This window comes from Dermacentor variabilis, chromosome 9 (genome assembly GCF_050947875.1).
Source record: "Dermacentor variabilis isolate Ectoservices chromosome 9, ASM5094787v1, whole genome shotgun sequence".
Classification (NCBI taxonomy): domain Eukaryota; kingdom Metazoa; phylum Arthropoda; class Arachnida; order Ixodida; family Ixodidae; genus Dermacentor; species Dermacentor variabilis.
Window position 1 is genome coordinate 88171181 of NC_134576.1, and position 71554 is coordinate 88242734.

General features: G+C 47.4%; 4 protein-coding genes across 7 annotated transcripts; 3 read left to right on the forward strand and 1 right to left on the reverse strand.

Moving 5' to 3' along the window:
• Positions 1-11275: 11275 nt before the first annotated feature.
• On the forward strand, positions 11276-18391 carry LOC142557084 (uncharacterized). 2 transcript variants are annotated; one of them, XM_075668675.1, is made up of 3 exons: positions 11276-11529; positions 11663-11702; positions 16138-18391. In XM_075668675.1, exon 3 carries the CDS (start codon positions 16447-16449, stop codon positions 17941-17943), a length of 1497 nt encoding a protein of 498 aa, XP_075524790.1. In that variant the 5' UTR covers positions 11276-11529; positions 11663-11702; positions 16138-16446; the 3' UTR covers positions 17944-18391. The 2 variants fall into 2 exon arrangements, with proteins under 2 accessions (XP_075524790.1, XP_075524791.1); XM_075668676.1 differs by lacking the exon at positions 11663-11702.
• A 1924-nt stretch (positions 18392-20315) lies between these two features.
• LOC142557085 (uncharacterized) lies at positions 20316-23845 on the forward strand. Its single transcript, XM_075668677.1, has 2 exons — positions 20316-20616; positions 21738-23845. The coding sequence occupies exon 2, from the start codon at positions 22062-22064 to the stop codon at positions 23550-23552; it is 1491 nt and encodes a 496-aa protein (XP_075524792.1). The 5' UTR covers positions 20316-20616; positions 21738-22061; the 3' UTR covers positions 23553-23845.
• Positions 23846-28776: 4931 nt separating this feature from the next.
• Positions 28777-44916, forward strand: LOC142557086 (uncharacterized). 3 transcript variants are annotated; one of them, XM_075668678.1, is made up of 7 exons: positions 28777-29074; positions 33432-33566; positions 35684-36055; positions 36116-36224; positions 37252-37334; positions 38912-39074; positions 44608-44916. In XM_075668678.1, exons 1-6 carry the CDS (start codon positions 28955-28957, stop codon positions 38990-38992), a joined length of 900 nt encoding a protein of 299 aa, XP_075524793.1. In that variant the 5' UTR covers positions 28777-28954; the 3' UTR covers positions 38993-39074; positions 44608-44916. The 3 variants fall into 3 exon arrangements, with proteins under 3 accessions (XP_075524793.1, XP_075524794.1, XP_075524795.1); XM_075668679.1 differs by lacking the exon at positions 33432-33566 and having other exon boundaries at positions 28780-29074; XM_075668680.1 differs by lacking the exons at positions 28777-29074; positions 33432-33566 and adding an exon at positions 35278-35347.
• Positions 44917-55004: 10088 nt separating this feature from the next.
• LOC142557088 (uncharacterized) lies at positions 55005-63508 on the reverse strand. The gene is made up of 2 exons (XM_075668682.1): positions 63280-63508; positions 55005-59842 (listed from the first exon to the last, which is right to left on the reverse strand). The coding sequence occupies exon 2, from the start codon at positions 59569-59571 to the stop codon at positions 57889-57891; it is 1683 nt and encodes a 560-aa protein (XP_075524797.1). The 5' UTR covers positions 59572-59842; positions 63280-63508; the 3' UTR covers positions 55005-57888.
• Between the last annotated feature and the right edge of the window lie 8046 nt (positions 63509-71554).

Here is a 71554-nt window from a genome sequence, read left to right on the forward strand (position 1 = left end):
GATTGTGACTATGGCCTTTGTGTTCGTCCTAGGCCATCTCGGCGCTCTCACGTCAAGCCTATGTATGTCTTCATTCTTTTATTTGAAGAGGGGGTAGTGCCACATGGGGTGTGGCACAGCAAGGGGACTGAAGAGGAAGAGAACGAGGTTTGTCTCAGCATCGCGCGTCAACGGTTAGGTTTCGTGAAGTACAAACGCCTGCATCCCCATTCAGCGTGTATACTTCGGCAGGGTATACGCGACAATATAGTGTGTTCGTACACCACTGTGCTTCCAGCACACGACCTGCTATGGTTCAGTAATTCAGCAATTACTTTCCAAGCTCATATGTAGGCAAGAGACGTTAAGATTTTCCACACCCGTTATGCTTAACGTTGCCCCTATTCGCACCAAAGGCGAGCTTGGTATGGTATGAATAACTTTATTTAGGTCCTGAGGGATCAGTCTGGGACTGATGCGGGCCGCTCCCGCGTCGGTACAGAGAGGCCGAGCCCCTCTGCCGTTCACACGGGCCCTCTGGACAGCCCTGAGTTGGTCCGCCAGCACTTCACTGTGCAGCATCCGCTGCCACCACTGTGCACCTCGAGAACCATCACCGGCCAACGCCAAGCAGCGCCAAAGCATGTGTTCTAAATCGAGCAAACCCCCACACTTACTACAATAGAGTGAAACCCCGTAGTCCGGATTAATTTTGTTCATGATGACCGGGTTAGGGTACGTACGTGTCTGCAGAAGCCTTAATGTAACCGCCTGTGGCCTATTTAATTTAGAATGTGGCAGAGGGAATGCCCTGCGCTCTAGGTAATAGTACTTGGTGATTTCGTTGTAGGTTAACAGCTGGTCCCTGTACTCAGGAGCGGGAGATCCAGCCCCTTCAGGGAGTACACGGCACACTAATCCTCGTGCCTCCCTGTGCGCCACCTCGTTGAGGTTACGCGGGGTTCCCTCCACTGTCCCCATGTGCGCCGGGAACGAAGTAACGGTATGCGAAGTGATATCCCTACCCTGCAGCGGTCTGTTAGCCGGTTCCGCAACAAGTCCTCTCGAGACGGCTTTAATCGCAGATCACGAGTCACTAAACACCAAAACTCTTCTTGAATCAATTAGTGCTAGAGCAATAGCCACCTGTTCGGCAACCCCCGGATCTTTGGTATAAATGGAAGCAGCATTTCTAACGCTCCCTTTGCCATCTACCACCACCACCGAATAAGCATTTTTACCATTAATCCATGCGGCGTCAACAAAAGCAGACTCCTCCTCCTCCGGAATGTGCACGGGGTGCACATTCCGCGGAAACGGACGAACCATGATATTTGCCCTAAGGTTCACGTTCAACTCGTGTAGCGGCGCCCTATCGTGCGACACAGTCACCGATTCTTCAATTGACTCTAAAATATACCTACCCGCTGCTGTACCTAGCAACCGCTCCCTCTGTGCAGTACGCTGAGCCTCGGCAATTTCATCTAAAGTATTATGCAAACCGAGTCGTAACAACATATCGTTTGACGTAGTCATAGGCAGACCAAGCGCAGCCTTGACGGCTTTTCTGATTAATGCTTCCAATTTATTTTTCTCCCCCCTATTCCAATTTAGCATAGCTGCCACATACGAGAAATGACACATAATAAATGCGTGAACTAAGCGCATCGCACCTTCTTCTCCTAAACCCCTATGCCTATTAGAAATCCTTCCTATAAGTCTTATCGCCTCCTCCGTCTTCTTGGTAATACGCTGAATGGTTCTAATGTTCGACCCGTTCGCTTCAAGTACAAAACCCAGGACCCTGATTGCTTCAACATTGGGTATCACCGACCCTCCCCTAGTATGAATTTTAATGCAAGGCTCAACTTCCGGTATCCAACCCTTCGGCTTACGACCTAGCTTCTTAGATTTTAAGATCAACAACTCCGACGTTTTAGTGGAGCACTTGAGCCCCATGAGACCCACATACTCCTCCGCAAGCGTTACCACCTTCTGCAGCCTAGCCTCAAGCTCTCCATCACTACCACCTACACTCCATATAGTAATGTCATCCGCGTAGCTAGAATAGCCAATATCCTGGACAGTGTCCAGTGTATTAGCCAACTTCGACATCGCCAGATTGAATAACATAGGCGAGAGTACGGATCCCTGCGGAGTACCACAGCAACCCAATTTAAAGACTTCCGACTTTATCTACCCAAACTTGAGACATGTCATTCTATCCATGAGGAAAGCCTTGACAAAATGGAAAAGCCGCTGCCCCATGTTCAAGTCCGATAACGCCTGTAGAATGAAAGAATGTTGGATTTTATCGAAAGCTTTTTCTACATCAAGTCCAATTAGTGCCTTAGTATCCCTAGTCCGCCGGTCAAGTAGCTGATGCTTAATCCTGATCATAGCACCCTGAGCCGAGAGGCCGGGCCGAAATCCTATCATCGAGTGCGGAAAGACCCCATTGCCCTCAACATAACGCGTTAGCCTATTTAAAATGACATGCTCAGCGACTTTCCCCAAACACGATGTCAGGGAAATGGGTCTGTGATTTTCAAGCCCTATGGCCTTCCCCGGTTTGGGTATCAGAACAGTAGTTGCAAGTTTCCACTCTTCCGGGAATGAGCCTTCCTTCCATCGGTAATTGATCTCCCGCGTAAGGAACTCAACTTACCCGTCGTCTAAATTCCGTAACATTTTATTCGTAATGTAATCCGGCCCTGATGCCGATCGACCATTAAGATTCTGCAGCGCCATCCTGATATCACTTTCAGTAAATTCCTCATCCATAGCTGTATTGTCGTCCCCACTTGGTGTCACGCATACATTTCTCTCTCAACACGAAAAAATATTGCGCATAATGGACAAATAACGCTTTCGAACGTTGGCCTCATAAATGTTTAGCAAACGTTCGAATTCAATCACATTTAACTTTGCAAGCATATCAGCCATGTTATTTTGAACGCAAGTTGAGGTCGGCGGGAATAAATAGCACTATGACAGCGGGATATACTCTACACGGTTCGTATAGAACACATTTCTACCGTTCTGGAGTCAGCATAATTTGCGAGAAAATTTGCAATCAATCAATCAATCAATCAATCAATCAATCAATCAATCAATCAATCAATCAATCAATCAATCAATTTTTTTTATTTTATGAACAGAAAAAAATTACATCAGCTAATTTGCAGAAGGTAGTATCAGACCACAACGTCGCGATCCACACACTTATGAATAAAGTGTCTTGTTGAGTTCGCCGAAGGCACCGGCGGAGCCTGCTTGAAGAGCTAGCTGGCGCTGGGCGACGAATATCCCCCCGTGACACTGTCGCGCAAGGGCACGTGATCCTTTTCATCTGGAAAAAAAATTAAGTTCAGCGGCTGACCGGCACGAAAAACGGACAAAAAAGAAACACACACACAAAGGAATCCACTTGCATTAAAACGACTCTAGTGCGAAACGCGAGGGCTGAGACTTCCTTGACTTCTTCTTAGCATTGCCTACTAAGTATACGAAACGGAGACACCCGTATATATGCATGTATAAGCCCTTAGAAAAGAGAACAACATCAACAAAAAAAAAAAACGGTGTGTTATGTTTACATTGGCAAGCGGTTGTTTGATCGTGCCATATTGTACAACGTAGTCGAAGCACTGCATTTAGACGCCTTTTCTTGCAGGAGAAACGTTCTCTCCGATCTCTCTTTATTATGCTATGTCTCACTTTGCTCCGAAATTAAGAAATAATCAGATGCTGCGGCTGTCCGCCGCCTTCGCAAGCCTTTCACTATGCACAGTCACATTTCCTCTCCAAAACACGCATGCTGTCACCAAGCACCGAGCAGTTAGCGTCAGCGATTTATTTCGCATGAAGTTTGCTGATTACCTGCATTTCACTGATTTCATCTTTCTTACTTCGTTCCAATCCCTTGCTGGGCTAGTTTGCGTGTACGCGAAACGCAGAGGGCCTCTATGAACGAATGGCAGATCACACCTCATTCATTGCTTCTACTTAGTCTACTGTTAAACCCTTATTGAGAATGCATGTGCTAGAACGTCCCTTGGACGACGCTTTACAATTCGTGCTGCGGACTCGAAATTTCTCACGGGGCCCTGGTGTGGAGCACACTAAAATTGTTGAGAGGTCCGTCAAGAAAGCACGTTTCATGGAGCGCCTTGGCAGTCGAAGGACCGGTGCTGCAACCCTCTTAGCCCACAGGTTTGTCCGATCCTGCTTGAAATGGGCATAATGTTTTTTTATCTATTTAGACCTTTACAACTTTATATTGTGACAAAAGCATGTCTTTATGCGCATTTAAGGCTCATTCTATAATTTAATAGGCCCCAAGAAGATAATCTGACTGTCTGAAAACAATGTGAATGGACGTAGTTGCTAGGTTAGGTTTAAAATACGATCAACTTTGGCTTTATATTCATTCAATTAACTATAAGTCTAGCGAATGATCCATATAAGCAGTTTCCTAATTTTATTATACGCGAGGGCACCCTTGGACCACACCTAGTAGCGTGTAAGCAACTTCAGCACACAAATTGATTTAAGGCGCTTAACAGAAGTACAGTTTGAAGCATCAAAACTGGGGCGCTATAACGTAAAACTATTCCAAACTTTTCCATCCCAATTCTGCACTCAGCCCGCCGCGATCGGTCAAAACCTTTTTTGGACCACGCCCACTTCACCTGTCTCTCACGCGACGTCACGAATACCGCGATAGCTCCCCATCTCATACGACGTGTACACACTGATTATGCATAATCTGACCGAACAAAACAAAAATAGGTATTTCTGATTCGACGCGTTTTTGCCATTAGCCTTCGGCTCTTGGTCAGAAGTTCGCGGTCCGCAACCACTTCACCTGCCTCTCACGCGACGTCACAAAACCGCCAGAACTTACCGCGTCAAAGTGGCGCGTACGTGTTAAAGATGCATTAATATGCCGAACAAAACTGAATTTTCTTCTGAATAGCCGCAGGCTGCCCTGTTCCGAAATGAATAAAAGATGGCTGCCGCCAATCGCACCGGCACTGGCTGCTCGCTTTTGTCAGAGAGCATGGGTTTATTTGCGTGTAATAAAACTTTTTGCGTGGCCGTGTAACGTTTTCGAGAAATTTCGGCACGTTTACAACCTCGTTCTGCCAACCCTTTTTTGCAGCTCGGCCTGCTCGTTATAACATTTGTAGAGGAATCAAACACATGAATAACTGCATTGCCATTGCCAAAGATGCTGCAAACGAATTCTTGAACGCTACGCACTGTCAAGTTGAGCAAAATATGTATTTTTTTCAAAAAAGAATACACTCGCATGACCCAACATATGTGTCCGAAATAAGTGTTATCAATGCTTCCATGCTTTTTGTCTATTTAATAATTAAAGAGAATATCACACGAACTTTAAAACTATATCAGTTCGAAACCAACAAGGCAGTGCATACCGCTGATATGAAAAATGTAAAAGCCATGAGGGGAACAAGTTGAGGACATATGTTTTAATGAAACTTTGTCAGTCAAGAACCTTGTTTACATTTTTGTACATATACTACTGCCAGGGAAAAATCTCAATGACGCTGTCATTTGTTCCATTGTATTGCTCAGGAGCAGCTGTTACCGGTCGTGTATTGTGAGTAATTGCCCCGAAATTATAACCGCAATAGAGAGCACATATAAAAAGCAGTTCTGCAATATATACTAGGGCGAGTCAAATGAAAGTGAGCCAGCGCGAATATATGACAAACAAGGTACTTTATTTAAAAGCAGTCTCCATGAGCATTTATACATTTGCCCCACTGACTAACGAGTCGCATGTTCCCGTCTCATAAAACTTCTTGGTTTGCTGCTTCAAAAGTCTGTAACAGACTCTTTCACGTCATCGTCCGGCACGAATCTGGTTCCCTTGAGCTGTTTCTCCAATTGCCCCAAAGTGAGAAGTCGCAAAGCGACAGGTCTGGACTTTATGGCGGATGTTGCAGCATTTCCCTCTTGAACTTTGCTAGTTTTGTATTAACCAGATCAGCGACGTGGGCACGGGCATTGTCGTGGAGCAATATGACCCCATTGCTCAATTTTCCACGTCGTTTGTTCTTGATTGCGGCACGCAGCCGATCCGGCGTTTCACAATATCGGGAACGATTGATAGTCTCTCCAGATTTTGCAAATTCTATCAGTAATAGCCTCTTACGACAGAAAAACATCAGCTTTCCGGCGGAAATTACGGCCTTTGCTTCCTTTGGGGGGTGGTCGATTCGAATTTTTCCACTGTAGGACTTGCCATCGTGTTTCAGGCTCGTAGTAATGGCACCATGATTCGTTCCCGGTCACAATTGCAGAGAAGTCGTCACCCTCATTGTGATACCGGATCAGATAAGTCAATGCAGCGCCAAACTTCTCCGTCTTCTGGCGGTGGTTCAAAATCTTGGGCATCCATTGCGCACACAAGAGCAGATAACAGAGATGTTAATGAATTATGGTGTGAACTGAACCGTGACTGATGTTCATCGATGCTTATCCTCCGTTCTTGTCTAATCAGCTCTTGAACCTTTGCAATTGTGTTGGGGTGATTGCAAGGTGGCTTTGGCGCGGTTTTGAATCGTCTTTGCAACTTTCACGTCCTTCTTTCAATTGTTTCCTCCAACGCTTCACCGCGGGCAATGAAATGCAATGTTGAACGCACACGGCAGCCACACGGCGATTAATTTCTTTTTTTCAGAAACACCTTCAGCTGTCAAAAACCTCACGACACCACACTGCTCAGCTTCTGGAGCGCCCATTACGTCACGCAACCATGTTCAACCCAGTGTATGAGAGCATTAAATAACATTTATCCTCACACCTGCATGTCACTTTTGTAAATCAGGTATGCCTGTGTGCTACGCGCATGCCTCGCAAATAATGAATACAACCATTATTGCGCGGGATTGGTTGGCTCACTTTCAGTTTACTCGCTCTCGTAGATTAGAAATGCGAAGATACAATGGAATATACAAATGCGAAGATACAGCTTGATACAGGGCCAGAAAGTGTCACTAGAAACACAGTTCACTGCACGTATACACACAAAACCTCGCGAGATACTTAAATATACTTATAAGTCTCCGATAGTCTCCAATAAATCTATGTATCTAACAAGAAGTCAAGGCATATAATGCGCTAAACAAGGCGCTATATATGCCTTTATAAACGAAGCACAATCACAGATTCACACATCACCGAATCCTAAGGCCTGCCCCTCCTTCCTCCACTCCCATCGATGTATCGTGCGCGACGCAAGGGGCGCACCTTCTTTCCGCTTTTCTCCCTTGCGCACACAAGACTGAGCCACCACCCTACGCTTTCACTCGCACATACAGCATGCGGCGCGCGGTCACGATGTTATCGCCTTTGGACTGTACACGGAACATGAGGGCGGCGGAATCCGCCTGGAGTGTCCATATAAATCATGATCACCATCATCATCATCAAGCCTGCTTACGCCCACTACAGAGCAAAGGCCTCTGCCATACTTCTCCAACTACCCCGGTCATGTACTAACTGTGGCAAACTTCTTAATCTCATCCGCTCACCTAACTTTCTGCCACCCCCTGCTACGCTTCCCTTCCCTTGGAATCCAGTCCGTAACCCTTAATGGCCATCGGTTATCTTCCCTCCTCATTACATGTCCTGCCCATGCCCATTTCTTTTTCTTGATTTCAACTAAGATGCCATTAACTCGCGCTTGTTCCCTCACCCAATCTGCTCTTTTCTTATCCCTTAACGTTACACCCATCATTCTTCTTTCCATAGCTCGTTGCGTCGTCTGCAATTTAAGTAGAACCCTTTTCGTAAGCCTCCAGGTTTCCGCCCCGTACGTGAGTACTGGTAAGACACAGCTGCTATATACACTTTTCTCTTGAGGGAAAATGGCAACCTGCTCTTCATGATCTGAGAATGCCTGCCAAACGCACCCCAGCCCATTCTTATTCTTCTGATTATTTCAGTCTCATGATCCGGATCCGCGGTCACTACCTGCACTAAGTAGATGTGTTTCCTTACCCCTTCCAGTGCCTCGCTACTTACCGTAAACTGCTGTTCTCTTCCGAGACTGTTAAACATTACTTTAGTTTTCTGCAGATTAATTTTTAGACCCACCCTTCTGCTTTGCCTCTCCAGGCCATTGAGCATGCATTGCAATTGGTCCCCTGAGTTACTTAGCAAGGCGAATCGCAAGTTACTAAGGTATTGACCATTAACTCTTATCCCCAATTCTTCCCAATCCAGATCTCTGAATACCTACTGTAAACACGCTGTGAATAGCATTGGAGAGATCGTATCTCATTGCCTTACGCCTTTCTTTATTGGGATTTTGTTGCTTTCTTTATGGAGAACTACGGTGGCTGTGCAGCCGCTATAGATATGTCTCAGTATTTTTGCATATGGCTCGTCTACACTCTGATTCCGTAATGCCTCCATGACTGCTGAGGTTTCGACTAAATCAAACGCTTTCAATCAAGCATATAATTGCTATCGCAATAATTTAATAAGAGTATCCGGCAAGTGGAGCGTCCCGTAGCCCATTACTTTCCACAAGATAAGTAACAAAATTGAAAGTTCACCATGCGGCAATTCGCTGCGCCGCAACAGCCTTATTTTTTTGGGGGGAGGGGAGGAGGGAGAACCGTAATGAAAAAAATGCGCATAGGAAAGCATGTTGGCCACGATCAAATGCCTACTTTTGGCACCAAATGTGGCTACCGAAGGAATATCGAACGTGAGGCGCTTGGTGCGGAGGGAACCGTTCGCCTATACTGCTCGGTATCATACACCGGCGAGACAAGACTTTCGGGAGAGGTTGCGCTCAAGAGAACGCGTTGCAATACGTCGAGTCCCCGCAGTGATGGCGGCGAGCGACCATTGTTTGTTTTTTCTCGTCTGCTAAGCAGAAGGCATCCGAAACTCTGCCAGGTGAAGATCCACTCGGCCAGAGGAAAACGAACGCGCACCGGAGTGCGCCGCGCGGTGGTCAAGGCAACACGAGAAAAACGCGTGCGCTCTGGCTGGCTATGGCAGCCCGCGGGTAGCGAGAAGAAGAAAGTTGAAGAAGCTCAATGTGTTCTCGCGAATAAATGTCAAAGTAGAAAAAAGAATAAGCACCTAGTTACCTTTGCCGGCTTTAGTGTCTTGACATGGATGCTTTGGCGCAGGTGAAATGTTGATATTCTTTACTGTGACATGACGGCACAAATGAACCACCACAACCCTTCGTCTCATCGAACCTCGCTGCGTGCTTTGTCAACTTGTCTGATATGTGTTGATTTGCCTTGTCTCATTGTACGTTCCGATGCACATTTGGCGCCAAATGCTTACAACAAGATTAAACCCACAAGGTTCCGGAAATGGAAATCTAAAGCACGACTTTGGAAATGTCAATGCACCTTTCGCATCAAAAGGTTATCAGAACCTTATACCCATAAGGTTACGGAATCGAAATCCATGCGCTCCGTTGATTACGCGGCCTCCGCGAGTTGCCGCGACGAGCCCGCTCGCCGTCAAAACGCCGTTGAAACTTTGTGCTCGCATGGGGCTCCTTGCGACATGTGACTCCTGGTGCATGCCCGTTGCCGCGAAATCCAGCCCGTGTTCGCAATGTAGGCGCTGAATGTCTTTTCGAGTTTGAAAAAGGCATGCTAGACAAAATCCAGAATGATTTCAGGCGCCGGGGGTTGTTATTGTCGGTGGTGCATGGCCAGCACGAAAAATTTTCGGGGGGGGATGAAGCTCCATCGCCCCCCCCCCCACCACTGGCTACGCCCGTGAAGCGTAGCCATAAAAAGTAATGGCAATATATGTGGTATTAGCCTTATAACATTCGATCTGTAACTTTATTTCTTAAGTGCCTTTTCACTAAACTTTATCTTTAGCTATGTCTTCAGTACTAGAAACAAACAACAAGTGGCACGCGTGCTGTGTTAGTAAAGTATAAATTGTGTTTTTTGTGAATTATTTGAATGTAATGTCGATTTTATCTTAACACCGAGATAACAGATCTGTGTTGGTACTAGGGACACATGCATATGGTATTTGAGGTCTCGATGCATCGAATGGTGGACTCGCAGGTGCTAAATTTACTTCGTCATGTGGATATTCGATTATGCCCGTTTCGACGACGTAACCGATTGAACCATCGCCTTCGGAAGCTGGGTCTTGCGGCAGGAACGTGCTATCTGACGTTTCTCTGATGGACGACGGCGTAGACGCGTCCCACGACAGTTTGCACGCCGGCTTGTAACTTTGTTATCGGCTGCCTTTTCCGTGCCACAGGACAGAAAGGTTTGTATTGGGAGCACAATCATCTTATCTCATCGCCTGTACCTGTTCTCGCCGACGTTTCTGTATCGTATCTTTTGCAAAAGTGGCAAATAAGGAGATTCTGCAACTCTGACGCCTTCATAGAATTCACAAACACAATATTATCTCTACAAGACCGAATGCCGTCAACACGCGCCGAACCCACCTTCGGATCAACAGTTTCATCCGGCATAAGCCGTCATGAATGCTGTTTCGCCTTGGAATCAAACGAACACAATCATTTAATATTTATTTAGGTCTTCGGTACTTCTTATTCTTACAGAGAAGAGTACGCGAACCTATTCACAAAAATATTCTGCACTCAAAAAATCATGTGACTGGAAATCAACGCGAGTTGATGTCACTCTGATGATAACAGGGGTTTACAGTCGATTTTGCGATAAAATGCTAGGGAAGGAGACATCACAGGCGAAATGAATTTGTGATGTTTCAGTCTATCCCTTGAAGACTGCGAACTCGCATCTACATTGCTCTCCCGTTACGCTTCGGAAGTGCAACAAGCAGATGCACCAACCTCAGTGTTTACTTAAGAAGTCGCCAGTCTGATCAAGGTACGTTACGCTAATTAACACGGGCAAATTTCATTTTTTATTCAAATAGGAGGCACAAACGACTGATATGTGGTTTATTTAGCTCACGTCAACAGGCACATTCTTGTAGCGTGAAAACATTGCCATCGGTGCTCTGTAGCTCAAAGTTCTCGAAAAACGTTTTGAAAATAATATACAGAAATACATTTTTAAATTCTAAAATTGGTTGCAATAAACCACATTATCACGCTACAGACGACGTTCTGTGATCTTTACTTTTATCGACCTTACACAACGCACATTTCCACGTTTAAATTTATTCACATCACCAGCTACGCCAGCGCCACGGTATGCGCAGCGGCTTACGGAAAAGACAAGCAGGTTCGTCAGACCAAACGCTATGGTGTACTTCGCCTTTGGTGTCTACCCGATTTCTACGGCGGGCGGCGGCGTGGACTCCTCTCACGTCAAGTTGCACGCCGGCATGTAACTTCGTTATCGACTCTTTTTCCCGTAGTAACAGTACAGAAATATCTGTATTTTGGAGCGCAATCATTGCCTGTCCCTGACGGAGTCCTACACGTGTTGCTTTCCTGAAGATAAGCTGAGCCCATTCGAAGCCTTCGACCGCAAGAAGAAACGTTCAGCGAGCGCCGTTCCGCTTTAGGTAAGCAACACAAATAGCCTGGATGTTTACGTATGTAAGAGTGGCAGTGGTATTAGCTGCCGCTTATAATCATCGGCCTGTTTCACTGACGTTAATGCACGTTGCGTTTTTTGTCGTGTCGTCTGCTCCACAGCTCTCTGACGTTTCTGCATGCCGGTTTTGCGTCAGCACCCGTAAGTAATATTAATCGTGTTGTTATTATCAGCAAAATCAGTTGCATATTGATGTCGTCGCTCAAAACTTTGTGAAGTGTTAGCCTGTCTTCCGACTCGGCTGTAGTTCGATTACGCAACTATTCTGCAAATTGCGCGCTTAGTCAGAGTGGTGATAACACGCACAGTAAATCATGACTGCCGCTTGAAAAAAAAGCAGTTTCGCTCGGGCTTCAACTATCACCCAAGTGCGGCGCTGCTGTAGACGTGTGGGTCGCCTGGGGCGTCTGACTTGTACTTGTGTGTGTGGGTGTGTGTGTGTGTGTGTGTGTGTGTGTGTGTGTGTGTGTGTGTGTGTGTGTGTGTGTGTGTGTGTGTGTGTGTGTGTGTGTGCGTGTGTGTGTGTGTGTGTGTGTGTTTATACCGAAGCATGCAAAAATAAAGCATGTTTTAAAAGCTCAGAATAGAAATCAGCCGGCATGAGAAAAAAGAAAGAAATTTTTCTCGGTAGCGAAAGCACTGATTTTGGTGAGGCTTGTTGCATTAAAACACTACTCTAGTTACTGTGGAAACTAAATGTTTAAATTACGCCAATTATTTTTCTTGAAAACAACAATATTCTAGAAAACTCGAGTATTATGTTCACAACAATGTAACTCGGTAATAAAGTTAGATAATACAATATTGTTAACTCCATCTTCTAATACATCTAAAGCGGACGATACTAATCTATTATAATTTATAGAGGTAGCACACAGCGCGCTTTCGATCGCGATCGAGCCCGGTCAGGATCGAATTTGTCGGTCGTGATTGGCTCACTTTCGCTAGCTGCCCGACGAAGCAAATCGCAGGCGACAGTTTCGATGCGGATCGCACTCGATCGCGGTGGAAAGTATACAGTTTACAACGCTCTGAAATATACCGCTAATTCGTCAGTAGGACTTTTTCAAAACACTCGTAGGCATTGTAATAATTTCACGCGGGCTGGGGCCCTATAAAATAAAACTATTCCAATCTATTCCAACATCTCGTGCATGCCCGTACATGTAACACACAGAAACTTTCTTTTATAACCCTTGGGCCGATTTTAACGAAGCTCTTGCGTTTAAGCGAGATAATTAAAATTTAGGTACTGTAGGGCGCAGAATTTTCCTTTGGACCCTGAATTTGTTTACAAGAACAACTACAATCGATAAGTTAAATAAAATGGGTGCACGGAGTTTACAAATTCCTAACTCTGCACCACAAACAGATATCGCAGTACGGTAAACTGCATCCGTTAGAGCATCGAAGCCGGACAAATTTCATGTCTGAATTTACATATTAATTTGTTACAGTGTTTACAAGGGGTTTTCAAAAGTCCTGTTCACATCAATATTGGTTGTGTATTTAAGAGCCATGCATACTATATCAATTTTATTCGCTTTAGATGTACTACTAGATGCAGTTTATAGAATTGTGATATCCTTTCTCATTGCTGAATTAGAGTTGTGAGCTTTATAGTCTTGTTTTTCTAGAGTTTGCAAATTTGAACATGTTTTATAAAATGATCGACGAACTAGGCAACAGATATGCTTTCTACAATCACTGTATATAGATTTTAACTTTTATATGCGACAAATCTCATCATATTTGATGCAGTGGTTGCAGACGCAAACGATTTCTGCTGTCTTATTCAGATAGGATCCCCTGAGCTAACGCCAACACGATGTGCATGAAGCCCTGGGAACATTGCAACCACAGATACGCGCATTTCAAGCCCGTGGCCCGACATGATGGCGGCGGTGGTGATCACATGAGCATTTCCTTTGAAATGCGTTGTTTTGGTGCCGCTGATGATGATGATGATGATGATGATGATGTGCCGTCACTCCGCGCGCCATCTGGCGAACGTATCGCAAAGCGGCGTCAGAGGTTCCCATTGGGTCCACCTGACAGCATTCGCACTTATGATATACGCTGGACTGGTCCCTACTGCTCTCCAACTTGAGATTGGAGCCACAAAAACGTCTGCCCTAGCCGAACGTACACCTACACCCAGAGCAATCGTAGTAGCCACGTGATCGCGATTCTTTCGCGCTCCCAACTCGAAGGTAAGAGTGGCTCCGCCCGCTCGGAGCAGTATACCACAGCGCTCTGAATGAGCCAGGCGAATGTGTTCTGAGCGCTGGATTTCGACCAGTCGAAGGTAAACTCCACTGCGTGAGCAGTCGATAGCGACCAGGTGAGTCCACCATTAGGGTGCATCTATACCTAGCCCTTAGAGCGGCATTAGAATCGTGGCTCGCGAATCCGGCACTTATCCAGTTCTAGTAATAGATGAAGACAATGAGAACGACACTAGACGAACTAGACACATCTTAGGCTGCAACCAATGTTTCTGCTAAGTTTTAAAAAAAACCTCATGCTGCATATCTAAACCCGCATCAGCATCAGCTAAAGTGAAACAATGATACTAAATCAGGAAAGATTTTGTTATATGCTGTCAATAGCTTTTGCAAGAACTTTGCGGTCTCTGTAAGTTGTCTTGCTTTGCGCGAAGGCCTCGTACATGGACTGAATAGGAATGAATAGTTCCACTGGATTTGTATTCGTTAAACCTTTGCTTCCATCGGCTCACTCATAAAATGACAAGGACAGAAAGCATCACAAACATTCTTGTCTTGTATCATCAAATGCCTCTGCGTTGACTTAGCAAACTGTAGGTTGCCTCATTGTACGTGGTGACCTCATACGTACATGAATCAGGTCGTGCTGAATGGATGCATTGGCTTCATATCAGTAAAACCTAGGCTTTCATTGGCCGAGGCGCAAGGTGAGACAACCAACCGACATTGCGTGCAATCATGTAATGCGTTTCCAGGTACCTTGTATGGCGTTTACATACTTTGGTTTGAGTCAAAGCTTCACACATCGTCTAGATGATGAAGAGGGCATAGCCTTCTTGCTAAGATGAAAAGAAGTAATGTATGTACATTGTGAATCCCATATGTTAATATAGTCATATATCGGTCATTCCAAATATGTTATATGTGGACAGACGGGTTTTTATTGAGACAGCATTATATGCCCCATTTCGCGAAAATCGTGGGCGGCCTGACCAAAACATCATGTCAGAAACGGCCGGCGGCGTAAAGAGTAACACGTCAAGAAATGTATTTAGAAAAAGTTTATTTCAACAAGAGACGATACGAACACTGAGTCACAATCACGGCGCAATTCCACCAGGACGATAATATATGCAAAGTACAAAGCATTGTATACGCGACACGTTTTCAAAGTAGTTTCCGAGTCCTCACTCACTAACACATAAGCGCATGGACATACGGAAACGCACAGTTAAACATAACAGGTTTAGAAAAAGTTTATTTCAACAAGAAACGATGCGAGCACTGAGTCACAATCACGGTAGAATTCCACCAGGACGATAACATATACAAAGTACGAAGCATTGTATACATGGCACGTTTTCAAAGTAGTGTCCCGGTCGGATTGACGTCAAATTTCTCAGTGTCTCACACATACACAACCCGGCATCGTGTCTTCCCTATATGGAAAAGCCCACGCAACACTTTTGATGATGTGTGGGTCACCGTCGTCATCGTCCTCTACCCCGCGCTCACGATCCGTCAATACGAAATGGCACCGCTGCGCTCCGCGTATCCATTTCTTGGCCAATCCCCCATAGTGTTTAGGAGCCACGTATGTGACAGGAGGCAACAACACTCTCGACGCTAAATCGTGATTTGGCAAATACATCAGCGCTAGCACATGTGACCACAAAGAAACAAGGACTAGAGACAAGCGTCTCGCCCTTGTTTTTTTGTAACTGCATGTGTTAGCGCTGTTTTATTTGTCGAATTAAGTATGCGCAAGCTCGCCCCGAAAGAAATTTTAATGCTAAATTGTGAGTATAGAAATGAGGTTTAGCACCGGCATGACATCTCAAAAAGAATGCCGTGCACTTTACAACGTGCACGACGACATGCGGTTGAATACCTGAGCGAAAACTGTTCACCAAATCGACTACAATGCTTTCGCATTCCCACACGTAAGCAGTCTTAAAAATGTCTCTGCCGAATTTTTGTATGGGATACACATATACACATATGTTAATGTACTGGATATGAGGGCCATTACGGTCGTGCCCTATACTACATATAATACATGTGCCCTTTATATATGGAATGGGTATAATATGGGTATAATTCAAGTAGGGTATGTGGGCCTTATCGACAGGGTCGACGAGGTGACTTGACCTTCGTCAGGGCCTGACAATTCCCTTATCGAATCATTGACTCCAGCCTGAGAAATTCTTTTTCGAACACTGCATAAGGACCGTACTCTGTCATCCGTCTTTCTTTTCTTACATTTACCACGTGTTCCTTTATACTAATTTACTTGTGAAATTTCTAATGTTGACAATCGTTCCTTCTTTTGTCTTCTTACACTTTAGGCATCATCCAACCTTCAGAGTAGTGCTGGCTCTCCCTCAAGACGTTTTTCCTGTGCTGCAAAGTTGCCTATAAGCAGCGCATCGTCGTGGACGCAAGAAAAAAGTCATAATTGTCGTTTATCTGCTTCTAGTAACGACATCTCACAAAGCGAAGGTTTTATGTCTAGAATCGTATCATCTTTGGGATAAAAACTTTGCCGCCGTGATTCGAAAAGTTCGACAAACTTCGCTTCACATGACGCCTTAGTTACTGCAAATACGACTCAATTGCACGTATATAAAGAAAAACTTTTTTGTGAAGCTTTGGGCATGGACGAAGGAGTCCGTAAAGAGGCTGACGCCCACGACGCTGATGTTAACGAGCTTTTTAGGAAAGGACTCGAAGAGCTCCGACACGAACAAGAACCGGAGAACCCTGGTGGTGTGAACAGTGAGCGCGCCCAACGAGGCGTTGAGCTCACGTACACCGAGAAGCTTTCAGATGAGGACGCTGGCGTGCTTCGCCGCATGTTGAGCACGGGCCCACCCGTGAAGAAGATTTGTATATGGGAAATGACACTGAATGCGTTCCGGATCGCATTTGATGACTTCCGAGGCTGCTCTTCGCTCGAAGGACTGGAAGTGCTTCACATTGAATGCGGGGGAGAAGATTGCAGCATCAAACTTTCCGGATTGTTCAGCAGCCTGCGTTCGTTGGTCCTGCGATGCGACAACATAGGTACTGAATTTGCAAAAGAAATTGCAAGCTATCTGCGAGAAAACAAGACACTTACGAAATTCAGTCTTTGGTACTCCTGCGGCGGCGACGAGGGGGCTGCAGCGCTCGTCGAAGCATTATCGGTGAACGAAACGCTGAAGAGCTTTACCTTGGCGCAGATGAGTTTATCGTCGGCGATCTTGATCCGCTTCGCCGAGGTGCTGGCATCCAACTCAACACTAGAGGTGGTGGACCTTTTCGACGTGTGTCCCGCGGAAAAGGACCAAGTGTCGCGTTTGTTTGAGACGGGACGGTACGCGAGCGCCTTCAAGAGGCTTCGATTCCTGTGGCCCGAGCAGCTCCTTCCGCTACTCACGAGGCTCCTTCGGGAACAAGCTTGCCATCCCGAGCTGTCCGTCAGCGTCACCTCCTCGGTCGACGACGTCGTTCTTCGGGAATTCTTCGATGCCGTAGCCGAGAACACGACTCTCCGCATGCTCCACTTTTACCCGAGCGAGAAAACATTCGACGCACTCGCGCGCGGCATCGCTTCTGTAGTGAAGCGTACGACGACGCTCCGGGAAATTTGCAACCTCATGGGCGTGGAACTCGGCAAAGAGCGGCAGCTTGTCAGCATCCTCGATTCCTTGAAAGAGAACCGCTCTGTCAGGACGTTCACAATGTACGCCGAATTGCTGACTGCGGAAATAGCGACGTCCCTGGCGGAGTTACTCGCTGTGAACAATACGTTGAATGACGTGGCCGTATGCGAGTATTGGGGAATCTCGCCCGACCAGGTAGAAACCATCCTGAAGGGTTTGAGGAATAACTACACCTTGACAGGTCTCATGGTTTCCTGGGACCCTGATGACTCCGATGGAATCCGTGAGATGGAAGAGCTTTTGAAGAGGAACGTTCGTCTCCAAAAGAAGGCTGCGGAGTTCGTGATTTCTGGCGGTGGTGACGTCAGCGATGTGGAAGGCGCGGATGCTTTGAAGAAACTGCACTCAAGCGCTGGCCTTGTGGAGAAGGTGCGGGAGCTTGCCGGCAAGAGCGGAGAGACAGCGTTAGAAGAAATACAGTCAGCTTTAGCTCGCTTATCTCCGTGAATGCGGCTCCTGTAAGAAGGCACATTTGAATGCATCTGCGATATCGTCGCCTCTCCGCTACCTCCGGCTGACTCGCTTTTGCGAAGTGGTGGGACAGTTGTCATGAACTATGTGCGTAGTTTCGTTGATTGTGTGTACATGTGGGAAGTAGGCGTCAATATGAATATTTTGGTGTGTGTGTTACAAATGAAGTGTTAATTTTGCGTAGTTTCTGATGTGCGAAGGGATGAATAAACGTGCCGAAAACAAGGTAATTGTTTGTATTGCGCCGTTTCAAAAAAGTATTAAAGGGTTCACTTGATTAAGCACACAGTTATCACGGCATGTAATCGTGCGCGCTCTTACCTTTTTTTACGTACTATTCTCTCTCTCGTTTCCAATATGTGTCGGAAGTGGTTAAGCCCTGTGTTTGCGTTGTTGGATAATAAAGAAGCGACAGAACCATGAACCCCTTATTTTCAAATATCTTCTCTCGTGTCTGCATAAAAGGCCCTACAGGGCTTTTTTCTAACCACTAAGTTCATATAGCAGCTCGCGAAATCCTCCCTCTATATACCAGATCCCAGTGACGACTTTTCAACGATAGCTGTTGTGGGCTCTTGACTTCCTAGGAAGATTTTTTTTTTCAGTACATATAACAAATTTTGACTATGCGTGATTACGAAACAATAAGTAAGGACGATGCAATAATACCTGAGATGGCGCACACGTTTGCAGAGCTGGCTTAAATACACGAATATGACCAAGCCGATGTGTCTATATGCATTACTAGTTAGACAAACGCTGAAGAGTACATTTGCACTCGAGTTGTCCGGAGTTGTTGACACGTACTGAAAGAAAAAAGAACGAAAAAAATTATACTGCTTGTTTAAGCGTATAACTTCTTCCTGGCGTCGACTTTCATTTATTCACGAGCAGAAGTATACATACCTTTGTAGAGTTATTGATTATTCAAGTTCGGAGTGCTGAGTTTACATTGCCATGCGTTTGTTGGATTGTGCCACTTATGGCCAAGTACTGGAAGCATCGTCTTCAGAGGTCTTGATGTGTGGGAACAACATTCTCTCCGATGTTTCTCTGTCACATTGGGCCTTGACAATGTTACAATGTGACAAAATTCACACATGTTAAGACGCTGGAACTGTGCCGCCGTCATCAACGCTTCACGAGCACAGTGACATTTGTCTCCAAAACACGTATGCGGGCATCAAGCGCCTAGTCGTCTGTGTGACCGATTTGATTCGTCTGTAGGAAGCTGAATCTCCATTGTGTTGACTGTTGTTTTCTCTTATAAGCACCCGAAAGGGATTATTTATTAATGAGCATATTAATTTCGACTTTTCTTTTTGTTGAATTAAGTAAAGGTCCTTAATCTAGAAACACCAGGCAGAATTCTGGCAAGCCTCGAAGCGTCCTGAATAATGTACTAGGATAGCTCCATACGAACCAGTTTCCCAGGAGACACATGTGACGTGACGTCACGACAGAGGAGGCGGTCACGTGGAACCAGGACATCGCGAAGTTCGGCACACAATTCGTCTCGCTCTGAATGAGTGTATGACACTGAATATGCTCGGTTTTCAAGAATTGTCATAATGTCCATCACATGAGCATAGCCTGTACACACCGTAGCATAGTTTCGTACGTTAACGGTAGTCTCAAGACGTTTAGAAATAATTCCGAGCATTAGCACCAATGAAGCCTCGCGTCTAGAAATTCCAAGAGTGCTAACTATGCGCATAATTATTTTATCTGTTATGAACGTTTCATTTTGGTAAGACAGCATAAGAGCGTATTCGTGCACTGTTAAGGCCCTTTTTTTTTCATTTATGCGCCCCCGTGAAGATCATCCGACTTCTTGAAAACAACGTGATTTGACGTAGTGACTAAGTCAGAAATGCCGGCCAGCTATGACATTTTACTCAGTTAAAAGAATGCAACGAACGACTCACGCGCGGTTTCTTTAGCTCACTACACGAGAGTGCGCCCTTGAACCGCATTTAGTAGCTTGCAAGCAACATAAGCACATTAGGTAATGAACACGTTCATTCGACAAAGTGCGGATCGAAGTTGCCGAAATATTCACTCAAGGGAGTTGCAATGTGAGGTTTATTTCATTAACAACACACTATCGCGCTCCCTATGAGTTACAACGGGCGACCGCTTTGCCAGGCACTCTCACGTCTATAGTTCAAACGAATAAAGAACCGTTCAATCAGCGTGGTAGTACGTGTGCATTTCCCTTCGTAGAGCGAATAATTGACAACGTCGGCTACGTTAGCGCTATATTACGTGCAGCGGTACGCTGAGGAGACACGCCTCACAGGACGTTGAGTCCAACGGTGACGCCACGTCACTGAAAGGTCGTTTTCTACGCAACTTTCATGACGGGCGGCTGACTGCGCTGCGCGGTCACCTCCCACATCGATATGCACTCCGGCGTTTAACGTTGTTATCGGCCGTCTTTCATAGTGCATGTAACGCACAATCCGTATTTTGTTGCAGTTATCTTATCTTTTCACGTGTTCCCGGTGGAGCCCCACACTATTCTCCGTTTTCCCGACAACAAGCTCAGTACACTCGCAGACGAGTGCGAGCGAAAACGTGCCGAAGTCGTCTCAGCGAACGTCATTCGTTCTTCGGGTGGACAACGCAGCCAGGGTGAAGATTTACGTATGTAACAGCGTTAGTGGTGATTGCTACCCCATACATTCAGTTCACTGCGGCCTGTTTCACTGACGTTAATCTACGTTTCGTTTGTTTGTAGTGTCGTCTGCTTATGGCTACAGTATTCGCCAGCACTCCGGTTTCAAATCAGCACCCGCCAACAATATTAACCCTAGTGGTGCCGTTATAAAATTCAGCTCCACGCTTATGCCGTTTCGTTGCGCAAAATCTTATTCGTTAGCGCGTCTATCTATTCGGTTGCTTGGCGATTACGCCAGTGCTGAGGATTGCGCGTTTAATCATAGTGGTGATAGTACACATAGTAAAGCACAACAGCCTCATCAAACGTGTAGATTCGGACGGGCGTTTGTACTATCCCTCAAGTATGGCACTGCAGTAGATGTTGGAATAGAGAGTCTGACATGCTTGATACACCGACAGCACGGTGGTGAACCACGCGCTCGAAAGGAGTAGCTGTGCTCCCTATAGGGAGCACAGCTACTCCTTTCGCAGTCACAGTACACGACTTTATTTGAAGATATATCTTCAAATAAAGTCGTGTACTGTGACTGCGAAGTTTAAATTACTTTACATCGCAAAAGCTCGTAGGTGTGTTCAATGGTAACAGCACGTATACGAGTCAGAGCCGTACGTAGTGAGGATTTCGTATCCCCCTGTGTGTGTGTGTGTGTGTGTGTGTGTGTGTGTGTGTGTGTGTGTGTGTGTGTGTGTGTGTGTGTGTGTGTGTGTGTGTGTTCTGGCGAGTTCAATGGCCGCGAATTTTCTAGTAACGTTGTGAAAAACCTGCATTCTTACGTGGTGTGTCTGATGCTCCCGCTCACACTTCGCGAAAGAAGTTGTACACTGAACTACAATATCGCTACAATTAATTTATTTTGAGCGATGTAAAAGATCGCTACAGTTGGCCTTTGAAATGCTGCTGATGGTGAGGAACGTTCATATGCAATTTAGAGACCGCCATACATAGTAACTTTAGACGTTTCGAATGTCACGACGATATCTTGTCACTTTGTCTTTTGTCCGTTTTTCCACGCGTTAGAATGAGTTTGATTTATGAAACTACTAATGTTGATAACCCTTTCCTTGTTCTTTCTTTATGCTTTCAGGAGTCATCGAGCTTCCGGCGTAGTGGTGACGCTCCCTCGAGACGCCTATCCTCTCCTGCAAAGTCGGTTGGAAAGACTTCATTTTTGCTGGCGCAAGGAAACACCAAATTACCTCTCACCAATTTCTGATAACGGCATCTCACGAAGCTGGGTTTCGCGGGAAATCGTATTCATGTCTACTTCAGTCTGTCAATTTTGAACTGATCACCGCTTCGGTTTGGAAAGTTAGACAACCTTCGCTCCTCTTGCTGCCTTATTAGCACGAGCACGTCACAATTGGCCCTCCGAAAGTACAAAGAAACACTACATTTGCACGTTGTTAAAATGGCCGACGCAGTCATTAATGAGGGCCACACCCAGGATACTGATGTGAAGGAGTTTTTGCGGAAAGGACTCCAAAGGCTTGGGCCCGTCGACGAAGTGAGCTCTGCCGGGGTGACCGATGAGAGCATACAACAAGGTGCCGACCTCGAATACATCGAGAAGCTTTCACAGAAGGATGCTGCCGTGCTCCGGCGGTTGCTGAGCTCAGGAACTCCCGTGAGGAAGCTGTGGATATTCGAAATATCGCACGGCGCATTCAAGGTTGCTTTCGACAACCTCGAAGAATGCCCTTCGCTGCAAGAAGTCCTCCTTGGAATTGACTGCAAAGACAAAGACTTGGACATCCATCTTTGTGGCGCATTTAGAAGTCTGCGCTCGTTGGACTTGCGCTGCGACAACACAGGGAGTGGATTCGCGAAGCAGATCGCACGTTATATCCAGGAGAACAAGTCGCTCAGAGAACTCAGCCTCTGGAACTCGTGCGGCGGCGACGAAGGTGCCGCAGCACTCATCGAAGTGTTAACGGTGAACGAAACCCTCAAGAGGTTCACCTTAGCTGCGATGGAGCTGTCTTCGGACACCTTGATCGGCTTCGTCAAGATGCTAGCATCCAACTCGACGTTGGAGCTGGTGGACCTTTTCGACGTGTGTCCCGCGGAAAAGGACCAAGTGTCGCGTTTGTTGGAGACGGAACTGTACGCGAGCGCCTTCAAGAGGCTTCGCATGCTCTGGCCCGAGCAACTTCTTCCGCAAGTCACGAGGCTTCTTCGTCAACAAGCGTGCAATCCAGAGCTGTCCGTCAGCGTCACTTCCACGGTCGACGAGGTCGTTCTTCGGGAATTCTTCGATGCCGTGGCAGCAGACACGACGCTTCGCATGCTCCACTTTTACCCGAGCGAGGACGTATTCGATGCACTCGCGGACGGCATCGCTTCCGTAGTGAAGCGTACGAAGACACTCCGGGAAATCTGCAACCTCATGCGCGTGCAAGAAGGCAAAGAGCGCCAGCTTGTCAACGTCCTGAATGCATTGAAAGAAAATCGTTCCGTTACGAATTTCACAATGTACGCCGAATTGCTGACTGCGGAAATAGTGACGTCCCTGTCGGAGTTACTCGCTGTGAACAATACGTTGAATGACGTGGCCATTTGCGAGTACTGGGGAATCTTTCCCGACCAGGTAGAAACCATCCTTCAGGGTTTGAGGAAAAACTACACCTTGACAGGTCTCATGGTTTCCTGGGACCCTGATGACTGCGATGAAATCAGCGAGATGGAAGAGCTTTTGAAGAGGAACGTTCGTCTTCAAAAGAAGGCGGCGGAGTTCGTGATTTCGGGGAGTGGTGACGTCAGTGACGTGGAAGGTGCGGATGCTTTGAAGAAGCTGCACTCAAGCGCTGGCCTTGTGGAGAAGGTGCGGGAGCTTACCGGCAAGACCAGAGAGGCAGCATTAGAGGAAATACAGTCTGCTTTAGCTCGCTTATCTGCGTGAATGCGGCTCCTGTAAGAAGGCATATTCGAATGCATCTGTGATATCGTCGCCTGTCTGCTACTTCTAGCTGATGCTCTTTTACAAAATGGGTGACAGTGGGGATGAAATGCGTGTGTAGTTCTGTTGGTCGAGTGGGCCTCATGTGGAAAGTAAAGGTGTCCACATGAATGTTTTACTGTATATGTTACAGAATGCGCGTACTATTTCTTTGTGCATGATTGACCTAACACTTTATTTTACATAGTACTCTGTGATATGCGAATGAATGAATAAACTATGTTAATAAAGGTGAATGCGTGCAGTGCGCTGTTTCAAAGATGTAGAGTTCAATTACTCAGACATCCTTTATGGGCTCGAGTCGAGTGCACTCTTGTGTTTTTTTCCTATATCTTCTCTTATTTTCTATAAGCGTAGGAAGTGGCCCTTGCAGTTTGTTATGTCTTGTGCTTTTTGTGATGTGAAATATAACAAGCAAGTGTCAGAACTACGAACACTTTAATTCTTGATCTGGCATAGAAAGCACTGCATTACATTTTTTTTAACCACTCACTTCATACAGAACCTCATTAAGTTCTCTGCTCAGACTTCCATATCCTTGCGATCATTTTTCAGCCATAGCTGAGGTGGGCTCCTGGCTGTCGAGAAAGAATGCACCGTCGATTACGATACTTCCTAATGCGAAATTTGAGTGCAGCTCTATACGTGTTTTCATTCCGCGATATATTGGCTGGCGCGGATAACCTGTCTCGTGCGGCACGCTGCAAACGGAACGAAGTGTGGCGCGACTGCCTCGCTAATGTGGAGATTGCGAGAGGCAGCGCGTGGGTGACGCGTGGACGCGATTCAGAGCAGCCGGCGGAGACGGACAGCAGCTCAGGCAGCGCTTTGTTTCCATATATGGTATCCATGGCGTCATAGATGAACCGACGACGCGCGCTACTCCGGCGCTATTTCGTAGACCTCGTTGCCGCAGATCCTGTCTTGCGCGGCACTACGCTACTCGCGCTTTCATCATACCCTCCTCCGCTTTCCTCGTCGCTTTCTCTTCCCTATCGCTGTCCCTCCTTCTCCGTTGCGCTTCGCATTCGCTCTTTCATCCTTTGCTGTACTCGTTCGCTGGGTTACGAGGGACGCCGACGCTCGCCGCAGGTACGGGCGCCTAGAAGCTCCGTTCTAAAGAAAGCTTTGTTCAGTGCATTACATAATTTTTGGTAAATACGATGACGACATCAATGACGATAGTGTGCGCTGTTTATACAACGAGTGTACATCGATGAAAATTTGAAAGCCAGTGTGTGTCACATCTTTTACGCTCTATCCACGGTTTCCCGACTATCATGCACCAAGATTTAAAAATATGCAAATCCCACTTATCTGGACAGAAGCAAGTTAATGTTGTTGGCCGTCGCCCGGAGATACTCGGATTATTTTTGCTTTTCACCTGGTTATATAATTAGTGTTAAATATTTAACTTCTCAATATTATAGTTAGATGAAATGTGCCAATGAGAAAGATTTAGAAAACATGAAAATATCGAGGTCATTCCGGCCTGGGAAGGCAGATGACCGACAGAGCTGTAAACGTCAGGATAAGGAAACTTGTGGTAAAGACTTGACTGCATCACTCATTGTCACTTTGTAACGACAGTCACAATGACTTCGTGATCATAATGATATATGCTCATCTGATATACACATATTCTCTGAGAATGTCAAATCGATGCGCGTACGCCGCAGAGTGGTCGGTTGGGCCGGATCGGTGTGGCATCGCAAGCGAAATCTGTCTAACACGAAACGCATAAACCACTGCGTTGTCGGTCACGACACGTCCACATTGAAACCACCGATAACTAACTACAGGGGTAGTGTCATCGCAACTAACCCACGGAAAGTGAGAGCCATGAGCCTTAAGCGGCTATGAGCCATTGCATTTTAAATGCGTAAGCATTTATATGCTTACCCAACGAGAAAACCGTCCGTCCCGTAAGACAAATGTAAGCCGATCACGGGGGTACTGCGACACCGGGCTGACCCGTGGCGTAGGTGAAGCTGGCTCCAAGCGCACAGCAAAGTTGAGCGAAAAGTGCATACGTTCTTTGGAATCACGCACACCGTATGGATAGAGCCCGCAGCAGTGAACGCCTTTGCCTTCATGCTGCCTGTCGCTTCGACGCGAACGAAGTGGCGAGAACACATCGCTTACAAATATCTCAGCACAAGCCGCTCGCTGCCGCTTTTTGGGCTGCTGAGCACAAGGTCGCGGGATCTAATCCCGGCCACGTCGGCCACATTTCGATGGGGGCGAAATGCGAAAACACCCGTGTACTTAGATTTATGTGCACGTTAAAGGACCCCAGGTGGTCGAAATTTCCGGAGTCTTCCGCTATGGCGTGCCTCATAATCAGAAAGTAGTTTTGGCACGTAAAACCCCAGAATTTAATTTTGACTTAACCCTGCCCCTTTCGCACATCCCTTTCAAGATATGGGCCCGCGCGCCTCTCTTCAACGCGAAGCGGCGAGAACACAGCGCTCGAAGATATTAGCACTCGACACACTCTGTCCACATCGCAAATCGCTTTCAAGATATGGTCCTCGCGGCGCATAATGGTTCGACGCGGATGCATAAGGCGATAAAGAGTGGTATCGCCTTATAATGATCGGAACGTCATCAGTGCAGTTGGCGCCGCCACCTGTAAGTAGTTTGCTTGCCTCATCGATTCACCTTGGGCCACCGTCTGCAGCAGTTTTGTGTGTCCGCAGCGCTGTCGTTTATACCGGTGCTATCAAGTTTCATAACGTTGATATTGGCACCGGGCTGAGTGAAGATAATCAATGTACTACGCATAATTAGACTACTCGCAGAGGAGTTCCTGCGTGAATTTTTTTTTGCTTGCGGAGGTATGAGCCATTGCTTAGGGGTGTGTGAGACATTGCTTACGGGGGTACGAGCCGTTGATTTTGACACTGTTAGTATGTTAGTAAGACGCTGTTATGTATGTTGTATGCGTGATTCGAAAGAATGTGCGCATTGTTCGCTTCACTTTGCTGGGTGCCAGTAGCCCCGGCCTGCCTGACGGGAATATGAACTATTGCATTTTTTTCTTGCTTAGGGGGGTATGAGCCATGGATTGATGATGATAGTTTTTGTGTGAGGGCACAAAAATTTTATGGTACCCTAACCATATACAGCTCCGCTGTAAAACTCCCGATACAGCTTTCTGTTTATCAATGCGTGCTATCTAAAAGCGTTTTCCCGAGCGGGAAAATAGCCCGCGATTACACGCAAAATTACCGTGCGAGCGGCTGCTCGAGCCACTTTGCGTGTAATCATGGGCTTCTTTCACGCTCAGAAAAACACTTTTATACAGCACGCATTGAGCAGCAGAAAGCTCTATCGGGAGTTTTTCATGTTGCTTTACAATTTTCTCATTGACACTTTTCATCTAATTATAATATTTTAGAATTTGATTAATTCATTAAATGTAGTTACGTAATTAGGAGGAGTGCAAAAATAATCTGAGTATCTCCAAGCGACGCCAAGCAACAATACCTTGGTTCAGTCCAGCTACGGGGCATTTGTCTATCTTTAAATCTCGATGCATGACAGCTGAGACACACTGTATATCGCTTTGAAAAGGTTGCCAAGCGCGCCCGTCAGTTTCCATTGGGCACTGGCACAGCAATGGAAAGCGGGAATAATGGTCACGCCAAACCTCCTTGGCGTCATGCCACTGCCTTTCACTTGCGTCACACCACACAACAAGTTTCTCTTGAAAGAGACAGCGCGATAGTTTCTCCCGTCTCCAATTCGCTTGTGGCGGCTATCGCTCTTTGATACGGTATCTGATACGGTAGAGGCCTTAGGGATCGGCCTCCTTTTATTGCAGCAGCAATTATATGACGACTCCAAGCGAATTTTTGGCGTCGCCGTCGCCGTGAGGTTCCGCATATATATATTTAGGTATATGTACGCCATATGGCACGCCATGCTATTTGACATGCGGTATATGTTGGTTATATTGCCACAACATTCTGGCACTAAAGTTGCTCATACCATGTCTTACATTCTAGGCAAAAATTATTCCTCAGAAATTTGAGAATGGCACCCTACAAACAAATGACATGAAACAACACACCGATAGCGCATGCCTTTTATCTTCAAATTTCTCAGACTTACATATTAGAAGCGCGAAACAACAACAGAGCTCAAAGCTGAAAATTATGTTATTTTATTGACGCGACTGTGCACCACCTACGGAATCGGCGCAGGAACGAGGTTTGACACGTGCCCGATACGGGAAAGTGGTGGTAGTATCGCTAAGAAAGGTGTTGACTTTATATAAGCATAAATGAAATTATCCGATGCTGGGATTCAAACAGAGGACCCTTAGCACAACAGCTTTGTACTTAGCTTACGTTTTCTTCAGTTCACACTGCCACTACAGCTGCAAGTCTTACGCTTCGTGTAATATTCTAACATCTTGCTATCGCATAGGGGGTGAAATGCAAAAACGCCCGTGTTCAGTGCTTTGGAGGCGCGTTAAGATCCCCTGGAGTCAAAATTGATCCAGTGTCCCCTGCTACGGCGTGCCTCAAAACTAAATCGTGGTTTTGGCACGTTAAACCCTAGAATTCAATGACTGACAGACAAATTTTGATGGCGCGGCACACAAGACTGACATCGTGCTCCAAGGCACTGACAAATTTGATCGCACAGGCAACCCAAGTTCTGAATGATTTAAAGGCATAACATATTCCTGTTTGAAGTAGTAGAGGCAAGGCGCAGAAGACCAGGACTCAAGAAGAAGAACACAAACGACAGGACCGGCGCCGGTCCTGTCGTTTGTGTTCTTCTTCCTGAGTCCTGGTCTTCTGCACCTTGCCTTTACTACTTCAAGCATGAACCAACTAGCCCAAGCAAGAGTTTTACTTGAGCATATTCCTGTGCCGTTGTTCTGCGCGCACCACATGCCTTTCTATGTCTGACATCTCGTCACTCTAACAGTATCATCTTTTAGTTCCTCTCTGCTCTTGCTCAACAGACGCCATGTGTGTGTGCACCGGTGGTTCGAGGTAACGAACTTCCATTTCTCCTTACCGCGCACGCACATACCAGCATGTAGATCATGGCAGCTCGCAAGTCTTGCTGGGCCTTATCACTTTACGTTGGCCAACTTATCAGTACTGCAAGCTTGCACCGCGGCGGTCGTTGTGATCGCCCTGGCATCAATGGAACGGACACAGCTCCTCTTATCGCCGAGTGTGTGCCCGTCTGCTCACCTCGTCTGCTCTGGTTGAAACGCTCGATCTCCGATCTGCACATGCTCAGAAGCAAAGCTATCTCGAACGTATGCTCGCAGAAGGCGCACCGTTAGTGCGCAGGTGTTGATGGCGTGTTGATCGATGCAACCGACACGCGTCGTTGCTCATTCACGCCGATGTCTTGACCCCGTAGTGCGTAGGCCTTTCGAGCCTCGCTTCACCCGGAACCTTTGCTGGTGGCTATTCTGGAACACACATTTGGTGAGTGGTGCCGTGACCACCCGTTCTTAATGCCTTTTTTTTTCTCGGTTCCGAACGCTGAGTAAAAAGTGGCAGCCTCGGGTACGGGCGATAAATTAAAGAAAAAGAAAGTAAGCGTATGAGCGGTGTTCCCAACGTAATGATCTTAAGGATCTGCAATTTTTGTTTTGAGCAACAGCCCAGCTGGTCATTTTCAGTTTGTAGCCGTGTTCGTATACGTCGCAGGGGTGGCTCATGCAGTGACTGACATTCTGGTACCGAGCACAAGGTCGCGGGCTCGATTTCCGAAGTCTCAATGAAGTTAGCCTATCAGCAGCAAGCAGCTACTTCGTGGCCGACTGGCTCGCGCTTCGTATTCGCTGCAGTTCTGTCTAACATTGAGCGATTCCGTTTCACAAGTCTTCTTTTCGGACCTTCGCGACAAGGTTTTTCTTATGAGTTACGAACTGTTCAGAATAACAACTTCTCGCAAGTAAACGGATGGCACCTGGCACGCTTATTTAGTGTGATCCCCGCATTAGTCTCTGTAAACACTAGACTTGGCGTCATCGACGTTATCGCGGCGTCACGACAGACAGCTAAGTTTGCCGACGTTGCATAGCGATGTGGCTAACTATAGAAACGTGGAAAGTGTATAGGCTGTCGGCGTGGATTCATTGTAGCCAAATAGCACAAGCAAGCACGAACAAATTTAAGTCAAAGCCTTCATGTTTCGTTGTGCTCTTTTGTCACATTTAGGTTAACTGTGCTGACATTAGTCGTAACATAAGCCAACAAGAGCGCTGTGCGCATTTCTTCGGAATGCGTGTGGAAGGTGCCGCGGTAACAGGAATAAATTAAACCGTTATGTCACGATGCATCCACCTCTTTAACAGTCGGAATTATGTCGTAGAAAGGATTCCAGTGAATTATTGAGGACGCTCTTAAGTTCTTGCATACTCTTAAGCAAAATCACAGCCTTTGGGTCGTATCTTGCCGCACAGTAATAATCGTCTTCTGTCTTGTCCGCATTTCCTTTCTTTAACGCTGCGAGCCCGGTACTTCGAAGTCACGTTACGGCATGCGCGTTATCAGCATGGCAGAGCATTGTCGGCCGGAGAGTAGTGATCACAGCGTTTTCAAGAAAGGAAACGCAAGCAAGACAGATGACCATTATCGTTGTGTGGAAAATATACGCCCCAAAGGGTGTGCCTTTAAGAGTGTAGCACAGACAACTGCGTAAACTGTACAACACAAAGAGTTACAGACAAAAGGAGCGCCGGCTATTAACTGACGGGTTTGTGTTCAGAAATACTGATTTTGTTTTAAGCAAGCAACCATGTTTCCAATGCGGAGCATAATCTGTGGCAGTATAATCTGCGCCTAGCAATTTCAGTGCAAGCTGATGCACATCTGTTTACAGCTCATTCACACTTATGTGCAGGCATTTACCGATGCCTTTAGAATTAAAATTTCTTCAATTAAAGCTCCAGTTGTTCGTCAGCGCTGGCCCTGTCGGTTGCTTTTTGTGTCATGTAGTTTGTGCTTTTTCTGTGCCATGCGCAAGGTATACGAACTAGACCAGTTTTCACTTGTACTCTTACGATTACGAGACTGTTTTCTGCGCTACAGAGACTTCGGACTTTGAATTAAAGTAGAAAGTCACAAGTCATTTATGGTGGGACCTGTGGCTCCAAAGATGATAAAAATGCGCAAAGTGCCCTAATTAAGTTAGCTATAACAGAGGCACTAGCAGCAGGCCCCGTAGTGCATTCTTCTCGTTCTTTGTGTGTGTGTGTGTGTGTGTGTGTGTGTGTGTGTGTGTGTGTGTGTGTGTGTGTGTGTGTGTGTGTGTGTGTGTGTGTGTGTGTGTGTGTGTGTGTGTGTGTGTGTGTGTGTGTGTGTGTGTGTGTGTGTGTGTGTGTGTGTGTTGTTATTATTTAGGTAAGGTAAATTTCTCAAATGACCGAGCATTATCCAAGCATACACTGCGTGTGAGAGGGACAATTGCGTTTCCATAGCCGAAGGCTGTCTGAGAGCTCTGGCGTCATGTTTATACGTCTGCGGACACAACTAAGCTCACTGAAAAATTTGCTCTTAATCTATCCTGCTCCTCCACGCCCCCGACGATTAGAAAAAGGCATGCTAAAACTAAATTTCCCAGAGGCAAAACTAGCATCCGAGGGAGCTGAACTGAGAACGATGGCGCGCGAGCGAAGTTGCATAACACAGTGAAAGGCTGCGTGCAGGTTAATCAGTTCTTGATCGCGGATGTCTAGTGGCGCTCCTTGGGCTCGAGCTATCGGCTGAAGTGACCAGCGCTGCAGTTATGTTATACGTATGTCTCGTATATAGTCATCACTGTAACTGAACCCTCGTTCGCACAACATTATTATTGTTAGAGGCTGTACAGAAGTTTTCAACACCGATTTCCCGGGGTGTATAGCACTATTCCAATCTTTGGATTAATTTTCGCTGGATTACTCAAAAAGACCAGCCTTACTTGCACGAGAAATCAAAGTGCGTGATCGATTAATTAACGAAACTGCACTATATAAGCTTCTAACTACTTTGCGGCACATAATGGAATTACGAATCGTAGCCACCGAGTTCGCAAGGTGTATCCACTTCCAACGAATTCCCAGGATGACACCCCGCAGTTCTGAGATGCGCATTTCCAACTTGTGCGACGGAGTACATTGGTGTTTCATTTACTCTTGTTCTTCAATGCATAAAACGGCGTTTTAATAAAATCCAAGTAATACCGCGGTGCATCTTAAAGAATGCAAATTTGACAGTTCATATCTCGAAAGCGGCGCCATTCTCAGAATTCGTTCGAAGTCCATACGCCATGCAAACTCACCTGCCACAATTCGTAAATCGTCACTTGTTCCACAAAATAATTAGGAAAAACCTAATTAGTACAACTGCGCTAATTAGTCCATTACGCATTTCGATTTCTCGAAGAATCGCTATGTCCGCAATCCGCAAGGATTAGAATGGTGCTGTATGCCACAGGCAAGTTGTAAAATTTTTTTATGGTGTAATAAAAATACAGCAAGAGAAAAGTATACAATAGCTGTGTCTTACCAGTACTCACCTACGGGGCAGAAACCTGGAGGCTTACGAAAAGGGTTCTGCTCAAATTGAGGACGACACAACGAGCTATGGAAAGAAGAATGATAGGTGTGACGTTAAGGGATAAGAAAAGAGCTGATTGGGTAAGGGAACAAACGCGAGTTAATGACATCTTAGTTGAAATCAAGAAAAAGAAATGGGCATGGGCAGGACATGTAATGAGGAGGGAAGATAACCGATGGTCATTAAGGGTTACGGACTGGATCCCAAGGGAAGGGAAGCGTAGCAGGGGGCGGCAGAAAGTTAGGTGGGCGGATGAGATTAAGAAGTTTGCAGGGACGGCATGGCCACAATTAGTACATGACCGGGGTTGTTGGAGAAGTATGGGAGAGGCCTTTGCCCTGCAGTGGGCGTAACCAGGCTGATGATGATGATGATGAAAAATACAGCCCTACGTATTGTACAAGGATTCCCGGGAGAATATAGGCAAACGGTGTCACGAAAAACAGTTGTTGCCCCAGCAAAGACACGTCCCTTTCTCGCAGCGCTGGCCGCAGAAACAGCTTGTATCTGGTATGTAGGACACGTTCGTGTATGGACGTTCGTGTATGGACGTTCGTGTATGGACGTTCGTGTATGGACGTTCGTGTATGGACGTTCGTGTATGAACGTTCGTGTATGAACGTTCTTGTATGAACGTTCTTGTATGAACGTTCTTGTATGAACGTTCTTGTATGAACGTTCTTGTATGAACGTTCTTGTATGGACGTTCTTGTATGGACGTTCTTGTATGGACGTTCTTGTATGGACGTTCGTCCAACATATTCCGCACATGGGACTGATTGAGTAGCATTCAGTCTGACTAACCCTATGGCCCATTTGGGGAGTACCCAGGTCCCAGGACTCCCAGGCCGACCTCGCCACCTTTCCTATCATTATTAAAATGTTCCCTGTTCGACCACTGTCGATCACTCTGTCAGTTATGCTGCACTGGATGCAGTGTGAGCTCATTCCCCAAGCACTCGTTCTGCCTTCCCTTCTTGTCAGTCATATCGCCATCATTCCATGTCGTGCAAGATTCCTTGTGTTCGTCTGCAAAAGGCGACTACTTCCGAATGACATATCCAGCTTTTTCGGCTATGTCCTTCCTTCCATCGGGCGCTTCAAGCGTAGCGTGCATGTACGTGTCCAGTGTCCTCCCTGGTCCCCGTCAATTTCCTGCTCGTCTCTACCGTCTAAAAAAAATGTGCCGACTCGCCCAACAGCACTCGTTGCTCAGGAGAATCTCGCCCGACCGCAGATGGACGAAGTATGCGCGTTCCCTGCGCTGTTGCCGTTCACCATCGGCTTCGGCGTCCCGGCCATCTACGTGCTGACCACGATGGCTTACCGGCTACGCTACGACTTCGACGCTGTCGTGAGCAGACGGGGCGGCGTGAGTGCGTTCTCTATATTTCTGCACGGACTGATGAGTGTGAAACTTCTGCCTCCTTCTCCTTTCAGTCTCTCTGGTGTGAATTAAACTGGGCGAGGCAAACTGGGCAAGTGCGCATCTGCGCGCACTTTTCCAAAGTTAACCAAGATGGTGGCTCCCGGGTTGAGCTGATGTTAAGGTGTCAGTATGCCGACCGGTGGCACGGTCTCTGCCCTGCTGCATTCCCCACATGATCCGAGCTCTAGAAACGCGCGTCTCGGCTTCATAGTTGGTACTAGCGGGAACGCCGCCATCTTGTACATAGGACAAGTTGTCACCATTTTGTCACCACGTTGCAATATCGTATGTTCTCGAGGAAATAAATACAAGGACGTGTCCTGACTTTATTTCTCAGACGGGTTTTGCTGGTGGAGGAATTTGGCAGCTCTTGTATCCTGCCTCTCCATTTCACTTATTATGTAGCAAAATAAGTTAAATAAGGACCTACCAATGGAAAAGTAAAAAAAATAAGTGAAGTTTCACCTACTGAACGCATGTTACGCACAAGCGTATGTGAATAATACCCATACGCTTGTGCGTAACATGCGTTCACGAAATGAAACGTCACTTAATTTTGTACTTAGCCATCAGCAGACGAAATTGGCGAAATTCCTGGAAACCTGGAAGTAGACAGCGGAAGTAATGATGTCACTAATGACGTCACACACAAGGTGGCATGATATTTAACCGGCTAATTAATGGAAGACAGTTGCCTCCGAGTTCGGTTCGTGCGTTGCGGTCACCAGAAGTTAACCTAAACAACACCAACGCCAAGCTGCGAGTGCCACTAAGAGGCACCTAAGTCAAAGATTAGGTTAGCCTGCCATATTTCTTTTTTCATTTTTATGATTTTCCTATGCGGCAACAGCCCATATATAATATTTTCTATTATGATTCCCGGATTCTGTATTTCTATCATTGTATTATGAGCGGTCGTTTGTATTCCTTAATGTGACTTATTATGGTTTTTTTAATTTTTATTCAATTTTCTACCCTGCTGCTTAATGGCATTTATTTTGTGTGTCAACTGACAGGAGGTCCCCATGCTCTAGGGCCTGCTTCGCTTGCTTCATTTATGTATTGCACTTTAGTAACTTAATAAAACAAGAATATGGTTCTGATTGTGCGCAGATCTGAAGGGAACACTAGAATTAAATTCAAAGCCAGTAATGGTATCTGTTTCTGCGCTGAAACAGTTGCATGAGCAGGTTTCCTCAGTACGAAAACTATAGTTTAATATCAGAGAGTGAGGTTATGGCTTCTAGATTAGCAAGAATCTTTATTGGAACAGACATTTAGTGCTGTCTTCGGTATCGGCGCAGAGTGCTCTTCTGACGGTCAACAGACGGGTACGAGCCGCAAGACATGCGCGTAGAGACCATCCGATTCGTCCTACGACTGGACGTACTAGCATGACATTCACCGAGCTTCCAACATATTTCAGTAGTTCGAGCGATTCTTTTTTACGCGTGTTCTCAGTCGGATGAGATGGATTATGACGCGGGTGAAGCATGAACAAAAGGACAAAGTGTACGAGGACGGCGCTGGACCGTCGTACTTGTCCGAAATAATGCGCTCCATTTTTTTTTTCCTGTCACTTCTTTTTCTTGAGCACTCTTTTTTTCAACGCCGTGGTGGTCAGGTGACTACGGCGCTGTGCTACTTGGCACAAGGTTACGAGTTCAATTGCCAGCCGCATTCCGATGGGGGCGGAATGCATAAACGCTCGTGTATTGAGATTTGTATGCGCAGTTTTTGTTTTGGTGTGTCTGTACTGTACTCTCTCTGGAATTGTACTATCTCTTAATTGTACTCCACTGTCTGTTGTACTGTACTGTCGGTCTGTCTGTCGGACCGTCAGTTTCCGCCAACTTTCTTTTTAACCGGCCGCTGAGAAACAATGTCGCGGGTTGGACTCTGCACTACGTCTCTCGCAGCCCGTGTGTCACTTCCGGACGTTAAGGCCCAACAGTCAATCAATCAACTTTCTGTACTTCTGTTTCTTGGATTGCGGCGTTCGCCAGTGACATTACAACGGTGAGTTTCCAGTACAGAGTAAAACCGTACACGTTTTCCAGGTGACCAACACGTTCACGAGCATAAGTCGAGCGACAGCGACCCCGCCGTGGTCTGTTGGCTGGGTCTTAGCTACGGTCGTCCACCTGGTCTGCAGCTTGTGGGTCAACGGTAAGTTTACGGACTACTGGGACGCCCGGGAGCATCTGCTGCCGCAGGGGAGACGAGACGCGTACCGCAGGACGGCGGAGTGCGCCCGTCACCTGCACTGGTTGCGGGCGGCTGCGCTCGTTCTCGTTTCCGCCATGACCACTCGTCTTTCCGAGAGACTGCATTTTATCTCTGTGACCATATTTCTTACCACTGACTACTTTTATCACCGCTACGTGGACGACTTGGAAGAGGAACTCTTCGCACGCGTCAAGGACCCAACGGTACGGCGAGTCTGGCGATGCACTGCTCTGCGTTACGGCGCTCTCCGTCTTCGGTTGCAGGTGGCCTGCTCGAGCTTTCACCATCGCACTGCCAACGACGTGATGACAGTGCTGAGCGCTTGCCTCCCGCTGAGCTTTGTGCTTCACTTCTTCGGGAGGGTCTCCTACGGTGAGATTTTTTTGTTATTCGTTTGCGCGTGGAATGCACGCGTGGCGTCTCTTTGAAATGGAATGAAAGGAGAAAAGTTTGGAGCTCGCTTTGCTCGAGTGATCACTGGTTCCTTCAAAACGTCTTGGTTATGTTTTAGATAAAGCAGATTTCGGCTCTGAACGAGTAGTTCTGCCTCGGGAAGGGGGTGGGAAACGGGAAGTCAGTGTGAGGTACGTACAGGTACATGGTGTAGGGAGGCGTTCAGGATTGAGGATTCCCTGCTTTTACCCTGATGGTGATGCGACTGTCTTCCCTGTTCCAAGCCCTACAAATACACCAACCTGGAATTTCGAGGCTCTAAATACTACATTGTAAGATGCACCTTAAATACCTGCGTAAAGAGGCGCCTACAAGTACTAATTCAGCGAGAAGAACGATGAACGAAGGCCTCACTTTTTCTTTTTATTGAGCTAGCAATTATATGGACACTTTGCTCTAGCATACCGGCAGCACATCCATCTCCATCCGGCAATATTTATTGGTGCAGAACCGTTTCTCGACACCAAAGCAGTCCTCTGTTTCTTGAACGGTGTTGTTGCATGTTATTAGCCCGAGAAATTCGTAGCGCCTTCTCTTATCAGAGGCTGCTGCCTGATACTAGTGCTTTGCATAGCACATGTCTCCTGGCTCTTGCGTTTCAAGGGCTTTGTTAAGGCAGTATTGCTTCTTGCAAATGTTTGTGCCTGACACAGTATATCGTGCCAGTCTATCGTAATGTATCTTTCATGTCCATAGCATTCCTCATTAGTCACTGCCATAACCTTATTACGTGTTGATATCATGCACTTCACAGTGACTGTTTTCAGGCCCCTTTATAACCCCGTCACGTCTACATTTTGTAGTTCATCGCTCCACTGCGAACTCCCTTACACTGACCTGGCGCTCTTTGGCCATGTTTGGCCCTTGCGTTACAAACACCGCATTCATCAGTGTTGTTTATCGTGACGCAGATCTTTGCTGACGATTTGCTTGCTTTTTTCCGCAGCTCATTCGGCATTTGGTTTCTTCGAGATCGTCTATGGAGGCTGTCATGGATGGCATGATTTCATCACCACTGTGGTAGTAACGGTATGTCACACTGATTGGTGTGTGCACGCATGCCCTCCTGATCAGCTTCCTCTTTTTGTGCCTTCGAAGAAAATGTTGTTATATGTACCTTTTAGACAGTATCCGCTATTGAGCCTTTAGAAAAAAAGCTTTAGCACAGGTATACTGGCACACTTGTGACTATCGAAGTTGTCATTAATACGTTACTAATATTTTCAGTGATTAGGCGTGTCCTAAAGCAATTTCATTTTCGACCGCGGATGCTGGCAGTTCATGCCAAAGGTTAGACATCGGTTCTTCTCAGTGAAAATACCAAAATAATGGTTGACAGACAAATATGGCACTAAAAGCAACAATGTACGTATCGTAGACTACATATGAGGAAGCTAACCTTGCAGAACGACATCTCTAATAAATTTACTAACAGCAGCTCAATGAAAATAGAAACAAGCAGCGCTCCGAATGCACGTTATAGTAATCAAATAGTGGCCGCAACAAGGAACTGAGTAAACACTCACCCGCCGCAATAAAGAACTTGGGCATTCGTGTTGGTGTCTATAGGAATAAAATGGTATTTTCGTGCTTGCATGGTATTTTCGTGTTTGCATAAGGCTTACACGAGATCGAGCAGTTGTAATTTGGACGCCGATGTGGAACCAGCCATTTGTAAGAGCTACAGCTGAGAACTCCACTGTGTTTTGTACGTCAAATTGGTCATTGACACATAAAAACTAAGCGAATTCTTAACATCAAAATTAAGCGCACCTCTCTTGTGCATTCTCGTGACGTTAAGACGAGAAAATTGAGGGTCCTTACAAAAATGAAGAGTTAATTGTAACAGCAACATAAGAGCGCTCATTTGCGCTGAAGAAAAAAAGTGTGTTGTGCTGCGGTTGTGCCTCAAACAAGGGCACAGAGGTGTATCTGTGTAGTAAACAGCAAATGCAATGTGCTTGCTTTTTCTGGGCGACGAGTGTTGACATCATGCGTCTGCACACCTGGCATTTGACAACTCAATCAACATAACGAGCCCGTCTGTAGACAGAAAGATAGCCTGATTATTTTAATGCTTATCTACAACATGGAACATACAAGTCACCCAACAGTTACGTGTCAAAAGCCAGTTTTCAGGTTCCATTCATAATTTATCACGCATGGCGAATGGGCTGGTTTCGAGGCGTCAATGTTGGCTTCGGCAATAGTGATGAGTGCATTAAAAACTGTCATCCTGAAATAGTTGCTAGATCACGCTTTATTATTGCGTAGCATGAAATGTGTTCTCCAATGGCAATAGTTTACGACCGGACAGATAAAAGGCAAGTGAATAATTTACACCACGTGCTCCAATGGCAATACAGCTTGCCAAGCAAATTGTCGCGATTCACGGTGTCGAATATTTCGCTATATGCAATCGATAAATTTACATACCTGACTGTTGGTCGATCGTGGCCGAACATGAGGGGTTAGAAAGATTGTATTGGGGTCAGACTGTCTCCCCGGTCCGATTTCTGCAGCTTCGAAAATCACAAGCTCTTGAGAACGCGTTAGACCAGCACTTTGGCAATGCTTGTTTCGCTTTTTTGTTTCCTGTGCCGCAGCGGCAAGCTTACCTGGCCTGCACCGACGACCCAAGCATGCTATGGCACTGCTTGCCGTCGCTGTCGTCAGCACTGACCTAGCTGCGCGGGAAGCTCCTCCTGGCTGACCTGGTGCCTGTGGCTGCATTAGTTGCCTTCGGCTTGACACAAGCAATTGTCTCGTGTGAGTTGGCACGAGGTTCTTTTCGACGCCCTGGGGTAGCTAGTTGTAAAATTGTCAAATTTCACCCGTCGTGTCGAATTCCCTCGCGTTCTCGTTTTGAGCCAGTCAGAAGGGACGCATATCTGCCTGGTGAGCCAATGAAAGCTGTCAAGATGGCTGATTTCACAAGTTGGTGGAATCTTATAGTGTCCAGTACAGCACCGCGGAACCGTAAATTATTTCGTATGGCATTTTAACATAGCGTTATCGCTAGCACTTACGCCAGCTGAATGTGCGCAGTCGGTGGCAGGTGGTATATAGGCAACGTCAACGATATGACGGTAACTCGAAAATACAGCGGCTGCTACAAGCGAATTTTTTATGTAGGCCATGTTCTTTTATATATAAAATTTATTGAGTCTCAAATTTTCAAAAACGAAGCTATTAGATTTAATACTCTAGCTTGGCAATTAAAAATATCAAAATTCCGTAAACTGCATCTGACAGAACATTAACGCGGATAAATGTTCTTTGTATACAGTTACGCATTTTTAAACTTCGTGCTTCCATTTCTTTTTTCATGCTTACCAATTCATAATTGTTGTAAAACCATTCGGGTTCTAAATCGAAATTCCGTTTCCTGCCGTCTCTGGAACATAATTTCCTCTCTCAAACCCAACAAATGTCGTTAAATTTACTGCAGGGGTTATCTCAGAACAGTATTTCCACGTTTTACATGTATTTCGATAGGCGACATCGGAGTTTGCCACGAGCTGTACCTTCACGAGCGGCTAAAAGGGTTCCGATATGCTTTAAAAAACCTTTTCTGTTTCGGAGTATTGGGCCATCTTGAACTTGTCTGAGGAAATTAAAATCCAGAATCAGTGCCAAGATGCTCAAGTCAACGAGCTTTACAAGAAACGGCGGGAGCAGAATGTCGTACTTAACAAAAAAGCGCATGCGCAATGAGTTCGCAACGTGGGTCAACCTTCGTATATTGAAAACAATCCGAGAAGGACCCTGGCGTGCTTCGCCGCGCAAGTTGAGACCGGGTCCACCCGTGAGGATACTTTTTATTTGGGAAAACTCGCTGAGCGCTGCCAGGGTGGCATTTCAGGACCTCGAAGCGGGCTCTTAGTTCGAATATATTCCGCTGATAGGCTACACTAAATGCGCAGAGGAATATTTCAGCATACGGCCTTCTTGAGTGTCCAACAACCTGCGCGCATTGACTTTGGGCTATGATAAGTTAAGCGCTGCATTCGTGACGAACATTGCAACTTATATCCGAGAGAACAAGATACAAGGAATTCGATTTTTGGGAATACTCCGGCAGGGACGAGGGTGCTGCAGTGCTCCTGGACGCGCTGACGGTGAACGACAGGCTTAAAAGGTTTGCCTTCCGGCAACTGCAGTTGTCTACCGAGATCACGACCGCATTCGCGCAGATGCTGACGGTCAACTTTAAACTTGACCTGCTGGACATTTTCTACGCGTGTTTCGAGGAAAATGGCAGCGTCGGCGTTGCTGGAGCGGTGCAGTTATGCGGGTGTCCTCAAGAGGTTTTGCATAGTGTGAACTGGGCAAGTTATGCCGCTGCTTACGAGACTTATCCATTGAAAAGCATGTTCGCCTCGCCTATACGTCAGCGCTATACCACTTCGGTGGACCGGTAAGTTCTCAGTGAGTTCTTCGACGCCGTGGCCACAGACACTACCGTTAGTCTGCTACACTTTTACACAAGCCATGACACATCCGACGCACTCGCGCATGACATCGCCTCAGTATCGAAGCGGACGACGACTCTCAAGGAAATTGAGAACCATATGCACGTCAAACGAGGCGACGAACAGCAGTCAGTAAAAGTACTGGACACCTTGAAAGAGAACCGCTCCGTGAGGTCGTTGAACATGTAGGCACAACTGCTGACGCCAAAAATAGCGACGTCCCTCTCCGAGTTGCTGGCCGTCAACGACACCCTGAACGAGGTCTCCGTCTGCGAGTACTGGGGAATCACCGCCGACGTCGTGGCAACTATCCTGCGGGGCCTGAAAAAAAAAACTACACCGTGACGCGCCTCATGTTTTCCTGGCAACCCTGACGTTCACGTCGAGGGTGTCTTAGAAGTGGCAGAGCTCGTGAAGAGGAACGTTCGTCTCCACGAGAAAGCGGTCGAGTCCGTAAGCGCAGGGGGTGACCGCGAGAGCGACGCTGAAGCAGCGGACGCGCTGAAGAAAGTGAGTTCTAGCAGGAACCTGCATGGTCGAAGGGGTGCAGAGGCTCACTGGACAGACGAGCGACCCTGCTATGGACCTAATACACGCAGTCTTGGCTCGCTTGTGTGTGTGTTTGCTGTTGCGCCTTGTGCGAAGCCTGAGTGCTTTAATTGATCGCTTTAGCATCGTTATAGACGTGTGTGGGCGTGATGTGGCTCGCCCATCCCTGGAAAGTGCAAAAGGAGACTCTTTGCCGCGGTCACCGCATAGAGTCGCTCCAAGCATTCCGCCACAGTATAAAGGCCGTCAGCACTGCGCCACCACAGGTGGCCTCGCTCTCGATAAATGGCAGCCAGCCCAATTAAGAAATGAAGATAGCGCGACAGACAGGGTCGAAGAAAGCACCCACACCACAAATGCTTGGCCTCGTTTCCCCATCAGTCCGCACCAACTTAACCAAATGTCAGCCTTGAAGACCAACACAGCTTAACTAAACGGTGATTGGACGAACACCGGCGTTTTCAGTGTGACATGTAATTGCAAACGTGTGTTCCAAGACTTCCGGTTTTATGTGAATAAAAGTGACATGATCTGCGTATGGTCGAGACAGACACACAAATTAATTCGACATCATTGTTACATAATGTCTGGAACATGGGACAAAAGCTGGAAGAGCGGGGCTCGGACATTTTCGTTTACCTGCTTATTTTATACCATGCTTCACACTTTCGGACTTATGATGTTCAAACAAGGGTCAGTCCTGTGGTGACGAAAAGACGTGGGGGAGTATTCCGTAAGTGTCCACCTAGTGTACATGTCCATTTCGTCTGCTGCTGTAGATCTGTTTGACTGGGCTTGGGTACGCGTCAGGAGACAGGCGCCCCCAGCCAATCAGCATTGCAGCAGCAGACGAAATAGGGACATGTCCACTAGGTGGTCAATCCGCCTCTTTCATGTTCCTGTGCTGCCCTCTGACGCACGCTGATGGAAACATTTTGGAAGGGTGCCGAGGATTTCGCCGGTTGATTTGTGTACCTGTGCCAATGTTGAGTGTGCGTCGGTTGTGCATTTTGTGGATCGCGATTAATTATTAATGGTTTCTCCGGTGCAGCATGTGGTTCACCCATCGACCATACTGGGTGAATAGGCCCGAGTGCGCTGATGTGGTAACAGTGCGGCCGATAAATGCACGCAGAGTTCCGTGTGCCGACGTGGCTGTCTTAGAGTTCGTTGTCGCTGACGTCTCCGATTGCACATCGCTTTTTGTATTCCTTTTACACATTCACTAAACATTTCGCATATTCATGAAGCCTTCGAGCACAGCCTTCCACATTGAATTTGCCAAAGCGCTGCATTTGTTTACATCTACAGCTTCAGATCGTTGCTAGCTTCGGATATTGTATACAAACGGCGCATCGCTGATGTGAAATAATCTCAAAACGTAGCAAATCATACATATCTGCGCATATGAGCTGCGTTGTTCCTCCATGAGACGAGTCAATATGAGCGGCCGAGTCACTTAAACAACTGCAACTGTGATCCAGACACATATGTATTGCGGGGTGTTACTGATTCTCGCTCTTGTTTAACTTCATCATACTTGCAGATTGCGCGTGCCATAAAGGATTATTAGAGACAACTGTGCTCGGCATAAGTCCCCACTTATAGGCCGTGTAGTTCTCTCGCGAAAACGCGGACGCCATTGCTGACACCGTTGGCAACTGAGCGAGCTTATGCTGCTTTACCAAACGCACTGTCTCTTCTTTCCCGTTTGACACAGAGGTAAACAGTGCTTCTCTGTAATTAAGAAATGTGTCAGCATAACAACGCATCCAGACCCACCATCTACGGGAATGCGACCGGTGGCATTCGGGAACGGTGACAAAAGTACAAGATAGGCGTGGCATAATCTTACGGCATTTATCTCACATTTACCGCTAAATCACCACTTTCCTTTTTTGCCTGATTGTCACCTACGCGGGCTGTTAGGGATATCAAATAAATAAATATAAATGAGATTACAAGAAAACACAAGGATTTTGGTACGAAAACTCGATGTTGCTCCTGATATGCACAGAAAGACAAAAATAGATATGGTTCGTGTGGTTGTTCGTGGCACAAGCAGTTACAAAAAAAAGAATTCAGATCGGATCGTAGTCGCGCACCTCTAAAACAATACGTCGAAGCAACACGTCGTTTCTATCGCACCTACTTCAGTTTGCACGCAAGTGTGACCGAAAGCGACCGTAAAGCTGTAGGGCACTCTTCATTTTAGCTATTATATACCTCTCCCACCATGGAAGAACTCCTTGACGATCATCAATTTCACAGGCTCTCAAGTGTACTTATAGCAACGTGTCTACTTCCCGACGAGCGAAGTTTGGAGTCCTGGTAACGGTGTTGCCACTTTTGAAATGACAGCAAGCCTGTGTACAAATCAGGTATGAAGATTGATCCCCGTGTGCTGATATGCGCCGAGAAGCCGGCCTGAACAGACCTTTTTGAACCGACAGAATCTGAACAGACAATTTTTTTTTCAGCTTTGTTCCTGAGGGAATACACACACACACAAAAAAAGAAACCCAACGCCCTGGTCCATCTTGCTTCGCGCGTTAATAAAAATTCTTTTTCAGTTCTGGGTTCACTGTCGTTCCTATTAGTCCGGCTAGTAGGAGTTCATCTATAGCTGTGGTAGTTCATTTTTCATTTACATATTGTGGATTGTGTAATTATGGCCAGTATGACAAGTCTGTGGTTCCTTACGTCGGTGCACCGCATACTCGAACCTGCGTTCAGTCCTCGCAGCTCACATACCGTCCAAGAGGCTATGAAGTTTGACGCATTCACTTCGTTAAAACGAGTTTATTGTGCCGTGACATTCACTGCTTTCTTTAAAAAAAACGTTTTCTACTGCAGCAAACGTATACTTCTTCCTCGAGTGAGATAACTTCGGATGGGACAACGGGTTTTACATCGGAGAGATAATCCTCTTTTAATTATCTTTGTCCACGATTATCTCTTTGCCGTGTTAGGCAAACTTATACCACTTCGTGGCGCAACAAGCAATAAACCTCCCATGTTAGCCTCTATATAAGTCTAACGGGACATTCCTCAGGTTCTCTTTAAAAACGGCTAAGCGGGTTTTCCTTTTCAGAAATCTGTGTCGCACTCAGACTGTATACAACCCGTTCGTGCGAGCACGAAACGTGCGCGTGCAATGACCTTGTCGGGCCGACATTTCCTGGCTTCTTCTCAAGTAAATTACAGGCAATAGTTATACTGGCCTTACCCATACGGTAAATTCTTACTTCCTTATATATATTTCATTTTATTTGCAGGCTTCATCGATACCTGCACCATAGCGCCAAGTAACCCTCAACAAGCGCGATCTGTGTGCGCTGCTCCAGTCAGGTACCGCACAAGCTCCGGTCCTTCGAGTGCGTGAAGAGGTGCTGACGGCTGCTGGTTGAACCTGACAAACGGAGTGTTTGCAAAACTCAATAGTTCACCTTTATCATCTTAGCAATGGAAACGGTTGGAAGCTCTGGAAGCGCTGTCCTTCAGTGAAAGACTTTAAGGAAACTTTGTCCCTGCTGTCCTCATGAGTAACTAAAAGCTTGTCCATAGAGTTCATTTTTTAACGAGGATACCTTGTCTCCACAATATCCTGCTCTTGGGAACATGTCCGAGGAACTTAATGGCGAGATTCACTCGGTAAACGCTAAAGTCAATGAGCTCATCAAGAAAGGGCTGGAACACATCGTCGTAATTAGTGACCCCGCGCATGTGCAAGGGCTGATTGTTGGAGACGAGATTATGGGCTTCAATATCATTCTTGTTACGAAAAGGATGCTGGCGTGCTTCAGCACATTGTCACTAAGGGTCCACCCGTGAACCTGTGTATGGGGGCGACTCAGTTTCTGCCCCTATATTTTATTAGCCAAAATAGGGTACGTACAGGTAATTACAAATACACGTACTATTCTACGTACCTTGCGATATTTTTCCACATACTCCCCCGCACCGGTTCAGACATTTGTCCCATCGTAGCGCTAAATTTGAGATGCCTTTGTGGTAGCCGCGGCCACGCCGGAGGCTCATTATCATACACGGCCTTTTGCGAACTCGCAACACCACCACCTCACACTTCTCAAAGCGAGGCGCCTTTCCCCATACGTGGGCTGGGTTTCCCTGTGTATTTCGATGGTCGTTCTTCCCTTGCACCATAGAAAACGAATCGCACTTCATTGTTCGAACACCGTGGGCGTGTAAAGCACGACCGCCATCTCCAACAACTGACAGCTGCGCCCTGCCGCAGAGCTACCGCCAGAAAGGTCCACCGTCCTAGAAAGGTCCACCACTGGGAATGTGTATGTTGACTTCGCGTTTACAGGCCTAAGTTGTCTAAAAGATAAGGGCCAAGACTTTCTGATTCGCCATCGTATACGGGAAATCTCGCCGAGCGCGTTCAGGGTCGCATTTGAGGACCACGAAGGATGCTCTCGCTCGAAGAACTTAACTCGCGCTACATTTTATGCCCGGGGGACGTTTGCAGCATATATCTTACCGGGATGTTCAACAACCTGCGCTCACTGACCTTGAACCTCGAAAACATAAGCACTACGTTCGCCGCGGACATTGCAGTTTATCTCGGAGAGAACAAGAAACTGAGTCATTTCGGTCCCTGATACTCCTGCGGCGACGACGGAGGTGCCGTGGCGCTCATCGAAGCACTAACGCTAAATAACACGCTCAAGAAATTTACTTTGGCGGAGCTCAAGTTGTGTTCGAAGACCGCGATCGCCTTCGCCAAGATGCTGACAGCCAACTCTAAGCTTGAGCTGGTGGACATTTTCAATGTGTGTTTCGTGGAAGATGAGTGTCAGCGTTCCCTGGGCCAACACAGTTGTGCGGGTGTTTTTAAGTGATTTCGCATCGTGTGGAACGAAAATTTCTGCCGTCGCTTACCAGACTTATCGGTCAAAAAAGTGTTGGCCTGGTGAGCTTTCCATCGGCATCACCGCTTCGGTGTACCGGGACGTTCTCCGAGAGTTCTTAGAGTCCGTGGCCAGACACTGCAACTCGTAAGATACATTTCTACCCGAGCGATGATGCATTGGACGCGCTCGCTGATGGCATCGCCTCGGTCGCGGAGCAGACGGCGACTCAAGACAATCCAGAACCTCATGTCCGTCAAACCGGGCAACGAGCACCAGCTAGTCAAAGTTCTGAACGTTTTGAAGGAGAACCGATCGTTGACATAGTTCACCACGTACGTAGAATTGTTGAAGCCAGAAATAGCGACGTCCTTGTCCGTGTTGCCAACGGTCAACGACACTCTGAACGATGTTTTTCAGTCTGCAAGTATTAGGGAATCGCCGCCTGCCTCGTGGCAACTATATATCCTCCAGGGTCTGAGAAGCAACTACACATTGACGCCTCTGTTGGTTTCCTGGGACCCTGACGATGACGTAGGTGGCGTCCTCGAGATGGCAAAGCTCGTGAAGAGGAACGTCCGTCTCCACGAGAAAGGGGCTGAGCTCGGGAGCACAGGCGACCATGGTGAGCGTGACGCTGAAAAAAAAATGTGATCGAGCGCCAAGCTGGTGGAAATGGTGCAGAGGCTCACTGGAAAGACGAGCGACGCTGCGTTGGATTTCGTACAGGGAGACTCGGCTAGGTTGTATGCGTAAGGAGTGGCTTGTGCGATGCCCTAGTGCTTGACTGGATAGCTTTTCCATCGTTACACACTTGTGTGCGCATGACAAGGCAGCTCAATGCAGCTTAGATGCGGTGATCGAACGAGGGCCAGCGTATTCTTGGAGGCCATTAAATGAAGAGTGTTCGGTTGCTAATGTGCTGATACTTCCCCTTTGTATTTTATTAAAGGTGACATTAACCGTGTCGGTTTGAAGCAGTTTCGTTTACGTGAGGTAATTTTTCGTTCGCATACACCACTCTTCGATCTTTTTAGGCTTGAAATATACGGTACGTTATAGTGTCTATTGGAGCAGTTCGGCCATGGAAACCTACCACTATTTTTTACAACTTGGTAATCAAATTAGATATAGTAGTCCAACCCTCAAAAGGCAGCGTTTCATAACTCTCTTTAGAAAGGCTGTGGTGATGGCAGGTGTTTGTCCTCTAATCATAGGGGGAGACTTCAATGCCCCGCACAGTGCCTTGGGGTATGGTTATTCGACAGAGAAGGGAAAAATGCTATGGCAAGACATTCAAGATAGAGTTAACGCTCGTAAATGAACCCGACTCCCCTACGCGTATACGGATCGGGCTCAACAGTGAAACCACACTGGATCTTACAATAGTAAACAAGGTCGCAAATGTCAAACGGAGAAACACCTTCGAAGACCTTGGCAGCGATCATAGAATTACGAATCTAGATCGAAGAAGCAGATGCCGAAAATAATAGGTCCGTTAAATGGATCAACTGGGACAAGTTAAGCAAAATAAAAGGCGATAGGAAGCAAGAGCCGATCGGAAACATAGAACAATGGGCTAGAGACCTCGCCAAAGACGTAAGCGTGGCCAGTCACACTATCATGCCGGACCAACCGGTAGGGAATATTGATAGTCGTCTCGCATCTATGTGGGAGGCGAAACAATTGCCACTACACAGATGGCGTTAGCAAAAGTATAATAGGAGTCTACGTAAGCGAATAGCTGAGTAAAACAAAACGATTGAAGAGCATAGCAAGCAGGTATGCAAGCAACAATGGGATGAGTTCTGCAACGCTATGGATGGACAAACTTTTGCTGGCCATACGTGGCGTATACTCAAATACCTGCTAGATCCACACAATCCCAGAACAGCTCAAAAACATAACTTCCAAAAGCTTCTGCACGGGCACAAAGAGAAAGACTAACTAATCGCTGAGGCAAGCCCTACATACCTTCCCCCCATACCCAATCTTCGAGCATGGGCGGTATGAGGGAAAGCCTAACGAGTCCTTGGATGAGGACTTCAGTACACAAGAGATTAGAGCACTCTTGCAAAACCTCAATACGACATCTGCCCCGGGGCTAGACGGGATTAATCACAGCATGCTAAGAAACCTGGATGCTCAGGCAATAGGGAATATCACGAAATACATAAATGAATGCAGGGCCAAGGGCTCTATACCACAACAGTGGAAGGAAGCTCTAGCTATACGTATTCCCAAACCTCGCAAACCAGTTAATATCGCAAATCTACGGCCAATTTATCTCGCCTCTTGCGTAGGAAAGCTTATGGAGCATGTATTCCTTATCAGAATAAACAATTACCTGGAATAAAACGAAATATATCTAAATACTATGTTGGGCTTTCGGGTTGGACTGCCGACTCAGGACTTTGTGCTGCAAATCAAGCCGCAAGTACTAGACTGTAAAGCGAGGTCCACCAGAGCTATATTAGGGTTGGATCTCGAGAAATCATTTGACAAAGCAGCACATTCGGCTGTACTCAGTCGGGTCAGCAACCTCAGCCTGGGAGAAAGGGCGTACAACTACATCTGCAACTTGCTAACGAATAGGAAGGCTGCCCTCAACATGGGGGAAGTCGTGTCTGAGGTGAGAGACATGGGCAGTTCGGATAGCCCTCAGTGCTCCGTGATATCGCCTATGCTCTTTAACCTCATTGTGATAGGATTGTCGGGAAAGCTCGAAGACATCGAAGGATCAATCACTCCTTATACGCTCATGATATTACCATATGGATTTCGCAAGGCAGTGATGAAGAGAGAGAACAGAAATTAAAGCAAGCGGTAGATAAAGTGGAGGAGTACCTTACAGACACACGGCTTGAATGCCCCCAGAAAAATCAGCTTCTCCTTTACAGACCCACCCTCAAGGGCAGGCGCCCAAGGGATACATCAAGGAGAGAGTACGAGGAGACACAGATTCGTATGAAGAATAGCCGCGCCATCCCCATCGTTAAAGAAGTTATAGATCCTGAGACTCAACATTTAGTCCAGGGGAACAAACGGCGAAACATTTAGAAAGCTCGTTACCATGGTGACTAACGCCATTAGACTGATCAGGAGAATCACGAACAAGTAGAGAATGAAGGAGGCTATCATTGTTAGGCTCATTCACTCTTTTTCTATGAGTCCGATCATTTACGTAGCAACATACTTAAACTGCTACAGGGCAGAAAAGGACAAAATCAATACACTCATACGGAAAGCTTTTAAGCAGGCCATAGGATGGCCCGAAAGCACCAGTATTGAAAGGCTAATGCAACTGGGTATACATAACACCTTATAATAATTGATTGAAGCTCAGGATGTAGGGGCTCAGTTGGAAAGACTAGCCGTCACCCGGACTGGCAGAAGGATACTCGATAAATTTCGAATAAATTGCCATAACCAGCAGGGACCGAAGGTTGCGTTGGCCATATAGATTAGAAGTTCGCCAGACAAGCTGCCGAGACATTTCTACATCGCGAATGCGAGTCACAGTATAAACCAATTCTGTCTCTATCACTATACAAAAGTCAATTTCTTGGAGCTAATGGCCTGTTTTGCGTTCTCGCTACTGAGGTCACTGCGTCAACGTGTTTATGACATGGTGTGTAACAGTAGCTGCCTTCAATAACCTTATGGATTGCTAAAGTATTCCGGTCCAGTGCGAGTGTGCATGTATGTCCGTTCCTTTCGTCCCCAAATTACGCACAAAAATTCTCGAAAATTCGTAAATTATAGAAGAAATACAGAAAGCACAGCTGCTTCAAGAACAGACGTTACAATACCTGTTGATCGTACAAAGCGGGGGAATGTGACATATTAATAGCTTGCGTGGCGCGAAGTCGTTACTGTTGACGTGAGCTTTACAAAAGTCATATTGGCCAATCATTGATTAATTCACCGTGGCACATGTCAGTTTTGTCTGCTTTATATGTCCAAGTAGCAGGCCTGGACCTTGCGTCGTTAAACGCCACATACCATCATCGTATGTCCAAGTAGATGCAATTTGCAGAATGCAGAATTTTTCAGAAATGTAAACTTTGTGATATTAGATAGCTTATGGTACTTTTTTAAATCCTGATTTACGGCAAATTTGGCTACATAACTTATGGCCTAAATAATCCGTTGTCTACAGTTTCTAGATTTGTTTATTATGTTTATTATTTGTTTATTAGTCGTTTCTGGCGATGCCGAGTGAACCGATTTCTCCCGTACATTTCCAATTTATTTAAATAGACGCTCCCGAGTTAGTTACCGGTTCCGACTAGACATTTAGGGTTATATAAACCTGAACTGGGACTCGGGTAAGGGATTCACTGACCGCTTTGTACTGAAGTTCATAGCGATGCATTTGCGCGCGCCAGGTTATTACAGCGAGCGGAAGCAATCAGTAGCCAGTTCATCCTGCACAACGTTAATCAGTCCTGTGCCGTAGTGCGTCGTTACCCGTCTCCCGATCTCCGAGCGTGCTCGGAGATCAATGGTAACGATGCGCAAGGGTGATTTGTTTTCTTGAATGAAGCTCCATGCGCGATAAAAGTCTCGGCGATGCAAAAAAAAACCACTTGAGATAAGCAGAGCAGCGATACGCATGACTCACCCTCGAGCATCCAGCGTAGCAAGCGTGCTTTTTGCGAGGCAAATTGCGCGTGCTGTCTAGCTTTCGTCCCTACGGAAGGTCAGCCACCGATGCATTCGTTATGTTGAACAGGTAAAATACTTGAACATCGATGGCTGCCGCCTCCTCAGTATGACTGGCATAAAGCAATCGTCGCACCAGGTATGCCCAATTACATCTTGCGGGGGAAAAAATAAAACTTGAAATAAAAAAAAAATCTACCGTCACTCGGCATAGGCCCCCGCCCGGGAGCGGGTGTGGCATGTGTAATTTATTCTAGAGCTTGAAAAACGTTTGCTATACAGAGATTCTCGCTGCTGTCCCGAGTTCATTCTTTACATTGGCCTCTTCCCTTGTTGGCGTTTGTCCATATCGTTATCACTCTTGCATCGTCAGCGTCTTGATCAGCGGCTGCGGATGTAGTGGTCGTCTGACTTCTAGTGTCCTCTAGCTTCTCCAAAATATGGAGAGCTTCAGATTTTGGAGAAGCTAGAAAACGCTGTTTTATTCACTGGAGCACAAAGGTAACTGGAACACCTATGCATTTCGTCGGACACATTGAAAATTATCTCGAAACTGGTGCGGTTCTGAGAATCAGTTCCAAGTGAATACGCCTTGCGAACTCGCCGGCTATAATTCGTAGATTGAAATAGTGGTCGTAATGTTAATAATTAAAAGTTGATTAACGTAACCACGTTAACTATTTAATTAAGTACTTTGATTCCTCGTAGAAGTAATGGCCGCCTGATCGAATACCTTATATCAACGATTAGTATAGGGCTATCTGCCACGGGCAATTTTTCTTTTAATTTGGTGCAGCTAAAAAGCACACCCCGTATGTTACAACACAGTGGCTCGACTCCCCAAGCGGTCACGTCGAACGAACTGGCCAACTTCTCTGTCCTTACCTATACCTTTCCACCCCGAGCAAGCTTTTAGTGTGGTGGCTGTCTTAAGCACCTAAAACGAGGGACGATAACACGAGGGAGGAGCACCACCGCTACCCATGTGGCAGACTACTAATGGAATCTACGAGTTTTGCTGTTTTAGCGTTGTTTTAGCTGTCTTAGTTTATCCATCTTATTACGATGTGTTAGTTGTTTTCCGCCGGGTAAAAGTAATCTTCATATCCTGGATAGTGTGCAAATTACAAGCATGGATCAAAACGAAATAGTGAGACCAATGCATAGCTGAGACTCACGAGCCCCTAGCAGAGTCGTCTGCAACACCACCAAACGCAGTAGACTAAACCATGATACAGATTGGTGAACGTTGATAGTGCCTATTTCCCGATCATCTCTCATTGTCAATTTTTCTTACATAAAGTATAAGTGATTAAAATATTCAAAGAAAGTTGACACACCTTGTTCACGTTTTGCTCATCGTCTTGAATTTCCATCTCCCGCATTCCCCGTCTTTTCTCTAAGTATCCCCAAATGATTTGAATGTGAAAGTATGAGGACTTGTGCAAGTTATCATCTTGAATTAAAACTTCACCTTAATTCACCTTGCTCTAAATTGCACCAACCTTAATCCGCTTTAATCCACTTTCATCCAGTTTTGGGAGTGGGCCACGTCGGTACTTTTGGTGTGGGCCACGGTGTCTGTCCGTCGCCGTGGCTGTTCACCGTGAGATTTCGCAGTGCTAGCCGCAGCAGTTCCAGCGACGGGAACGTGACGTCAACCCTTGGTCACGTGGGTTTTGGTACCATCGGATGTTAACGCCAGCCACCGGATTTCGCGCTTCATAGGGCACATGATGCTTTCGAATTAAAAAAAATCATCACCCTCCGGTGCAGGGCATCGAACTCAACGTCACTTCAAACCACAACGGAAAGTCTGAACCACTTAAAAGGGCAACTCCAGTGATTTTTCGATGTCCACTGATCTTAATAAAATTTTGAATATACGTTCTTTCTTGCACTCTCATTATCTGTGCAAAGCAATATGGCCGCAAGCCGTTTCGTTTTCCTGAAAATGAATTTTAAAGATTTGTTGCGTGTTCCCGACTCATTACCTTTTTACTGCACCGGGGGTTCCGGACGTTTGTTTCTTTGTTTGTTTGTTCATTTGTTTGTTTGTTTGTTTGTTTGTTTGTTTGTTTGTTTATTGACAAAACAACGCTCAAGAGCGGTTTGTCTTGGTGCCAAGGCAAAAGGCGGCACTAAAAGCCACCTGACTAGGCCTTTGACACCAGACAGCACGCGCAGCACACAACATGAGCGCAACATGCTTCGAACACACTGCAAAATATCAAACACATACAAATTAAAATGCACGTACAGAGTATCAAACACGATAAAGCAATATAAGGAAGAATGACAGAATTAGTCGTCAACACATTCATCATCAACAAGACACAACTATTAAGATTACAATTGGATTGAAGAGAACGAAACAAATGTACACCAAAATTACAACTGTTGGAGGAAACACATTTTAGTTAGTTTTCTGAAGGCAAGCAAAGAGGGAGAACTCTCCGTTGTATCTAAAAACAATAGAGAGTTGGCAGAGATTACACGTGTACTGCGTGTTCAGCACGCGTTCTGCGTGTTTACATATGGCAGTGCAGGGTCTGACGTCATCGACTCATCGTGATGTCACATCAAGCAGTTAGCCGTTTCGGTTTCGGTATCTCGTTTATTGGTTATCTAAAATTATTTATTGATGAATTTCTTAACAAAGTGAGTCAATCTACCCGCGACAGAACTGTCAATGCCTAATATGGTTTAAAAGACCGCCGGAGTTGCCCTTTGAACAGGTCTAGTGCTACGCTATTGTGGCTTAATTACTTTCGTACAACCCGCAGCGCTAGACATGACGAAACGGAGCATATAGCAGTGCATAATTCGAACAGGGATTTTCTTCAGCAAAACAATAACAATTATGGCATCGCTTATATTTGAATCGCACAAATCCAAAACTGTGAATTATCCGAAAAATAAAAAATAAGCACGTACACGCCTCGAACTGGCACGGCTCGCTTAACATTTATCCAAACGAAAACTGAGGTCTCGGCGCCAACAGAACTAAGCGCTTGTGATTCCATCATCACGCTGAATACGCCGGTCATCGCCCGAAGACCGAAGTTAAGCTATTTGGGCTACCTGTCAGCACTTGGGAAGCACCACTTTGGGAAATCGAAGTGCTGACGTCGCTTGTTCAGTCGTGGAATACTGGAAGCGTCCGCCTGAAGCGAATCAAGTCATCCTGTGTCCTTGGCAAGAAGGTTGCCTCATTTTGCAGTTCCCGGAGGTGCACCAGTCAAAAAAAGGAAGCACACACGCGTTTGTAAGGATATTTCATTTCATTTACTCTCAGGGCCATTCGCCGTTACAGAGAGGAGTGGGCATACAAGAATACAAGAATGCAACTGGGTATACAAGAATACATTTGTAGTAGGCAGGTTAATGAAGATTATCATATACAGTAGACTTGAAGGCTTCGGTTACTGCGATTGGCACGACGGAGGCAGGAAGGTGGTTCCAGTCCGCGCTTGTCTTCGGAACAAACGAATCAAAATAAAAATTAGTCCTGCAGCTTGGCACGTCAACTTCGAACGGGTGGTCCATACGGGATGAAAAGTGGGAGTAATAAAAAGTAAATGCTTTAGAGTGTCATTGGTAAAATATATTTTGTGAAAGAGGCATAAACGAGAAATAGGATGGCGTAAGGAAAGGTGAGGCAGATCTAATGTTTTCTTCATAAGCGTTACACTGGCTAAACGAGAATAATAAGAAAGTATAAGATGAACAGGCTTGTATGAGTCATTTGGTGTGGGTATCCCGAACGGAAGAGGCATACACTACTTTCGGGCGCACAAAAGTATTACATAGAAGAAGTATTATGGATAAAGGTGCCAGGGAAAAATTACGCGAAGGAAACCAAGTGTGTGGCTAGCATTATTATTGTAATGTACAACATGCGTTTTCCATGATAGGTTGGCAGTAATGTATGCGCCGAGGTACTTATAATCAGAGACTGAAGTTAAGAGTTATTATGGAAGTAGTTGCAAGAAGACTGGTCACGCTTCCGCGTTATGTTCATATTGACTTGCACTTACCGATATTTAGTTTCATAGACCAGGTGTGACACCAAGTGGAGACGTTATCCGGATCAGATTGAAGAGTAGCTGTATCAGATGGTTTAGATATTTGTCTATATAATACGCAGTCATCAGCGTAGTCTAGTTTGTGAATCAATGGAATCAGGAAGGTCGTTAATATGAAATATAAAAAGCAGAGGAACTAGTACGGAGCCATGGGGAACTTCGGATGTTATACGGGGCATACAGGTGAGTCACAGTCATTAATTGAAACGTATGGGTACGGCCCTGCAAAAAGCACACCGTCCACTTCATCACACTAGTATCAAGATTTAGTTTACTAAGCTTGAAAAGTAGTAGTTGATGTGACACAGTATCATATGCTTTCGCAAAATCTAAAAAAAGCGCAATCCACAAATGATGAACAATCCAAAATGGAAAGCAAATCATTGGTGAACGCAACAAGTTGAGTTTCGCAGGAGTGGCGTTTGCGAAAACCATGCTGATTAGGTGTGAAGAAACAGTTCGATTCGAGATGCGACAGTAGGTTGGAATATATTACATGTTCAAGCAGCTTGCATGGAATTGATGTTGATAAGATAGGCCTGTAGTTGTGGGGGCTATGAACATCGCCAGATTTATGCACCGGAACCACCTTCTAGTCATACGGCAACGTGGTGCTCTGCAATGACTGCGAAAACACATACGACAGTATAATGGTTCAATAAGTCTGGGTGTTTTTCAAAAACTTATAGTTAATAACATCGGTAGCAGCTGATGATGAAAGTTTTGCAACTTGAATGAGTTTAGAAATGCCTGCCCAGTCGATAAGGATAGGGTCCAATTGAAAGAAGTCGGGTGCAGAAATAATAGGAACAGTTATTGGTGCAACATGTGAAAAAGATTATGAAAATGTGTCATTGACTAAGATGCAGCACTGTTTATTTGAGACAAAGAATCCTCGATCGTTCTTCAAGCGAACTTCATCAGATTCGCGCATGCCGATAACATTCCAAAATTTGCGTGGATTTGAAGTAAAGAAGGAAGGGTTGAATGAAAATAATTGTCTTTAGCACCGATGAGAGCACGTTTATATTCCGCAGCGGTAGATTTATAAGCCAACCTTGCTCTGTCAGTCATAAGTTCCTTGCAGCGGCGGAACATGCGCTTTTTCTTGTTCAGTAAGCGTCTCACAAAATTAAATTATGGGGTTTTACGTGCCAAAACCACTTGCTGATTATGAGGCACGCCGTAGTGGAGGACTCCGGAAATTTCGACCGCCTGGGGTTCTTTAACGTGCACCTAAATCTAAGTACACGGGTGTTTTCGCATTTCGCCCCCATCGAAATGCGGCCGCCGTGGCCGGGATTCGATCCCGCGACCTCGTGCTCAGCAGCCCAACACCACAACCACTGAGCAACCGCGGCGGGTATAAGCGTCTCAACCATAGCTTGGACCACGGCGAACGTCTCTTGCCAGATATTCTTCGCAGCGGAATATATTCATCGATGAGCGCTTTGACTTGCGTTTGAAATAATCGCCTGCTCTCTTGCACTGTGAACTACGGAAAGAACTCGTCAGCGAACTTTTCCAAAGCAGTTTTAATGGCTTGAAAGTCTGCTCTCCCGTAATCGCGGATTATTTTCGGATGTTTCGATGCGCAGCGAGAGCGCGATGGCGTAGTAAAATGGATTGCAAGGTGATCCCTTAGACCTGCCAGTAGGGTTAGGGAATAGACTGAATCGGGTTAGTTCGTGAGCACAAGGTCGAGTACATTTGCACATGAAGGGGTAACGCGAGTTGGTTATTGTACGAGCTGGGAAAGATTAAATGCAGAGCAGAGGTCAATGAAGGGTATACACTTGGATGAATTAGTAGTTACAATGGGGCTGGAATCGTTCCACTGAATACCTGTAAAATTGAAGTCACCCATAAGAAAAATTGGCGCTTTCGGGTATCGAGACACAACCGACTATCGTAGGGTTCACACAAAATGGTGGCAGAAAGCGGAGGCCAACAACATGCACAAACAATGCCGTCGTGATGGTTTACGGTAACGCATGTACAGAGAAATTCAAGCTCTGACTGGATCGGGACAACGTAAAAATTTATGCTTTCAGAAACGGCAGTCAAAACAACGCCCCCTGATCGGTCAGTTCGGTCATGTGCGTACACTGTACATGTCTTTCCACAAGAAAAGAGTTCACAATTCTTGACTTTACTTGAAAACCAAGTCTGGGTTAAAACAACGATATCGGCTACGCACGTGTCCATTAAACATGATAAGGTATCGCGCTTCTTTAACACACTTCTGATGTTGGCAAGCAGGAATCAATAGTCACCGATGTGCTTCGCCTGAACGGCCGCTGATTCCTAAGTCGGAGCACTATGCGGGTGTGACACAATGGACGTTGTATCATTATCGGAGGCATGTGCCCCAGGAAAACCAGCAACGTGTTGCGGATCTGAAGAAGATACGTGGTTACCAGATGCAAATGCGCTAGGGGAATCTATTTCACAGACGTTACCAGTCGCTTTGCAGTCTATATAGCATTTTTTTATTTACATGTAATCGATTATATCTTAGGTTGTAGGGTTGTCTGATAGCTTCGGCGAAATCTATCAGCTTTTTTACGTATCTGCCTCGTTGCTTTACAAAAGTCCTCTTGTAGAGCGACTCCCGTATTTTTCAGTTTAGACATGTGTGCTAAAACACTCTCTCTTGTTTTAAACGAAGCAAACTTAACAGCTACAGGACGATTTCTGCCGGTGACAAACGAGCCAAGTCTATGCGCTCGTGAAATTGCGTCTGCAGAAAGTTCTACAGATAGATGATCTGCAAGAACGGCTCGTACGGCGTCTTGGGTGTGCGAGCCCAGCTTTCTGCAAAATTGTCTTTTTTTTTCCATACATGATTAAGTTTTCACGGCGGAAACGCTCCTCAAAGTCGTCACGGCGTGCTTGCAGTGCAGCGTTTTCACTTCGCACTATATTAGCAGGAACGCGGTGAACTTCGGCCGTATCCACATCCTGAGTGCTTTCGAGAGCGCTTACTTTTCCTTCCACAGGTGTCAATCTCGATCGGAAGCGAGGAAAGCGATCGGGCAAAACGCTCGGGCTTCGCACAAGACGCTCCCCTCACGCACGTAGACGAACGAGCCAAGGCTGCGCGTATCATCTCCGTCGCAGCGTCGCTCGTCTTTCCCGTGAGGTCCTGCACCATTTCGACCAGGGTCGCGCTCGTGCCCACTTTCTTCAGCGCGTCCGCTCCTTCGGCGTCGCTCTCGCGGTCGTGAAATGCTCTCACGAACCATGCCGCTTTCTCGTGGAGACGACCGTTCCTCTGCACGAGATCCTCCATTTCGCGGACAGCCTCGGAGTGATAGTCAGCGTCCCGGGCAAAGAGGAGGTGCGTCACGGTGTAGTTTTCTCTCATGCCTCGCAGGAGAGTCGCCAGGATGTCGTCGGTGATTTCCCCCTCCTCGCAGACGGAGATCTCGTTCAGGGTGTCGTTGACGGCCAGCAGCTCGGACAGGGACGACGCTATTTCTGGCGTCACCGAGTCTGCGTACATGACGAACGAGGTGACGGAACGGTTCTCTTTCAGGGCGTCCAGAACTTTGGCCACCTGCTGCTCGTTGCCCGGTTTGACGCGCATACAATTATTGATTTCCTTGAGAGTCGTCGTCCGCCTTGCGACCGAGGCGATGCCATCCGCGAGTTCGTCGAATGTGTCATCGCACCAGTAGAAGTGGAGCGCACGAATCGTGGTGTCTGTGGCCACGGCGTCGAAGAACTCGCTGAGAACGTCCCGGTCCGCCGAAGCGCTGAGGCAGACGGAGACCTCCGGCCAACACGCTTTATTGTGGATGAGCCTCGTAAGCTCCGGCACAAGTTGCTCCCTCCACACTATGCGAAGCCTCCTGACGACTTGCTCATAAAGGTCCTCCTCCAGCAGAGCCGACACTTTTTCCGCTTCCACGGGACACCCGTCGAAAAGGTGCACCAACTCCAACGTCGAGTTAACTGCCAACATCTTCGCGAATGCCATCACGGTCTCGGAGGACAACCGATTCCGCGCTAAGGTAAATACCTTGAGCGTGTTGTTTACCGTAAGCGCTTCGATGAGGTCGGCGCCAACCTCGTCGTCACCGCAGCACCCAAGGGTGAGTTCCCTCAGCGTCGTGTTCTCTCGGAGGTAGTTTGCAATGTCCTTCGCGAATGCGGCACTCATGTTCGAGCAGTAAAACTCCAATGAACGCAGTCTGCCTAACACTCCGGAAAAGTTAACGCTGAATTCTTCCTCCTCTTCGCATACAATGAACAACACCTGAAGTTCTTCGAGCGAGGAGCGCCCTTTGAGACGGCCAAATGCGGTCCTGAATGCCCTCAGCGACATTTGTTGTATGCGAAGCTTCCTCACGGGTGGACCCGCTGTCAACATGCGTCGAAGCACGCTCGCCTCCTTATCCGAGCACTCTCGATATGCGAGCGCTGCGCCACGGTGCGAACATTCGCTCCTGGAGCATGCGGGGTCGTTGGACTCGTCGTTGTGTTCCAGCCCTTTCTCGAAGAAGTCGTTGACTTCGGCGTCTTGGCACAGAACCACGCTTCTCATTGCCTTGGTCATTTTCTCAACGGCCCAACACTTCAGGAACAAGAGTTTTTTAAGCATGTCGACACCCTTTTCGTCACGATCGTGAAGGAGCGAACAGAGGGGGCGGTTTGTTTAAAGCTTATCACTGTAGGGCACCGGTTCCAACCGGCTCCAGCGTTATTATGATGAAGCTGAATGATGGAGTTCCCGGTTTATCATATTGCCTTGAGCAGCCTGTTTCAGCGACGTGTAAGCAGTTGTTCAAGCTTTCCAATTATCAATCACCTTTGTAGAGAGAGAGCGTGCTGGATGAGTTGTTCCTGGCGCTGTCATGAAATCTTTCTGAAACCTAGAAAGAAAAAATGCAAATGTAAGTCTTTAACCACAGAAACAAGCTAACAATAATCGCTGTGTAGAGTTAACATGAAAATGCGAAGGACAACAGTATCTCGTCAACCACACGAATTTTCTTATTCAGTACGTTTTGATCAAACAAGCTCAGTGGCTACACTTAGGCGTTATGCACCTGAACACGAGGTCAGGGTTATATTATCAGCCTCATCGGCCTCGTTACGAAGGAGGGCGCAGAGATACTGAGAAATGCTGTCTTTAATGAAGCTGGAGGCGTTTGCCTCCACCAAGCTCTTGCTATTCTTCTGCCTAATGTTCTACCTAGGTTAAACAATAAAAAAAAAGAAAAAGAAGCGCTATGAACTTCCACAACCAAATTTTTTGATCCCCTATTGCGAGCCCTCGGCTAACAGCGCCCCCTCGGGGCAGCCGGGCACCCGTGTCGTTACACTTGTTTTGCTGCGGAGCGCGCTGAATGAGACGGGCGGAACAAAACCTGCCAGCGCGAACTCTAGGAGGCCATGTATGAGGAAATAAATGCACAATAGATCCTCCCCCGCGCGCACGGCGGTAGGGGTGATCAAATAATCCACCAAATCTGCACTTCTCTCTCTCTCTGACTGGCCAAAGGAAACTGCTCTGGTCAGAATACAAGCACTTTGACGCCTAGCAGGCCAGGGCCCCAAAACACGGGGGCTCAAGTCGCCGCAGCGGACGTCGGAAACCGCTCTGAATGGCTGTCAGCGCACGTGTACAACTTCCGAAAATCTGTTACCTAGGACCCCAGACAACACAATGACATCCGCAGGACATCCGCAGAACATCCTCGGGGCATAATATTCAGTACGTTTGGACATCCTCAGGACGCCCCCACATGAACCTGAAAACATCCCTATCAAGTCCTGTTGTCCGGCCTCAGCACATCATCAGCTGCTTGCGCTTATATATAAAGACGAAGTTAGCGTCGCTTAGCGTGGAAGTGCTGGGCTTGGTGCAGGCGCACTGGCTTCGTGTACGCCTGCTTTCGAAGCGAAAAGCTTCACTACGCTAGTCAACACCGCGCTTCGCGCGAGCCGGCGTATGTCGAAACTGGCTCCGTAAGCGTGTTCGGAGTCGGCGCAGGTGGCCACTGCCGCGCGCTGTGCGTCGTCGTTTGACGTTCGCCGCAAGCGCGTGTTTATCGCGGAGGCCGACTGTATAACCGCTTGCCAGACAATAGGCGTGCGCACTCAACATGGAAGGAGAAGAGAGTGATACTACCGACACAGAGAGCTGTGTTTATGGCTGTACACAAAGCGCAAGAGAATGTGCCCAACAATGATGAATAAAGAAGTTTAATAATCCTGCATAACTTATGGTATATATCATTGATCAGCAATTTGCATAACTACACAAGGCACACGTATAGCATAACCGTAAGCTAACCAAAGCATATCCATAAGTGAAACCGTAAGCATAACCATAGGCTAAATCATAAAGCATATCCATAAGTGAAACCGTAAGCATAACCATAGGCTAAATCATAAAGCATAACCATAAGCTAAACCGTAAGCATATCCATAACTTAAACCATAAGCATAAGCATAAGCTAAACCGTAAGCATAACCGTAGGCTAAATCATAAAGCATAACCACAAGCTAAACCATAAGCATCACCGAACCTTTTCGCTTCGAGATCGCCAGGCTTAACCTTAGCTGAGCCCCAGCCAAATTTTTTTGCACTGGGCTTTCAACACATCGCTCACTGCTCGCGCTTATATATAAAGACGAAGTGAGCGTCGCTCAGTGCGGAAGTGCTGTGCCGCGGGCGTACCGCGTATGTAAGCGCGCTGCAATGCCGGGAAACATTCATACAAAAGCAAAGGGTCAGAAAACTGCGCTTTATTTTCCATTACATTGAGATGTACCTTTACACAGGGTAGCGCCGAGCGATGGCTTCTAACAAGCGCAGGAACGTCTTCATACAGGGTAGCGCCGAGCGATGGTTTCTAACACGCAGAAATAAGTCTTCGCAGCGCGAGTGGCCATTGAATTCCCACCACAGCCATGTGAGGTGTGACTCCAGCAGCGGTGCAGTTACCCTGTAGCCGGCGGAGAGGAGGTGGCGCTTCACTTTCTGCCAATAACTTTCTGTTTTTTTGCGAGTGAGCGCCCGTGATCGGTTCCACAAAGTTGACGCTTTGGGTTACTGTTTCCCATTGCACATTGGAGCTTGCTCCGTTAGCATCCACTAAGTTTGGGATGCAGTTGTATGCGGCCCATTCATGACTGTGGATGGTGGTCCCCGGTTCAACATTTGCTGCAATAATGGGGCCTAGCGTCGCCGCGTATTGTCAGTCGACCTGGAAAAGTCGGAGCTCCCCGGTGGTCGTGCAGATCATGCCGAATACCCATGGTCCATGATCTGCAATGCCGCCGTAATTTTGGCGGCTCGGCGTAACGTTGTCGCCCGTCATCATGCGCCCTCGGTTGGACTTTCGATTGCCGCGAAGGAGGCATTCATCAATTTGCACAATCTTCCCGGGGCCACCGAGTGAGGGTCGCGCCAGCATAAGCGCGAGCAGCGAGCGACGTGTTGAAAGCCCAGTGCAAAAAGCAGGCGCACACCAAACCTGTGCACCTGCACCAAGCCGCGCCGAATCAATCCAGAGGAAAGCAGCGCTACGGTGGCTAGAAGGCTTCTAGCCACCGTAGCTGCGCAAAGCGATCGTATAAAAGCCCAGGGTACAAACCAGGCGCACACCAATCTGCGCTCGGAAAAGCGCGCGTAAGCCTGTAGCGAGCCGCGCCAATCCAATCCGGAAGGCAGATGAGGAGGGGGAATAATGGGTGACGCTATGTTCAGGACTACCGCACGAGAGTCCATATGAGTCACTGAAAGCACTAATAAGCAGCACATTGTCAAAAACAACCTACATCTAAATACAGAGAAATGACAAACTAAAGAGTTTATACCACATACATGCAAGCACTGAAGCACAAAATTATTGCGTGATACACCAAAGCAATTGACTACTGGCCTTCGAATGTTGATCTTTACGGCAATATCAATAAAATCCACGTTCTTTCTTTCTTTATTTCATAACGAATACTTTTCACCTTCTTAGCCGTGAGGCCGTCAGAAACACTGAAATCATCTCGTTGAAACTGTCCACTTCCGCAACCCGGCATAATATGTCACGAACCTTTGGAGAGCAGCTTTGGTGATTTTATTCTACGGGCGAAGCGACGCCGTAAGTTCCAGCACCCGTTCCATCCGACAGAAAGAGCTCCATGGCAAAGTCGCGCGAAGCCGTCTCCTCATTCACTATGTAATTGATGAAGGTTCTATATACGCTGTTCGCTAATTAAAAACATGCGCTTATGCATCTATTTCTCCCCCGTACAGATTGATGTTACACTTTCTGCTACCCTGAAAAACATGAAAGGGACTTACCCGCTGTCCGCTGCTATGTTTTTCAATGCCGCACTTGGCATGGACTGGCTTGGCCTTACTATTCAAATCGAAAGCTCGATGTGCCAGCCACGACGGTGCCAGCAAAAAAAGAAAATGGGGTGGTTTGTCGCTGACATCACGGTAGAGTGTACTAGTATGGGGGAGTGTGCCTAACGGAGACCACGGCAAGCGGCGAGAGTGAAGCAAAGGACGTTGAAATTTGCGGCGACGCTACAATCGATTTCTTCTTAAAGCCCCTCCTTCTTCTGACGTACTGGCCAATCCGGTGCCTCGGCAGTGCGGCGGAACTGCTCCTACCGACAGCGGTTACGGCGGCGCCGAGCTGTCGTCTGCTCGACACATCATCGTTCCTGTGTTTTTTTCGTCAGTTTTTGTTCCTAGTATATGCCAAAAAAAAGAATACAATAAAATTACTGTTTTGCCATGAATTGAGGCTCCTCGCTTCCGTCAAACGATGCCGTCTGCACAATTTTTACCCGCGCAGACTGCCCTCGCATATGTCTATAGTTGGTCTCGTAACTCGGCGACTTGGCAAAGTGTTCGAAGAATGAGAGGATGAGCACATCTCGATGAAAGAACTACTGTTGTGTAGTGAGTTGTAAAACCGTATACAGTGGATTGAAAGGTCAAGCCAAGCTCTCGCTCTTCGGAATCCCTAAATATGAAGAAAGGCGACGCGTGGGGGAGCTCAATCTTCACCGCACCGGTCGGCCCTTTGGGAGCCACCGGCTCCATTTGTGAGCTGCACTTTGATACAAAGTACCTACTGAGGCACTATGTGCATATCATTGAAGGCCAGGAAGTATCTACACAGCGTGGAAAGTCTGGGCTCCGGTCTGATGCGGTACCCACAATCTTTTGCCGCATTTTCCGGAGTACTTCTACGAGCAGCCCACGCGAAAGAGAACGGTCTTATATGCAACAAATGAAGGCCGGTCATCAAAGAGAGCGCTCCCGTTCTCAGTTGAACCATTATTGAGATTGGGGGCATGTGACAATGGAAACCTGCGCTAGCTCGAAGACATCGACAACCGGCAACATGCTTCCTAATCGTAATGTTTGCTTTATACACCCATGGGACCTGGAAAATCATCTACATCTCAGGCGTATAACGCATAAAAATAAGGAAGAAAACAGCTGTTCCTTAAATATTTCCAAAACACACAATTAACCTACAAAAAAATGTGCTGCACGTTACGAATAATGTGGCCTACATTCTCCCTAAATGTCAAATTGCTGCATCGGAGAAATTTTTTTAGTATTCGATATATCGCCTTGAGAAAGGAAGAAAACAAAGCTTTACCAATATTTAGTTAACCCCTAATTATGCCTCATAGTTCGTTTATTCCTGCACCATCCCATTACTGTACATGATCCCCATTTCTTACCCGCCGTGGTTGCTTAGTGGCTATGGTGTTGGGCTGCTTGCACGAGATCGCGAGATCGAATCCCGGCCACGGCGGCCGCATTTCGATGGAAGCGAAATGCGAAAACACCCGTGTACTTAGATTTAGGCGCACGTTAAAGAACCCCGGGTGAGTGAGTGAGTGAAATTAATAGGTCCAGAGAAGACGCAGGGGAGACCCCACGCCACCCGGTTAGTCCCACGTAGGGACCGCCAAGCCGAGCTTGACGGCCCAATCGCGGGCACTCTGTACGGCCAGGGTTTGGTCGTTAAGTTCGGGGCTGCCCAAGAGCGCAGCCCACGGATCCTCGCTGAAGGAGGAGCCGATGACTTCTCACTACCACAACACATGGTCCAATGTTGCCGTTAGTCCTTTCAGGGTATACTGCATGAAGAACCGCAAGGTTAGGATACGCACGGGCTTGTAAATGTCGAAGGGTCACCACCCGCGCCCTGCATAAGGCGGGGTGCGGGAGGGGGAATGCCCGTCTTGATAGGTAGTTGGGTGAGGTAACCTCGTGGAACGTGAGCAAGGGTTCCTCGCGGGGCAGGGGGACTGCGGAGGCGGCGCGGTCAGCGAGTCCTCGCGCGGCCTCGTGCGCACCCTCGTTAGGGTTAGGAGAGCCCTCAGTCGACCCCAAGTGAGCGGGAAACCAAGTGACAGAATGCGGAGATATACTTTTGGCGCTTTGGAGAATGCGGAGGGCCTGAGGGGAGACCATCCCGGTTTGGTAGGCCTTAATGGCTGCCTTTGAATCGCTCTATATTGCCTCTCTGCGAGCATCGGGCACAGCCAGCGTGATTGCAACCTGTTTGGCTACCACGCGTCTCGAAGTGCGTACCGTAACGCAGCAAATGAGCCTGGAATTGGAGTCGACGATGGAGACGGCGAATGCCTCTTGATGGACATATGCCGCGGCATCCACGAAGCTTGCCTCAATGTGGTTGTTGCGGACATGCTCGAGTAGAGCTGTACCCCTGGCCCGACGTCTGCCGACGTTGTTCGCAGGGTGCCTATTGCGGGGAATGGGCGCGATGTGCAGTTGAGACCTGATGTCGCTGGGAATCCGTATGGCGTCTGGGCACTGGTCGACAAGGTTGATGCCCATCTCGTCGAGTACCTTGCGGCCCGCCGGGTTGCTAGATAGCCTGAGCAGCTGTGAGCGCTCTTGTGCCTCGATTATTTCTTCGAGCGTGTTGTGGACTCCGAGCTTGAGCAGGTTTTCGGTATGGGTGCTGACAGGTAAGCCGAGGGCAAGCTTAAAGACCTTTCTGATGAGATAATTGAGCTTGTTTCTCTCTGCAACATGCCAATCATGCATGGCCGCCGAGTATGAAAGGTGGCAGAGGACAAAAGCATGTATAATGCGGATCAGATTGTCTTCCTTGATTCCCCGGTGCCTATTGGCGATCCTCCGAATGAGGCCGAGAGCACTCTCCGTCTTGGCAGTGATCTTTCTGAGCGCGGTTCCATGGGCACCGTTAGACTCGATATACATCCCCAATATTCGGAGCGAGTCCACTCTGGGCACCGGGGACCCGTCACCAGTGAAAAGCCGTATTTCGCATTCGGGCGCCGGTTTCCAATCACGATGGCCGCCGCCTCTGTGTCTTTTCTTGTAGAGAAGTAGTTCAGATTTGGATGGAGAACATCTGAGCCCAGTGGGGCGGAGGAAGCGCTCAGTCGCATCGATGGCGCTCTGCATGGCGGCCTCAACTTGGCCGTCGCTCCCGCCGACGCGCCAGATGGTGATGTCATCTGCGTACATGGTATGATTCCTTGAACCTTCGCGAGCTCCTTGGAAAGCCCGATCATTGCGATGTTGAATAATGTTGGCGAGATGACTGAGCCCTGAGGCGTGCCGCGTGGACCGAGGGTGATCTCTTGCGAGAGGTATCCTTCAATATTGATTTTGGCAGTTCTTTGGCTAAGGAAGGATCGGACGAAGTCGTAGGCCCTCTTCCCGAGCCCGAGGCCGGCAATAGACTGGAGAATGAATTCGTGTGAGATATTGTCGAAGGCCTTCTGCAGGTCTAATCCAAGGATGGCTCTGGTATCTCCTGTGCTCCGGTCGATGATCTGATGCTTTATCAGCTTCATGGCGTCCTGTGTCGAGAGGCCGGCTTTAAAACCAATCATATTGTGGGTGTACATGTCATTGGTCTCAATGTGCACCTTGAGCCGGTTGAGCAGAGCATGCTCTGCGACCTTACCGACACAGGACGTGAGGGAAATTGGTCTGAGATTGTCGATGCCTGGTGCTGAACCGGGTTTTGGGATGAGTACCGTGCAGGCCATCTTCCATTGTGTGGGGACCTGTCCACTGCGCCAGACTTCATTAATCCTTTCAGTGAGGAAGTCGATCGACTCATCATCGAGATTCCTGAGCATCCTGTTAGTGACGCCATCCGGGCCAGGGGCAGATTTGACGTTGAGGGAGAAGACATCTCGGATCTAGGCCGCAGTAAAGTCCTGGTCCAACTCCGGCACCGCACACCCTGTGTAGTCCGGGAACTGGGTAGGGGCAGAGCTATCCGCGACTGGCAGGTACTTATTGCTTATGAGCCCATCGTCCGGGGTAGAGTCCGTAGCGAGGTGGATGGCTCACGCGAGGGATCGTCTCTGGCTGGATCTGGTGCTGCCCTCATCGAGAAGGTGTCTGAGCCGACCCCAGCTCTTGCCTGATCTGAGCTGACCCTCGACGGATTCGCAGACCTCCTCCCATTGTTGTTTGCGCAGGTTCTTGCAGTGCTGTTCGATCTCCCTGTTAACCTCGGAAACCTTCTTGCGGAGTCTCCTGTTATGCTTCTGCCCCTTCCATCTCGTGAGGAGGGCTTGCTTGGCTTCCAGCAGGTGCGCCAACCTGCTATCCGTCTTTTCCACGTCGAGGTCGGTGACGACCTCCTTGGTTGCCGCCGCGGCGTCATCCCTGATCCCTTTACACCAACCTTCAAAATCTGCATCGGCCGTCGGTGCGCACTCGGCTCTGATCTTGCGGAAAACGTCCCAGTCGATCAACTTGAATTTCCTCGTCCTATAGCGGGCAATCGCGAGGGAGACTTCGATGACATAGTGGTCACTTCCAAGGTCTAGAGCCGTGTTGATCCACTTGACCTTCCCTACATTCTTGACAAAAGAGAGGTCTGGGGTAGTGTCCCGGCATGTGGAGTTGCCTCTCCTAGTGGGGAAATCCTTATCGGCGGCAAGGGTCAAGTCCAGTTCCATCGCAGTCTGCCACAGCTCGCGTCCCTTGGGCGTGTCATGGCTGTACCCCCACACCCTATCTGAGGTGTTGAAATCCCCGACGACGACAAGGGGGTGCCCACCGGCTAGGCTGACGGCCCTATTGAGGAGAGAGTTCGCCCTCGCCCTGCGCTAGCTGGGGCTGCAGTATACGTTGAGGAAAAACGTTGACGTATACGTTGAGGTATACGTTGAGGCTGTTTCTTCTGAGGCCCTTTCTGGGTGGGTTCATGAGGATTTCAGTCACGACGTACTCGATGCCATCACCAATTGCGCCGAAGTCGCGAGAGAGGCAGTTGTACATTTTGTTGACAAGGGTGGCAACTCCCCTACCTCCTGAATGTGAGGATACTACTAGATAACCCGCGAGTTTGATAAAGGTACTATGCCCAAATCTACAGCAAAATATTATGATTACCAGTACTGCCAAGCGCGAGAATTCGAACCGCTAAGTCCGGATGAGGCAGATGCTCATCTCGGGCAAGGTATATGAGCTCAGTGCCTACGAGACCGCCCCGCACTCCGCGTGCAAGGGAGTGATCCACAACATCCCTCTTCAAGACGGCCCTGACGTCATCGATGCCAAGATTGTCAACGCCAATAATCCACTCGCCTTAGCAGCGAAGAGAATAGCCCAAACCGGCACGGTCATTGTCGAGTTCGATGGGCATCGTGTACCGAACTTTGTCAGGTATGGACCGTTACTCATGCAGTGCTCGCTCTACCGCAAGCAAATCGACGTGTGCTATACGTGCGGCCGCCTCGGTCATCGCGCCAACGTGTGTCCCAATCCATGTGACCCTATTTGCCGTGGCTGTAGTGCCCCTAGTCCCGATGAGCAGCATCAGTGTACCCCCAAGTGTAAACACTGTGGTGGCCAGCATCTCACAGCTAATAAGGACTGTTATCAAAGGTTCAAGATCCCATACATCGTGCGTCGTCGTCCCAGTGAGCGCGCCAAGAGGGCCGGTACCGCGTCACCGTCCCCTCAGCGGCACTCAGACAATGCGGAACTCGTCCAGGCTTCGTCCACTCCGGGTGCTCAGCGCAGAGGACGCTCCCGTTCCAGGGGCCGCTCGAGAGTCCGTTCCGTATCCAGGGGCCACTACGGCTCCAGGGCTAGTCCCGGCTCCCGCCGTGGGTACAGAGGACGGGCCCCTTCCCGGGGACGCTCCGGTTCTCGGCCTCGCTCCAGCTCCAGGCCGGGGCACGACACGTCGAGGGGGACCAGGTCCCGCTCTTACACGCCCTACGCCCTCAGAAGCAAGTTCACACTCTCCTGGCCCGACAAGGTTTGAGGGGGACGTGAGAGTCCAAGAGGTGACGACGTGAGGGTCCAAGAGGTGACGACCACTCTCGCGATTCGTACCACGCACACGAGCTCGAGGAGCTGCGACGAGTTATCGAGCAGTTGAGGAAAGAAAACGCGCAAGTTAAACAAGAAATGCGCAGGCTAGCTGCGGAGATGGCGGAGATTAGGAAGCTCACGATTTCACCCTCCTCGCCGTAACCCGCCTTGTCCCCTGTCGCCATGGATACGTCCGAGACATCCCACACGTCTCGCGCGCCCAAGCGGTAGAGAACAGACAGGAAGACGAGACTATAAAATTGCTCTCAGAAATCAAGAATGCCTTCGCCAGCATGCAGGCTAGCTTAGCAAAGGTCCAGGAAGTTATAGCACACCCAAAAATGGGTTCAGCTGCACTCGGTGAACGGATAAGCAAATTAGAGGAGGTCGACGCCAGGAGAGAACCCAGCCCCGCTCCTTCGCAGGTCGCAGCACGACGTCATGTACTAGCACCACCGACGGAGGGCGCGATTCTCAGGGCTGTTCAAGCCTCCTCTCAGCCTATAGCCACGGATAGTGCGGACGAGAACTTTAGTATCTGGCAATGGAACTGCGGAGGGTTTTCCAACAAGAAGCCGCTTCCGCAGCAATATTTAGTAACTGTCACAGCTAAGCCCCAAATCATCGCTATTCATGAAGAACCCCAGGTGGTCGAAATTTCCCCAGTCCGCCACTACGCCTTGCCTCATAATCAGAAAGTGGTTTTGGCACGTAAAACCCCATAATTTAATTTCATTTCTTCGGAATATGAGCTCTCCATTTCGTTATCTCATGACACAGTGAAGCACGCACATACTGTTTAAAAAGGAAAGCAAACTACAAACGCAATCCACCTGACTGCGTGGCTCCGGTTAATCCAGGCACGGTCATCCTCGAACGCAACTGCGACGCTTGCGTTCGACTGCGGCCGTGCTTCTGCTCGGCACGCTTTGGCGATGCCGGCCGGCGCGTGCGTGGCGTTCAGAAGAAGGCGACGGTGGCGCCATCTGGATTTCCAATAAAAAATGACTCAGCGCGGAGCCCTCGTTTGGCCCACTCTCCCAATCTAGTACCCTCTAATCAAGGGATACCTTGATGGTTCACTGTTTCATTACCAACCACACATGCTATATATAGCCCGCGGGTACTCAAAACGATATGTTACAAATAACGTTTCAGTCAAAAACACTGGTGCGGTATCAAGAGCAGTTGATCAACGTTTAACTCAACAAAAAAATTAAAATCAAACTCCATGGCGTAGTAACGACATCACATGAACTATAGCACCTAATTTTTCATTCATCAGCTGAAACAACCGTAAAAATTTCACTTTCAGGGTTTTTTCTAACATAAAACTAAATGTGCTCAAAATGTCCTGTAATGGACGTTCCTTGGACAATCAGAAATCCTTAATAAGTCCTGCAAAATATGTTTTCAGGATGAACCCGTGAATATCGTCCCGAGGACGGGTCGAGGACATCGTAAGAACTGCGGGGACAATTATACCATTTGAGGACGCCCTGACGACGTCGAGTGTTGTGTGGGACCCCTCACGGCCTCATTATATGCGGGGCCGTGCAAGGCGGCCAAAACAAAGCGTCAAATCGCCACTTCCGTATCCGAAGTAGCTCTGAAAACCTGTCGGCATACGGCAAGGCGCGCGTAGTGTGATAGGAGACAGCGGGTCTACATATGTACCGAAGGTGACAACGGCCATTTTCCAGTTCTGATATGCTTCGCCGCAATACATTTCGTCGGCTTCGCGGCATAGCATAATTGTGCTGCGGCGAAGCTGTCATTAAGAAGGCAAATTATGGAAACGCGCTAGACCCTTGCCTACTGATCGATGTATCAGGTGGTGAAAGTGTGTTTACAAGCCTTAATTTTGATGTTACCGTCTATTAGAAATCACGCAAGTATTTCTTTTGCTGACCTGTTTTAGGGCGACTTAAGAATTTATTTTGCCCTTTGACGTGAATTCCGTGTACACGGCCAAACGTACAAGCGAACCTAGCCGCAGCACTGTGGCGACGGCTCCGCTGACCCGAGGGTATGCACGGAATGCTTTATGCTCTTTGTGCTTGTATTGACGTCGTTTGCGCGCATGTAAACTTAAGTAGACAAAAAATAAATTGGCCGCCCGTGGGTGCACAATCTTCGCATAACGGCAGGCGATGGCCTGAGTGGCGCTGGGTAACACGCCGAGCGCTGTCCACACATGAATACACAGGAATGAGCACACTGGAACAGCCACCGCCGTAGGACAAGTATTGCGCGC

Coding starts and splice junctions, on each gene's coding strand:
- LOC142557084 (XM_075668675.1), top strand. CDS start 16,447: ATGGACGAAGGAGTCCGTAAAGAGGCTGACGCCCACGACGCTGATGTT.
- LOC142557085 (XM_075668677.1), top strand. CDS start 22,062: ATGGCCGACGCAGTCATTAATGAGGGCCACACCCAGGATACTGATGTG.
- LOC142557086 (XM_075668678.1), top strand. CDS start 28,955: ATGCAACCGACACGCGTCGTTGCTCATTCACGCCGATGTCTTGACCCC. Junction 29,075..33,431: donor TATTCTGGAACACACATTTG/GTGAGTGGTGCC, acceptor GCCCGACCGCAG/ATGGACGAAGTATGCGCGTT. Junction 36,225..37,251: donor CTTCGGGAGGGTCTCCTACG/GTGAGATTTTTT, acceptor TTTTTTCCGCAG/CTCATTCGGCATTTGGTTTC.
- LOC142557088 (XM_075668682.1), bottom strand. CDS start 59,571: ATGCTTAAAAAACTCTTGTTCCTGAAGTGTTGGGCCGTTGAGAAAATG.